The 71,917-nt window shown below is 48.7% G+C and overlaps 1 protein-coding gene and 2 long non-coding RNA genes across 13 annotated transcripts in view; 2 read left to right on the top strand and 1 right to left on the bottom strand.

Moving 5' to 3' along the window:
• Nucleotides 1-5,079, top strand: part of LOC123093630 (uncharacterized) — a 15,876-nt gene extending 10,797 nt beyond the window's left edge. For 2 of the 3 annotated variants that reach the window (XR_006445459.1, XR_006445457.1), the window contains exons 5-7: nucleotides 2,261-3,529; nucleotides 3,622-3,857; nucleotides 4,659-5,079. This is a non-coding gene — a long non-coding RNA (uncharacterized lncRNA). The remainder of the gene's footprint in view (nucleotides 1-2,260; nucleotides 3,530-3,621; nucleotides 3,858-4,658) is intronic. The other variant, XR_006445458.1, reaches the window with a different exon arrangement.
• Nucleotides 5,080-7,662: 2,583 nt separating this feature from the next.
• LOC123093628 (uncharacterized) lies at nucleotides 7,663-14,399 on the bottom strand. Of its 9 annotated transcripts, none has more exons than XR_006445450.1 (7): nucleotides 13,979-14,399; nucleotides 11,228-13,713; nucleotides 9,922-10,920; nucleotides 9,481-9,693; nucleotides 9,089-9,298; nucleotides 8,660-8,705; nucleotides 7,663-8,037 (listed from the first exon to the last, which is right to left on the bottom strand). It is a non-coding gene; the product is annotated as an uncharacterized lncRNA (long non-coding RNA). The 9 variants fall into 9 exon arrangements; XR_006445451.1 differs by having other exon boundaries at nucleotides 7,663-8,032; XR_006445456.1 differs by lacking the exon at nucleotides 9,481-9,693.
• A 29,177-nt stretch (nucleotides 14,400-43,576) lies between these two features.
• Nucleotides 43,577-44,990, top strand: LOC123089427 (NAC domain-containing protein 22). Its single transcript, XM_044511109.1, has 2 exons — nucleotides 43,577-43,836; nucleotides 43,954-44,990. Exons 1-2 carry the CDS (start codon nucleotides 43,650-43,652, stop codon nucleotides 44,823-44,825), a joined length of 1,059 nt encoding a protein of 352 aa, XP_044367044.1. The 5' UTR covers nucleotides 43,577-43,649; the 3' UTR covers nucleotides 44,826-44,990.
• The last annotated feature ends 26,927 nt before the right edge of the window (nucleotides 44,991-71,917 follow it).

The following is a 71,917-nucleotide window of genomic DNA, read 5'->3' as shown; positions in this document are numbered from 1 at the left end:
CGAGCGGGTGTTGCCCCTCGTCGGGTCGTACACGAACATAGCCGACATGGAAGGCTCCAGGGACGAAAGGGCGGGTGGCTCCTTGTTGGGAAAGGTGAACCTAGAATGAGTCGGCGATTCGGGTGGTCGAGGGGTGGGGGGGACCAGCCTGGATTGGACTGACTAGCGGCGGCGGGGGTGGCAGCTGCACTCACGGCCTTGGCGGTGGTCAAGGCAGGGCTAAGAGTAGTGATGGACTCATTAGCGGCGGCCAGGTCATCATGGCGGCGCGTGAAGTTCCTTCTGTAGCACATCCTCTAGCCCAAGTGGTACATTTGTTCATTTGTGATATGTTCTGTTAGTGTTATGTTCTCGTTGTCTCTTGCTCTGTTTCTCTTGCCCACAGGTACATTTGTTCATTTTCGTGGACTTGCTATGTTCTATTGTAATTCGAGTTCAAATGTCAAGTTGCGCCGCCACAAAATGCTGCTACTTTAACTTCTGTAAGCGCAGCGAGTAGCATAGGCGTCCGCTGCAGCTGCTCACATGGAACGTATGCCCTGTTGCAGCCTCGCAAGTACCCACATCTCTCCCTCCCTCCCTCCCTCCTCTCGATTTGATCCCCATAAATTCTCAGCTTTATTTCTCTGGATTTTTGTTTTATCTATGCCTGTTATGTCTTTGACAAAATCCAAGCAGATTGAGGGGAAGATTTTGTGCTTAGTTTTTTACTCAAGTATTTCATCTTTCTCTCAAATTTAGCTCCAATGAACTGAATTTTTTTGGCATCACTTTTTTTCCTGGAGATCATTATCATCTCATCTCACCACTCATGCCACATAACCTGGCGAGCTCACTCCTTACTCATTCTATGTACCACATTTGTAGATCAGTTTAAGGTACTGTTAATGAACCAAAAGTTAATGTTGTTGGCCTTGCCAAAATGCCATGAAGCTTGACATGCGACAGTTCCTTCAAAGGGGTCCTTCAGCCTCCAAGGAGAAGGGAAGTGATGGATAGGGAAAGAAACTAGGCGAAGCTCTGGATGCTCGATCGAGTACGCACCCAATTAGCACTCTACTTCGTCGGTTGTCCACTGAAATTTGCTCCATGACATCTTGCTTGCCATGTGGTCACCTTACCTCAAAAATTGACATATTATAATCTATGAACTACTACAAGTAAACTATACAACCAAATGATTGTTCCAAAAATTCAAATTTGCACCATGCTTTCCATCTGATCTGCCAGTTTAACTATCTTAATTGTACCGCAGACGTTTGATGTGTGGTAGTACGTGTGTGATGAAGCATGGTGTAGTAGCAAACTAACAACTGAATTTTTTGACATACCATGGATTTCTTTCTGCCTCTATTTGATGCTCGGTGGTGCTGATCCGAAGGTCCGTGCGGACCCTGCTCTGGACATATGTCTCCTTAATTTATGTGTGCAATTGTGCAATCCATGCTTTACTCTTTAAAATGAGACAATAAAATTTAGCTCATGTTGCCCTTCCATCATGCACCCAGAATATATTACCTTTCTGCTTTTTATATTTTGGTTGGGCATGTTTCATGATCAGAGGATCGATGATTTGTGATGATTTGTTATGCTAGACAATGGAAATAAGATTTGGTGGAAAACAAATGATATGATACGTGATTTATGATGTACTACTATTTTAGATAACAATACTAAGCTTTTATTTGGTTGTTCTGCATTTTTTCCCTTTGCAAAGATAGATATTATAAGAGATAAATATCATGTACAGGCTAACTTTTTGTGTGCGTATTAGTATGCCTTGCTGCCAAGTGGAAATAGTCTATATGATGCTCATAAATAGAGCTTCCTGGTGGGAAGGATGAGGCACACTCATTGATACTTTGGTTTTATATCCATTTGTTATACAGTTTTTCTCTTCCAAGCATATAAACTTTAGCAAATTAGAGTGTGCAATCAAGTTCCTAAGTGATCATTTTTACCATATTATCAAGTTTGGGAGCATATACGATATGAGCATATAAGATAAGAGCATGTCATGCTACATGAAAATCTGCCTGGAGATCTAATTTCGTATTTTTTCGTCGGTTAGAAAACCAGTTTCCTGAGTTGTTAGTCTGAGCATTCAAATTGATCCGCAGAGTTCAGGGCTTCTGGATGGAAGAGTTTCCTACAACGTCAAAATCTTAGTACTCTCTGCATAGACTTCATAATTATGCCTGACTTTTTCTGAGGAATTGTTGAAGTATGCCTTTTATTTGGGTTGTTTGTGCATTTGCAGTGTTGGAGGTGTTAGTGCAAGATTGTAGAGTTGGAAAGTATAGTAAAACGTCAATTGGTGCAGGGACTTGGTGAAGCCATCAGCCTCGACTGTGTCTGCTTCCCTGATGGTTTTGACTTCTGACTAGTGATTCTGATGCATATTACTTGATGATTTGGTCTTTGTGGCAGCTTTCAGTTTGAACTGGCATTCAGTGGCTTCATCCTCTTTGGTGCAGCCTGGAGTTAGTAGTGTGCACATCTGAATCTCTTGACTTTTTCCTGAAGCATATTACGTGGTTTATGGTGTCTGCTAACTTGCATGCGATTTTGATGGAATCTGATCTTGTTTTTTTGCTCCCAGTATATACAAAAGGCTAGAAGTAAATGATGGAAGATCCTTTGGTCTCAAACGAGGGTCCTACTTTCATACCCAAAGTTTGTATAGTAGATAATCAAATATTGGCCTTTAGCTTGCAAATGTATCACCTTATAGAAGTAAAGGTTGCATCTACATGAGCTCTGATTATCTCCATATATACTTGAATTACTTTGGGGTCACGCTTGGATTTGTCAGACTACCATTCTACATGCTGTTCTCGATGATTACACTTGATTTGTTAATTTATGTACCTTATGTCAAAAAACATTATCCAAAATTTGTTTTTGGTATACGCAGACTTTGAAATTTGTTGATAAAGAAAGATCACGCCTAATTTGCTGGCTCTCTGTTGACACTTAACAGTACTGGGCTCCTGACTTTGTAGTTGGATAATGTTGATGACTCGGTATGCGGAGAGAGGTTAGGAATTGTTGCTATGGACTAAAACAATGCAGAGTTGAAGGTTCTGAACTGGGAACTTGAACAAACAGTTTGCCTACCTTTCTTGTCGAATTGATTTTTTAGAAACAGTTTGTATAGTAGATAATCAAAGGGATGCAGTGCATTTACTTTCTGTGTCAGGCTGTTGTTCACTGGAAAAGGGGAAATGCAGAAATACGGCCGACGGGTATCTTGTACGGTGGGCCAGGTTTGTGGTGGAGGAGCACCTCCTTTAACGATTCAAAACAGGGCCGTGGCTCATGCCGTCATTCCCGTCCTGATCCGTGGCTCGTTTAGACCTCAGTACCCGAGTAAATGGAGGGATGGGTTGCTGGGCAGAGTTCTCTCCTACCTCCGGCTCCTGGTTTTTTCTATTATCGAGTGAGGCTAGATGGGCGGCGGAGCTTCTATTCGAAGGAAACAAAGGCTAGCGCAGAAGATGGAATTTCTGATGCAATCGATTAAAAGGTATGATTCTGCAGTGCTTGTATTCTATTGGCCTCGGATTAGGTATAGCTTTTGCCTGAGTTCTGTCTTCAATTTCATATTTTTCTAAGCAGAACCACCGTGCTGGAGGACGTTAACGATGGCAACGTACTCATGGAGCCACTACACTGCCAGTGGTCGCAACCGTTGCAGACCCGCTGCCGCCCATGGCGGCAGTGAGTGCGGAAGGCCAGATCTGTGCGGCTGATGGCATGGTCGATACTGAAATCGATGGTTTACTGCAAGCATCCGAGCAGTCGATTACTCGATTTGTTAGATGGACCCAAAAGCCCCAGCATGGACTCGGAAGGTATGAATTTATTCAGCTGTGCAGTCTGAAGAAACATGAAATGCAATTGCCATTACATGTGTGTATGTAAGAATTAAGATGTGGATATGTACAATTTATGAACTGTGGCAAACATATGGACCTTGGTGAACTCAGGTTGAGAGTGTCATTAGACAGTGGATGGCATACATAATGCAGTTGGAAAATTTTGCACTGTACTTTAAAAAATATGACATTGCACAGGTTAAAATTTGGATTACATATTCAGTATCCTAAATACTAACTCAGGTTGAGAGTGTCATTAGACAGTGGATGGCATTCATAATGCAATTGGAAAATTTTGCACTGTACTTTAAAAAATATGACATTGCACAGGTTAAAATTTGGATTTACATATTCAGTATCCTAAATACATGGTCATAGTTTAAAAAGCTTTAGCAACTTAAGGCTCTCTATGAATTAACATCCATAATTATATCGACAGTGGTTGCTGATATGAGTAATGGAGCTAGTGTGGGCTGAAGTACAAATTTGACAGAGAATGTGGCAAGCTGTCCATAAATTGGGATTTCTATTCTGTTGTGTGCTGCATTGAAACTACTAGTCTGATATAATACAATATAATGAGGTTTGCAGTTCATGGTCACTGATAAAAGACTTGAAAAAAATGTTAGCTGGAATGCAGCAGTATTTTTATTTTTGAAAGCTTAGTTCATGAAGCGGGTTTTGTGTGATTTGTGACTCCGTAACTAAAAATGGGCTGCTGCTGCTGTCATATATTTATATCTGTAGCTGATGGCATATCTGGTCTTGCGTGCACAGTGAGGATCGGTGCGGCCGCTGCCGCACCGGGAAGGTCACCTTGTCCTAATCGCACTAGTGCACTGGAGAAGGCAATTCATGGTTTTGCGGAAAATCCAGGAGATGATGTGATCGTCCCTGCACTAGGAACTAGCTTTGATTGTTTGAGTGAAGCCTTCGACTATTGCCATTGGACTTCGATTCTTTTGGGTGAAGCATACGACTTTTACAAGCTTCGATTCTTTGACAAATCTATATTTTAGTAATCCTCCTTGTTTTCTGAAACTGATGTATAGTGGTATGTACATTGAAATGGATTTCTAAAGTGACAGTAAATTAGACAACTATTTTACGATGTGTAGCCAAAAGCCAAAAGGATAATTGCACTATTATTAGGATCAAATATGATTTCAGTCTCGAGAAAATCTGCCTTTTCTTCTTCCTTTGTGACTTCCAAATCTAAATCAAAAGCCACCTGGGTTGTACTGTTTTTCAGTGCATTTTGAAAGTTGTTAACACAAAGTAGGAACAAATGACCCAATTTCTTTGCATTCATTTTTGTTGGGTTTTGCTTTCTTTTCACCTTCATTCTGTACTTTTGTGCTTTTGTACTGACTTTGTATACTCCGAATCCTAGTATTTTGTATGCACTAGCAACTTCACACTTAGATAATTATTCTTGTGATCACACTGAAGCTGTTATTTCACCATTACAAGTTGTACTGATTGTCACCGTACTTTGTGAGCCGTGCTGTCGTCATGTTGTAGCGATTTTTCCTGAGAACGATGAACTACCATCTGTTTTCCAATTGATCTTCAGATCTTCTCTCGAATGCTTTATGTTTACGGAGGTACTGCCATATCTTAGCTTTTGCAGATGAATTGATATGCGTCTTGGGTTGGCTGACCAAACATGGTAACACTGTCAACTAAATATCGCTGAGGTTTCCTTGACTGCATTCAGATCGCAGACCAGACCGCGTTCAGAAAATAGTTGAGTGCAGTATTTGAAACATGGCGTGAAGCCGTGAACCATCTGTACACCTCAACTTGAGTTTGAATCTTGAATTTCGGAACCGTTGAGCAGGAAAAGCTTTGGATTTAGAATAATGGCGCAGACATAGCTTTGGATATACTTCCTCCGTTCCTAAATGTAAGTCTTTTTAGAGATTTTAAATGGACTACCATATACAGATGTATATAGACACATTTTAGAGTGTAGATTCACTCATTTTGCTCCCTATGTAGTCACCTGTTGAAAGGACACGGTGTTTCTGCGCTCGAGCTCATATGTGCTCTATATCTGAGCGGTCGAGCGGCGTGTTGGGATACAGAGCATTAAATAGCTGTGCGAGATTTGCGAGCGTCTGTAAATATGGAAAGGAGAAAATACACCTGAGCTATGGGCAAGTACGGAAACGGCGCCCGGCGGACGTGGACGGCAGGAAGTTGAGCCGTGGCTCAACTCGTCGGTTTCGTTGCTGATCCATGGATCAGGATATGTGCTTTTCGTTAACTCTGGCAACGGAGCAGTAAATGCGAGGATTTGGGGGCGGATGGTACTGGTCTCCTGGATTCTTCAATGGCGAGAGGGGTGAGCTTGCAGGACGGCGAATCTAGGAGGGCTGCATCCACTGGTGGGCATGGAGATCCTATGCAGCCAAATAAGGTAGCGTAAGAGCTCATTAGATTCGTCTGAGATTTTTGTTCGATTCTGGATCCCATGGTGTCGATCTGGAATTTCCTCATCTTGCTGCGCAGATCTATGGTGCTTGAGAAGGTTACTGATAGTTACGCCCAAATGGAGCCTCTCACGCCTAGAGCTTTCACGGTCAGATTTGTGTGCAGGGGGCGAAGGTGGGAGATCACAGGAGGATTCACTGCAGGCTTTCGAACAATTGATAGGCAAGATGGACCTTAGAGCTCCAGGATGGAGCTGCAGGTATGTCCATATAAATCTGAAGAAATTGGTGATGCAAATCTGAACAATCTCTGTTCATATGTGTGTGGTTGCTCATAATTATCAAGCTAGTGTACCGGTGGGATCTCAGATGAGTCTGGCACCTCATGTTTTGCAACGGAGACATTCTCTCTTACATTGTAATCATACAATTCATGGTGCAAATCTGAACAATCTGCGTTCATATGTGTGTGGTTGCTTGTAATAAAAAGACTACAGTAGAGGGATACACCAGATGGTTGTGAGTTGAATGATTCATTTTTCACATACTGTTGCGCCCCTGGAGAAATGATTACACCCTAAATTCTGAAATGCGAGAAAGAATGTTTGTATTGCAATGTGCAAATATGAAGATTTCCCAGTTCGTATGTATGTGATTGCTTGTAATTATGAGACAACATACTGGGTAATTTATCAGACATTGTAAAAAATTACTACTTGACAAGATCTTGACATTATGTGTCTGTGTTGGGGAAAGGCTGGGTGGAGAAAACAAGGTCTTGCCATTGTGAGTGCCCTGCTCTAACAAGGCTGGTGCTATCCAAAGACAATGGTTGATACATAGCAGAGCATCACGACCAGTACAATCACTAGCTGTGCCCTGATTTTGGACAGACAATGGACTGGCCATTGCACAAGCAGATACTCCCTCCTTTACTAAAACTAGTAGAAAGCCCGTGCGTTGCCACGAGCTTTTGAAATATATTTTTAAGTTATATATATGCATGTTAAATTTCACATGTATAGAAAAGATAGCCAGTAACAATCATGTAATAAGTGAAGTCCAAGTAACAATCATGTAATAAGTGAAGTCCACCTCACTTACGATATAAGTTGATTAAAAGGTAATTTGACAATGTATATATAGAGAGCGGTGATCTAACTAATAATCTCTTATAAATTAACATCTACTTGATACCCTTCAGATATTCTGCACGATATCAGAAATGTTGTCTTTAACTTTATTCACACGATATTTAAGCAAAGAATAATAAGAACTTCCTTAGCTCAAAACTACGCTGCAAGGGTAATATTGTAGTTAGCACGATATTTTTGAGAAAGGTCTCAAAATGTGCAACAAATAATACTCATCGTGCAAACTGGACAAACCAATTCATTACCATTCCATGAGAGCATACAATCAAAAACAAAATACCGGGACACATCTCTGCAATTTCCTAAATTGATATTATCTTGAATATAGTGATAACAATAACATATACTCACCACAAAGAGGCCTCACGACAGGGCAATCCTCTCACTATCTCCACACAATCATCGTTTCCATGGCGCCTTCCCTTTGCTCAACGTCGTCACCCGACCACTCCCCTCCTCTCCCTGCCACGATCACCCCCTCCTCTCCCCTCCACAGCGTCAACACTCCTCCTCTCCACACCACCGATGGAGCTTGTCTGCTCTTGTCCCCGCCGCCTCCCTTCCCTCGAAACAGAAATTTCCACGTGTTTACACAATGTGGATTAAATAATGTTTATAAACATAATGGTGTGTGATTTTTGTTCATATAACGACAAACTATTTCTCTCTCACTCCTTTCCTCTAGGGTGTGTCTCCTTAACCATCCTCTCCTTACAAGGAGGTGGCCCTTACAAGAAGACAAAATGACATCTTGTCCTCAACAACCCTCTCCTTACAAGGTAAACCTTAGAAGAAGAAAAACTAACGTCCTTCTCCCCATGACTCTTCCCCTCAACCTTCACTCTCATCATGTGTCTAATCTCTCTTTCAAAATTGTATAGCGTGTGACAATAGTAGCAAGAAACGCAAACTGAACCATATTTAACCCCCCCTCCCAAGCACCGCTACTGAGGCGACTCTTCCCCTCAACCTTCACTCTCGTCATGTGGCTAATCTCTCTCTCAAAATTGTATAGCGTGTGTGACAATAGTGGCAAGAAACACAAACTGAATACATATTTACCCCCGCCACCGGCGCCACCACCCAGGCGACTTGGGGATAACCCTAGCTGCGCCGAATACTGATGGAATACAACGAGAAATGACCGCACACTAAATTTTTGATTTACAAATAATGAAAGACTCACTTAGTGCAATGTTTTTTTGGCTCCAGCGAAGGTAACAGTTTTGGGACTGCAAAGGAACATAAAGAATAATAAATGTCATGTATACCGGAGAAAAAGAAACTAAAACAAAGACCTGGTTAACTAAAATGACAGTAACCATAAACTTATTTCATTTCATTATGGTATGCACATTGCTACGGTGACTTGCGACATACAAATTTAAATATACCACATTCTTGGTACGGAATGGTAATCATGGTTACTCCTTGAACGACGTCACTCCATGGGCTCCTCACACAGTACACCACAAGCCATGGTCATATATATCTAACAGTAGAAATCACATCTTGCATGTCCAAGCGCAAACCCCATGATAGCATGGCCCCGCAAGAGCACACCTCAGCAATCTCTTCCATGTCTATGGAGACGAGGGAGAATCTGGACACGTACCTCCATCGCAAGTGCCTCTCTGCCCCTCCCTGTGTCACCCTTCATTACCTGTGTCTGCAGCGCCTAAATCAGACGATGGTGAGTCTAGTCTTGTTGTCCGCCCTACTTTCTATAGCTTTACTCTCCACCTTACTTCTCGCTCGTTTGCTTATGCAACCCTTAAGCTCAAAGGAATTCTTTAGGCTTTGGAATGTTCCAGGTCCATAACCCCTGCTCATATTCATTAGTATTCGATCATCAGATCCATGAACATCTAAATGAATATCAGAATACTTAATTCTTTTTTAAGCTAACTACTTAATTTTGTATTGCTTAATATTTCTGATGAGTAGATATGTTTCATAAGTAGACTAATTCAGATATAAAGTTTTTTTAGGGGAGCACAAACTTACTTTTGCCACATCATCTATTTCGAGCAGAAGAGAAATACTGTATGCAATTTAATGTGATCAAAGCATTGATATAGGTCACCACTATAGTACACCTCAGGAACCAACCAAGATGTCAAATAATCTCATTTAGCTGATTGCTTATACACAAGAATCTCTAGGGAATCACTTGTTTGTATCACTTGATGTCAACTAATCTCTTTTGAGTGCAAGTCTCTGCACAGAAATACAAATTGTAGAAGACAATCTTTCATAAAGGAATATAATATAATACGCAAATGCTTGTCACATGAGGGGACAAGGAGATGTATGGAACAGACTGCTTGAGCACCTTGTATAGAAGGGAGTTCCCTCAAAAGAATCGAATCTAAATCTGCCAAGTCCTAACGTTCATAGAAACAATCATAATGGTTGTGTGCTAGAAGATATAGAGTATAGTTATACCTTGAAATGAATATGCCGTCCACAGGTTTTGCAACAAGAGACCTATAAAGGAGCGCAGTGGCGGAGCTTCGTTGGGGCAAAGGCATGCCGTGGCCCGCCCACCGTTGTGGCCAACACACGTAGGTAGCAAGCCTGGCAAGCTTAAGCTAGCTGATGGATGTATTCTGAGCATGAAGCACACGTAAACAACACTCAGATTAGATGATGCCAGGTGCGTGTTAAAAATGCATGTTAGTATTATAGACGTATATTTATATGCTTGTAATATGTCATCTACACATGATTTTTGTACTCTCATTTGGGTAGGCCCGCCCAGTTTTTTGGTCTTAGCTCCGCCACTGAAGGAGCACATCAGTTTTGCAGATAAAAGAGGCATTCATCATAACAGAACACATTGATTCAAACACAAAATCAGTATATCTTTGCTGTAGCTATTTTATCATTGCAAATAACAAAGTATAGCTTTCTTGATAAATGCATGAAGATTGAAAAGGAACTGCTGAAAGTCATCCTGCTTTAAATTAAATTATAAAGAGCTGCGTGAGATATCTTTTGGTGGGATCAGACAAGGAACATATTAATAGTCCAAATAAAGGTAAGAAAGATGCAGGCTACCTTCAAATGTTCCGAGAAAACTTGCATAAAAAAGAGCCACGTGCTGCAAGCCTCTGTAGTATACTGCTCACCTTGTTGTAAGAGTAAATTTGTAAGAAATATAGTCCCATTTATTTTATTGGCCCTATTATGTTGCCAACACACATTCTGATATTTGAACCGGCAAGAATCGCTTTGCTATACAATACTCACTTGTTCATGCAACTACGCCTGACTTTAATATGACAATCATTCCAATCTTTTTACATAATGGTTTAGACAAACTTCCCCATTTGTGATAATTTGGGAGAAATTTGTTGAATCTCCCAAAAAAGACCAAACACCAATGAAGATAAATTAGGCTGCAGTCATTAAACTCCAACTACGAATGCAATAGGACCAGACCTGCAAAACACACAACACTCATCATCACTTTATCTCACCATGGATAAATCCTATGACTGAATTATATATAAACTTAAATCCCATTAACAACAGTCAGCATAACCTTGATCGCCATGTATGAGTTAGCCCGATGCAGAGAATATCAATAACGGAATTAAGAAAGACAAATGAATAAACCAAGCTTGGGCTACACCACTAACATCATCATCTAAACTTGATTCGCACATCAATATCTTAAACTTATAAGAGACAAAAATGCAGGTAAAGGAAACAGTTTCATGTATAAACAGGGAGTGGTGAAATGAACCTTTAGCACAAGCTCATGTAGAAACAATTTCATGTTACACACCCTCAATGTTCTGGCAATTCGTAAATGGCCCAATGCCTGCTTGTCCTCTCACATGCCACCGCATCCATACAAAGAGCAGTGATATACATGCGACATTATGTCGTCTGATATTTCTACAATACCAGCAACACAAGCATCCATGCCCATAGGCCATGGTTATCCCAATAGATGAAAGATCAAGTAAAGAATCAAGTGAATCTGCTAGCCGCATTGAGTCGTACAACCATCAGGGTAAAAGTATAGTACACAAGGCATTACCGAGCATCGAATTGCAAAGCTATCCAGGAGCTCGCCTAGTCTGAAATCAACTGAGGTGACCTCGTGGTAGCCTGGTAGGCCTAGTCTGAAAGGACAACCAAGGGTTGGCAGTATATATACTCATCTAAATCTCGAAAATACATGAACAAATTCATAAACATCATTATATGTGACAATAAAATTATCCAGTGACAAAATAATGCCAATGTAAATACTGAAAAGAAATGTTCATCATAGCTGTACGAGTTATATTTTCCTATAAAGAGAAATAAATATGCAGCACTTGGTCGTCAGTGGCAGTATTAAGGGCCAACAGAATATGCAAGAACATAAACGATAATGCAGCATCTCGCAAATAAAAAATGATAATGCGGCAATAAAAGTCCATAGTAGAATAAAGCAGATAACTTGGACGTCCGGAGCCAGTCAAATAAATAAGTCGACGTCCACTTTTCAAATAAAAATGACTTTTGACCTTTTTTTTTTCTAATTTTTCAGATTCCATGAGTTGTATCTTGAATCTCTTGCATCAATCAAGGGTTCAAATTGTCAAGTTTTAGCTGTGAGTGTAGGAAAGAACCATAATCAAACGGGGTGGCTCATCCTCTTAAAATCCATAGGAATTCTAGAGAACAAAGCAGGTACCTGATTCTGAAGGTGTGTATGAATCTTAGAAACTTTTCAAGTTTGTGTCCTTGGAGATGGTTGTTGGTATGGTACACTATCAGGCCATCCAAGTTCATTACCTTCAGAATCCCCTTTTGAGTCACATCTGCAAGTGTTGGATGCCATGATAAAAGCAGTGACATTCCATGGTACATGCCAGCGGAAAATCGTGTCGGACGGTGCTCGTCGAAGATGACAACGAAGCAGCCGTGCCGCCAACCCTCGATCATCTTCTTGCGGAGTCGGGAACAACCATGACTGCCCATGATGAATAATTGTTTTCTGACGTGAAGTCAACCATGAAAAGTTGGTAGTGCAGGAACTATGTTGAATCTATTTTCAAGTGTCTTACTTCTATAATATACAAGCACCAATTTATCTGCAAAGTTTGCAAATAGACATTTACAAGAAACATGGTAATATTATTATTAATATATCAAGCTTAAATCAAAACTTCACATAGAATAGACAGTTTCCAGAAAATAGTGATGCATTGACTATTTGTTGAACGTGCATTAAATCATAATGTATATTCAAGTGTCGATAACATCAGGACATAACTTTGATTTACTGAAAGCTTAAGGCAAGTGGCATACTTTTAAAAATAAAAATACTAATACCATGCCATTTTAGATGCAGGTAGTTTTATGCATCAGTACAAACACTCCAGAACAAAACTCAACAGAATCTGTTTTAGAAACAAAACTCCAAAACACCCCATGTAGTAAAATAAGTTGGCTAAGTAAAAAGAGAGCAAAATTTTGACATGCCTGACATTGACAATGCTATGAAATATCACGACACTATCAGCATTATCAATTCTCTTGCTAGAAACGTTACCTTCACCCAGGGATAGTACTAATTTAGGCTACAAACATGGTTACAGGCTTCTAGGTTAGTGCACAGCAGGAGGAAAACAAACATAGACCTGAATGACGCAGCAGGAGGAAAACATAGTTATGAACAAGCAACTGCAGCCTATAGATGTAAATGAACTTGATAATTGTTCCCTGCTCCAGCAGAAATATAACTACAATTACTAAACTTGACATGAGAATCAACACACCTGCAGGGGCATGTAGTCAGCACACATATATGTTTGATTCATGCAAGTAAAACATGTGAAATTCCATTATAGGTGTCAGGGGAATGGATTTACTCTAGAAAATTGCGAGGAATTAATCAGCATGTCAAAAGAGAATTAGAGGAGTAAATCACAAAGCTTGTTTCAGCCATTGGAGGAAGAAGTCAGTTACTTATCATCAAAGAAGCATGTCCAACGCACGGCCTGCGGTATGTATGCCTGGAGAGCATGTCGTAGCTGTGCACCAACTGCTACCTGGAAGTGGAGGCGCCGATGTTGCCCCCCGTGGCCTCCACCTCCCGCACGATATGCAAGTGGCCCTGGTGCCCCGTGTCCTTGAATGCCAACTTCTACAGCAGGTGCGTCACGCCGGAAGACTCCGTCAACTCGTTGACCAAGCCCGACGCTGCGAACACTCCCACGAATGCCGATGGACCTAGAAAGCCACCACAAGGAGCGTTAGCGAAGAGCGACAACGCCGTAGTAGACGATGGAAGAAAATAGTAGCAAAATATTACATAGTTGATTCTTCACATAGTTCATAGAAGAAAATACCTTTTTAACAGATTTTAACAAAAAATTACATCAGTACATCTACATCACAGGAATAATTACATCTAAATCACAAGAACAAGGTAGCAATCAGTGGCATGGACTTATAAAAAAGCTTGTGAATTGTCAAAAAACAGAGGAGAAATTACCTGAAGAAACTTGCTGTGGCAACAGTACTGGCTGTGGATGGATCTTTTGGGGGCTTCAGGAGGCAGCCAGGCAGGACAATCGGAGCTGGGGCATCAGGACAATCGCCACTCCCTTCCTCCCTTCCTCTCTCGCTAACTGGCTACGCACGCGCCGGTGCGCCGCTCCTCGCTGCCCGCACGCAACGCGACCACGCCCTGCCCTGCCCTGGGGTTCCGCAAGGCGGCGGCGGCGCCGTCCCACGGGTAGGGCGCCTCGGAGGTCGGTGGAGGCGGAAGATGGTGGAGGCGGAAGACGGAGCGGCGGCCCGCTCCTCTCGGACCTCGACGTCAGCGTGTGTGGTCCGCCCGAAGGCGGCGGCGTATGGAACCCTAGCCCAGGGTTGGGACCCGAGAGGAAGAGATGGAGGGGAAGGGGCACGGGTGGGTGGGTGGGGATACGAGGGGGCCTTGCTGGCCTTGCTCCCGGTCGCTCGTTGGTTAAACTTCGTAGATTTTTTTTACATCCGTTTTTCTATCGATCGACCGGAGTTTTGCACCCTGGGAGCATCGTGAACTCAATTTTTTTTTCTTGCAGCTGGTCGGTTCGGGGGGAATCGAGGGGAGGTCGGAGGTGTGAGGGAGGACGAAAAAAACTCAGAAAAGGTGGGACGAAAATTAACCGGCGGAGACTACCAATTGCTCCATGAGGAGTAGAGATATAAGACCTTTTAGAGATTCCTATACGAACTACATACGGAGCAAAATGAATGGATTTTCACTCTAAAATATATCTATATACATCCGTATGTAGTCCGTATTGAAATCTCTAAAAAGCCTTATATTTAGAAATGAAAGGAGTAGATGTGTACAACATGGACTTGGTGAATCAGCTGAGACAAAACAATGTGAATATTGCCAAGGTATACAACATCATAGGTATTTTTTTTTTGGTCAATGGAGAATGTTCCTTTCACAAAGCGAGCTCTCAATGGAGAATTTTCCCATCAGCGGGGTTTCCCTGCCTTGGATCCTCACTGCCATGGGTAGGAGTAGACGTGTAATTGTTAGGCTGCAAGGTTTGTACTAATATTGTTTGTGCAGCGAGAATAGTTATTTGTAGATGGTAGAAGAATAAATGTTGACAATCATTGATTGAACGTGTGTAGTAGGAAAGATGATGCACTTGGGCTGTTCGTCATTATGTTGGGGGTCCATTTTGGTTTACTATGCTAATTTACCGTTGCCCTGTATCTAATTTCTCTTTAGAATAAAGAACATGGTCTCCGATCAAGAATGCTGCAGAGTGTTAAAAGGAAACTTTTGCAGGATGAGCATTGGAGTTGCTGCCCCAAGGACACCATGCCTGTCGCGTGTAAGTGCCCTTGAGAATTGAGAAGCAGTTGAGTGTGTTCAAAACAATCCAACCGATAAGGTAATCGTGGCGATGCTTGGGACATGTTTTGACCCTCTGGGAGAGGCGTATGCTTTTTATAACCTTTATTCATGGAAGAAGGGTTTTGGTATCAGACATGGAAGGAGCTAGTCTGCGATGATAATCCTCTAAGTTGGTCAACCGGTCAAATTGTTTTCCTGAATGTCTTTATCTTGCCAGCACTGAGTATACTCTTCTTCTCTCACTGGGCTTAGTGGCTTGTTGTTTTGTCTTCTTTTTTCGTCATTCAGCTAAAAAATTATGCTCAAGCATTCTCTGTTGTTGGAAGGTAACATGCTGTAGCATAGTGGTTTTGTTGGCGTTCTTTAGACATACTATACACTTTTGTAGCCTAGTCTAATACGTTGTAGATTATTATTTGCTCACCTTTCGTTGTTGAATCCTTGAGAACATGCTCTAACTATCATTTAACATTCATGCTTGTTAATTCCAGTTTCTATATTAATCAATATCTCTTGATTATGTAGATGTAAGCCTGCATTGTTTAATCTCTCCTCTCTCTCTCTCTCATTGAGTTTTGTTATATGTGTAAATTGCAGGATAACATGTTCAAAGGTCACAAGAAAAAAACAATGAATCACTTCTCGGCCGATGTGTTTAGTCTTTCCCTTTGTGTTTTTTGTGATTTTGGAACTGTTGGGATCAAGCACTTCTCAGCTCATAATTGTGGGCTTTTTTCAAGAACACAACCGCAGGCCTATATTTTTGTGATTTTAGAACTGACCAGAGGAGTTTTGAATTAGCTTTTAAATTCAGTTTGGAAATACAATTGGCATGAATATAGATTTTTATTGGTAAATTTCAGAGATGCACTATCAGTTCAACATTTTATGAACTCGGAACTGGCCGCAACAATTTTTATTCAGCTCATAGTTTTCTACATTGAAATGACAATGTTTATGACCAAGAAAGAATAGTTGATTCAACATTTTGGATATTTTCTTTGCACCGCAGTTTACGTATGATCTTGTTGTGCCAAATTGCATTCAGTTTTCCCTCTCCTGCCGCTTGTCAACAGTTACACCCTTGTGTCCAACAAAAGACTAAACACATCAGCCGCTGAATGGAGCAACGAGAACAGAGGAGAAAGCAATTGCTCCAGTGACCAGGTTTAGCAAATAGTCCAGTGAACAGAGTAGTAGTTGATCACCGTGGTGATTCGATCTCTCTGCAGGCCAGCTTTGCCAGAAACTTGAAGAAGAAGACTTGACAGTTGGCACGTGGAGACCAGTCTTAAATGTCACGGCCCAGTAGGAGAAAGGAGCGGCCTAGGACATAAGTCAAAATCTGTGCCGGGTGGGATTTAACGGCGGATGCAGCATTAACTGCATCGCAGTTGTGGGCCAAGCCTTCTCCTTTACAGGAAATACTATAGATTATACATCCGGAGATACACAGCCTGTAACGCATCTTGACGAGAGCGGACAACGTATATATCACGTGCATGTGTGCTCGTGTGCAGATAAGCACTTTCGCTTGTTGAAATCTCTATAAAAACCTATATTTAGGAACGGAGGAAGTATTAGGCTTGGTGCTGAAGAGCCGGACGCCCAACTATAATTCAGCGAGATGTTTGTAGAAGAAGGCAGCTTGGCAGGTGGGAGGCTTTGGAAACGACATCCCAGGTGTTAAAGGAATAAGCCCAGAACGACAGTCCATGGCTAGATGCGCCAAATGATGATTGATGGAAGGGTCTGCCTGTGGTTAAAGACACGCGGGTTATGCTCATTCCAAATTTCCCATGTGAGTAACATTGCAAGGGATGCCATCGCCTTACGCTTACGCTTAGAGATATCATGATGTATGAGGGAGTCCAACATCGGCGAAGTCGTTCCAAGAGGCCGTGTCAAACACGTGAGGTCCAAATCAATCCTTCCTAAATCCGGATGAGGTAGCAGCGTAGAAAGGTCATGTGTGCCGCCGTCTATGGGGTGCAGCTACAAAGAGGGCATTGGCTGCAGTTGGGCCAGCGGTGCTTGGCGAGGCGGTCCGATGTCGGAAAGGTGAACTCTTGAGCCAGGCAAAGATCTTGCATTTTGGGAAGGGGAGGGGGCAAAATTTCCAAATGTTATACTTCATGCTGGACGAAACCATAGAACTGAGCCCTGTAAGTCGAGGTGCGGAATAGGTTCCGGAGGGGGACATCTTTCAAGTGATGGAGTCAAGTTGTTGATCGAAGAGGTAAATATTAGACGTGCAGCTCCACTGGAAGGTGAACTCTTGTAATTGTTGCATGGAAAGGCCATTGAAAGTGTCAAGTTGATCCGCCCAACTACTATTGTGTAGAGCCTCGTGAACGTTCCAAAACTTCTTCTTGGAGATAGCACAATAGTGGGCGCCATAAGTTTTGGCCTTGGGCCATCTGCCCACGGGGAGTCCCAAAAGCTTGACTTGTGACCGTTTCAAATGGTATGTTTGGTTAGGACTTGAGAGCAAGTACAATAGTCCTACTCAGCACGAAGCGATTCCACCTCAGCAGAGTTGAGGAAGAGTAAAGACAAGAGAGAGAACAAAGTGATCGCTTTTCGTCAATTGCTCGGCTGCAGCACAAGGCACAAGGAAGTTTTGTCCGCTTGTAGCCTGAAGCTAGCGCTAGTGCGGCTGCTCCCATTTCCCCGTGTTCAACCATCCAATCAACTGCGTTTTCTTTTCTCCCCTTGCATGTAAACGTTAATTACTCTAGTCATCAAGTAGCTCGTATAGGGCCATCCTTATTGCACGAGACTTCTTTTACAGAAGCTATTGCTGAAATGACACCGATATAGAACCAGAGCGGGCGATTCTATTAGCCATGCTTTGAAAAAGGTACATATCATCGTCAGCCCAGTGGAAGCGGTGCCGAGGAAGATGTGCCGACGGCCTTCTGCTACTCGACCATATGGGTCTGGTTGCCAGGCATGGTGGCGGCGAAGAACGCAGGCGAGCTGGGGGATTGAGAGTCGGGGGGTGGCGGCGAGTTCGGTAGAGCTGACGAGAGATTGGGTAAAACGTAAAGGATGAACCCTCTCTCCAGGACTTCCCCTTATATGGCACGAGAGTAGCAACCATTACTCAATTCGAGACACACATCTCTGGATCATGCCGAACATGTCTCCCTGCTGGAGGAGTGATTTTTGGGAAGTGGATCAGAGGATTACCCAAGCGAAATCAACGCCACTCTCCAAACGTGCAGCGATTCACACCAGTCAAAGTGGGCTGCACGCGGGAATCCAGAAATTCGTCTGCAGCAACGTCCTGTCAAATTCCACTAACTCCGCAAAAGATACGGGTGTGATCCGCTCACAGCAGGTCATTAATAGGTTTGGTTCCAGTCGGTTTAGACATAAATCCGATTGAAGAAAAATCGAGTCAAGCAAACCGTGCAAATCGCGCGAGTAAAATCCCCAGTGTCTTTCACTTGGTACAAAATAATTTTGTAATTCTAGGTGCTAATGATTCATCTTTGCAAGATTGACAGATGATTCGGCGACACCATGGATAAGGGGAGAAATTGATATCCTCCAAAATCGTAAGCTTGGATCCAAAACGGATGAATGACTAGTGTTCCTCGGGAATATTGATTGGTTTTTATCTCCAAGAAAATTATACCAAACCCCACAGGCATCATCCGGATTTCATGATACACCCACAGTCAGGTCTCTAGTCAGCCCCATTCAAGAGATGATTCAGCATCACCCAATCTTTCCTTAACTTTTTCCTATAAACTTGTGTTTCCTTAACTTCCTCCTATAAACTTGTGCCACTGGTTTCCATCTCTTTGGAGTCCATCAAGGTCTCTTTCCGACGAAATCTGTGGCTCCTTGAATCCAATGAACATTCGGAATTTTATATTCATTTGAAGGTTCAATCGGAATCTATTTCTGAAGGGTTCATTTGATTTTCGTTTCAAGACCCTTATGCACTCGGGGGTTGATCACAAGTTTATCTTCCACTAGGTAAGCCCGTGACGACATAAGGCCTAGCTAAGGCCATCAATGTAGGGGGTGGCTTATCGAGAGAGATTCCTTTAGTGGGGTGGTTCCACTATTGGGCGATATATTGCCGATTGGTTTGTATTCACTAGGATCAACGGCGAACAACCAGACGCATCAATGCAGACGATAGCCAAAGTGCGCCATCACGTATTAAAGCTTGACATTACCACTGCTGCCATCGATGATTATGAGTGTCTATTACCACCAGTACCGGACACAAATTAGTACATACTAGCAAAATGGTCTGTGCATTTTTACGGGAGAAAAAAAAATCTTTATCTCCGATGGCCATGACCATATTTTCTCGCATCACCGAGATACTCTATCACTCTCATTTTCATGAAATCGTGAATTTTTTCTTAAAATCATGAACATTTTTTAAACTCATGAACATATTTGAAATCATGAACATTTTTCAAATCCGTGCATATTTTTTTCATATTTTGAATATTTTCTAAAATCATCATTTTTAATTCATGAACATTTTATACTGTTTGCAAACATTTTTTCTAAAATTTTGAACATTTCAAAAACATTTCTCTTAAATAGGTGAACATTTCTAGAGTCGACGAACATTTTTTGGTTTTTTGATTTAACGATCATTTTTTGAATCAGTTAACATTTTATGAATCAATAAACTATTTTGTAAGTCACGAACAACTTGTAAATTTTTAGGATATTTTTCAATTCATGAACATTTTTTGAACAGGCGAAATTTTGTTCAATTTCATTAACATTTTTTAATACACGAACTTTTTTAGAAAACCATGAACATTTTTTGATATCCTGAACATTTGTTTTCAAAACTGCGAACATTTTTTTGACTATGATATTTTTTTTAAGTCGCGAACATTTTCTAAATCCACAGACATTTATGAAATATTAAACTTTTATTTCAAATTCTCATTTTTAAAAATTTTGGAACTTTTTTGAAGTCGCAAGTTAATTAAAGTAGAAAAAACAAAAAAGGAAAAGACAAATGAAAAATACAAAACGAAATTTGAAAAACAGGCCGCCCAGACATGGACAGGCCCAAATAGGCCTGCTGTGTCTTCTCCCAGCGTGCAAAGCCCAATATAGATGATTCCTAATGCATGGGCTGGCCCAGATGAGGAATCCCCTATGAGAAATGTTTTTTTGTCACTTATAGATGACATCAATGGGTAATATTTTACAATTTTGAGGGCAATTTTTATGATGTACGGCTAGAAGCAATAGTTGCTCTATTATTAAGGATAGATTAAGATACTATGTAACGAAGCTAGCTTAGGGGCTTAGGGGTACGACATACTCTATATAAGAGTATCTATAGTTACGGGCCTCAAATCCACCTCAAACGTCTGGGCAAACGGACCGGCCACTGACCAGTCAGAAAAAACTAACCCAGACGGACTCCTTAAACAGGCCTCAAATGCCCGGCCTGACTGGCACCCCTCATATCCAGCCAAATATGAGGCGCCCGCACGCGTCCGGGCGCGTCCGCCACGTCCGACTGCGTGGGTTCCCACAGGAAAATAATCCGAAACCCAGCGATCTGAAGCTCGTCTCTTTCGTCTGACTAATGGCACCGCGTAGTGCCTAGCCCAGCTATTTAAGCCGACCGCCGGCACCGAAACCCTACCCGCCCACATTTTCCCCCTCCCATCGTCGCCGTCGCCGCTTTCCACTCCCCGTCTGCCACCACTAGTAGCCATGCGCCCACGCTGTCGGGTAAGGAGCTACCATATCTAACGCCGGAGCGCTGGCTGCAACTCCTTCAGCAGATCTGGGCAAGGTGCGAAGCCCGGATCGCCGCGGGGCTACCTCCGGATGCAGTGGATCCGGAGGAGGACTTGGAGGAGGAGGTTGAGGAGGACTGGAAGAGGACAAGGAGGTTGAGGACGAGCCGGAGGAGGATGTGGGGACAATGGGGACGCGGATCTGCAGGCGAAGCAGCATGCCATCCTCGATTCCCTCCTCTCGGAGTCGGCTGCGGAGGCTAGACACCGTCGTCGGCAGGAGATGGAGGCAGAGCACGCGGTGGAGGAGGAGATACTCGCGGACATGAATGAGGCCGAGGAGGAGGAGCCGGAGCCTCCTACGGGCCCGTCCACCCAGCGCCCGACACCAACGTCGTGGACATCTCCGACGACGTATCATAGTTAGGATGTCGTAGTACATAGGTTTATTTTGCATGGTTTGTATGAATCTAGGGGATGAAATATGAGAGACTCAGATGCAAAGGTGCAAATTGGAAGCGTGACAGGTCGCTGTCGCGGACGCGCCCGGTCGCGTTCGCGGGCGTTTGAGAGGTCGGATTTGCCAAGTCTGATTGTAGAACTACGGGTTCAGAACTTTTCTAATCTCGTAATCATATGCAAGAACAAATCTGAGAGAGACATGGCTAGGGATTTACCTCCACTTCGAGGGGTCTGAACTTCTATATGATCTTGTGTCCCCCATTGTCTCTTGGTAGATCAAGCTGCATACAAACACCCTTGTTATTGTCGGATTTAGCACCGCAACCGGTCCCTGTATCTTAACTCATATTTGAGGAGTAAAAAAAATGCGGTTTCTAGACAAACTCTTAAATTTAACTCACTAAAAAGGACAAATTTAAACATCGATAGCCCAATTTGAAACTACATTGCATAACAGATGTAACCATAGATATCACAATTAGGTTCAAACTATATTGCATAACACAAATTTAAACTAGTCGATTAAATGAAATAACAAAAATAGTAAAAAACAACAACAATTCGGATTTGGAGTCTATTTCGGCCATGATCTTCTCCCAATTCACATTGCCGGGATAGAGTCGGAGTAAGGGTCGTTAGAAGAAAGCTCGACCACTTCCGGTCCCCATCCGGATGGCCTGACCTCGTCCTCATCGTCACCCCCTTCGTGTACAGCTCGAGCCACCGCCGCTCCTCGGTGACGAGCTCCGAGTACATCCTGCGAAACTCGGCCATATACTCTTCATCGGCGCCCGCCGTCTTGAGTCGCTCGAAGGCCTCTCGGTTCTACCGCACCTCTTGGAGGGAGACCACTCAGTGATCGATGTCGACCACCGCCAAGATCTCGCAGTAACAAAGAACACCAAAAATGATAAAAAATGCATTCAGGTCCATCGGGCACCTAGCGACGACTACAAGCAATAGAGCGAGCTGAAGCGTGCCGCCTTCATCGCCCCCTCCTTCATCGGAGGCTTTACGAGATCAGTATATATATCCATGCGTTGAAACAAAAAACCTCTCTGCGGCGGACCCAGTCAGGAAAGTTTCGAGGAAGCAGGAGCATGCATGTAGCTGATGGCGCATCTCTCTCTGGCGGTGTCTACTGGACCTGGAATAGATTCCTTTCCTCTCCCGTACGTGCAGTCGCTTCACGCTATGTAGTAGTAGTACTTGCTGTCGCTGCAGATCTCGAGTTTGGAAGTTGAAAGGCGGTGTCCACGCTGCACGGAACCCAGCTACCCGTCTGAAGAGAGAACATTAGAGCAACTCCAATGGGGTGATCCATTTCGTCCGCCGCCATCCGTTTGGGTCAGCGCGGACAGAAAAGGCGGCCCAACGCGCCGACCCAAACGGACACGTGTCCGCTTGGCGTCCGCATGATGACCATTTCCGGCCCATTTTTGAGCCGGATTTGTGTCGGCACGGACATGAGACGGACGCGCGCGCGCCTACTCTTCTCCCCGGGCCCGCGGTCGGTTGCAGCCACCATCATTTCTCCCCATTTCCCCCCAAAAACACTCCCGTCCGCGCGCGCTCCCGCCCCAACCAGCCATGGACGATGCCATCGACCTCGACGCCGCCGCCGGCCTCACCCCCCTTGCCTCGTCCGACACCGCCGCCCCTTCCGGGAAAGGCAAGCCTCGTGCCCGCACAAGACGGTCGCAGGAACCAAGCCAAAGAAGGCGCTGATGTCCGAACGGCGGGCACGCGAGTCGGCCAAGAGGAAGGGCCGGAGGCAGGCCGCGGACGCGAGGGATGAGGCCGCCGCGCAGGCCGCCGCAGCAGGAGGTCACCAACGCCCGCGTCGCGGCAGCAACGAGGGAGGTGCTCTACATGCTAGGGTTAAACCCTAGCCAGCACGACCTCGTCCAAGCCGCCGTCGCTATGGCCAGCACCGGCTCGTCGGCGTTTCCTCGAATGGTGCTGCCCGACTCGCCCCGCACGTCGGCTTGCAACCCGATCCCCGGCTTCCACGTGTACGCGTAGGCCTCCCGCCTCTCCAGGGAGTGCTCGCCCGACGTGAGCGTGGTTGCGCCTTCCACGCCCGCGCCCGCGCCCATCGACCTCAGTGCCACCCCGGTGGCCGGTGGCTCGTCATCCGGCGGCTCGAGGAAACACGCCCGGCAAACGCCGACCGGCGTGCTCCCGGACGCCCGCAACCTGTTCGAGGAAATGTCGTCCGCCGTCGACGAGGACTACATGCAGAACCTCGTCTTCGAGGGGCGCCGAGCGTCAAGGCCCGCCCTGTGAGCGGCATCGGCATGCAAGACATGGTATGCTAGCAAGACGTGCGCCGAGCAAAAGCATTCAACCTTTTGTATTCGTGTCCACCGAGAGTTTCATGAGCGCAGGAAGTTTCCGCCTTACCAATTTGTGAGCACGCGCGGGTGGGTCTCCATTTTCAAGCGGTGGAGGGTGATCCAACAAGAGTGCAACAAGTTTTGCGTCACTCTTAAGAGCGTCAAGGCCCGCCCCGTGAGCGGCATCGGCATGCAAGACATGGTATGCTAGCAAGCCGCCCTCTTTTGTGTCATCAAGTTCATCCTTTGTGTGTTCATTTGCATATCACTTGCCCATATGCTTGCATGGAAAAATTTGTAGACATTTCAAGCTTTGGAGGCATTCAAGGTTCAACACAATGGCAAGTGCTTCAATCTCTCCCATTGCTATCGGGTCATCAAGGACGAGGAGAAGTTCAAGGCGCAATATGCCGCACTCAAGGCGGGTGGGGGGAAGAAAGCCGTGGAGGATGTTGGGGAGGGCGAGCCGGCACGGCCGCCGGGGAAGACCAACTCCAAGAAGGAGGACAAGCGAGATGCGGCCACCAACGCCTTGATCGCAAGCGTGGACGGCATGACGAATAAGAAGGACTCAAGGGAGGAGGAACGCCGGCATTTCAAGGCGGAGCAAATGGACGCTTTCATGGAGATCCAAAGGTGTCGGGGGTTAGGTACGACATATGCCAAAGGATGGCTTATCATGGTGGGAGCGAGTAGAACGTCGCCGGTGCCCGGAAGCGGGATGAGGCGAAGACATGCATGCCGGCGGATCTTACCCAGCTTCAGGGCTCTCCGAGGAGATAACACCCCTACTGCTGCTCTGCGGGGTCTCCGCATGGTCACTATGGCAAAGCGAATACAATGGTGCTCCTAGAGCTGTTTCTGGAGGTTGGAGAGGGCAAGGCTAGCTCTCCCCTTCCTGTGTGATCGGTCTAATGCTAAAAAGGCTATCCCGTTGCATGGGTGCCCCGGGGGGCTTATATAGGCCTGCCCCCCAGGGATACAATGGTAATCCGGCTGGGCGCGGGTCCCAGCCGTCTGTCTCTCAGGCCGCTGTCTTCTCCGCCGACTTCTGGGGCCCGCCAACTGGCGGGCCCCGCGGACAGGCCTGGTACTGTAGCGGTGCTTCTGATGAAGCTGGCTTGGTCACCGGGTCATGGCAACAGTGCCACCGTCTGGCGGGCGATCACTGTCGCCATTCCCCGTCTTGTCTGATTAATGGCGTGCGGGGCCCGTGGGAGGGGCCGGCCGACTCCAGGGGGCCGACTCCCACGGGGCCGTCTTCTTGGCGCTCTCGCTGCCTTCGGTACTCCCGCTGACAGGCGGTTCCGCCGTCCTCGGGCCGTACAAGTAGGCGTCGTGGGCACAGTGCGCCGCCCACTAAGGCTGAGGTCAGGGCCGGCATGGCAACAATGCCGCGCCGTGATGGAGATCTCCAGCGATACAGCGCACTGTAGCCATGCCAGCCCCTCATAGGCGGGGTAGAGACGGCCGCGCAATGACCGTACCCCGCCCCACCATCGTGGCGAAGGCAGGAGACGGTTGGAGTCGCGGGCCGACTCCCATAGTCGTCTTATCTTGATGTCGCCGGCCAAGAGTCGGCTTGTCACGAAACCGTCTCTGGGACTCAGCTGTGAGGGACAGTCGCCGCCGCCTCCCAGGAGGCGGCTCTTCATTGTGGGGTCTTTGAGGGGCGCAGTCGGCCCCGATGTTTCAAAAGGCTCTGGGGCTTGGGTTAGCCTACCCGTGGCCCATTACTCCGACAGTAGTCCCTGAAGCTGGTGAGGCGCCGCGGGAGACGCGCCGGGGAGCCTCAACAGTTTCATCTCTCCGGGGCGGAATCGCGGCCTCGCTCGCCGTCTTCCTCCAGGCCGACTAGCTGGAGTCGGACTCGCAGAAGGCCATCTTGCCTCTTAGAGGGTTTGAACGTCGCGGCGGGGTTCAGGCGGCGTGCCTGATAAGCTTCTGGGCAGCCGCCCGTTGTGGGCCCGTCGCGAGGCGCCACGGGGCAGGGTCAGTCTGCCCGCCCACGCGCACGATGGGACAGGGCCTCAAGCGGGGCCCGCCACTACCGTGCCTCGGCACGCGAGCGGATTTGCTGCGTTCGTGTGGACGGTTGGGTTTCCCACCCTGTAACTTCACGCAGTTACTGCGTGTGGTAGATCATGAGGGGCGTGGGGGCCGGGGCGCAGTTAATCCCACGCCCGCCCCGTCGGCCTCTCAGCCCTGTGAGCCTATAAGTAGGCGGAGGAAGGGAGCGGCGAAGCACGCGCGCCCATCTCCCTTGCTCCCCTGCTTCCTTCTTGCCTCTTCTCCCTCTCGTCGCCGCCGGACCGAGGTACGCCGCGCTTGCGACGATGAGCTCTTCCTCCGCCGCCGCGCCTGCTGCGTGCGCTCCGGCGTGTAGGACGGCTCAGAGGTGGACGACGACATCATCGAGTTCCTCCACAAGACGCGTCGCCTCCCTGGCGCGGACCTAGTGCGAGCCCGCGCCGCGCCGGAGGGGGAAATCTTGCCGGCGCCGGAGGAGGGCGAGCAGGTCGTATTCCACTCGCACCTCATGCGCGGCCTGGGGCTGCCGGCGAGCGGCTTCTTCCGCTCCTTCTTGGAGTTCCACGGGCTCCAGCCGCACCACCTCACCCCGAACACGGTGGTGCTGCTGGCTGCCTTCGCCACCTTGTGCGAAGGCTTCCTCGGTGTTCTCCCCACAATCGAACTATGGGGAGAGTTCTTCCAGTCGAAGCTCGGCACGCACGTCACCGGCGTGCCGGCCCAGTGCGGCGCTTTCATCGCAATGCGGAGGTCGGTGGCCGACAATCCGTTCCCCGCCATCCCGCTGATCAAGTCGGTGAAGATGTGGCAGCGTTCTTACTTCTATGTGAAGAACGTCGCCGCAGGCGGTGACTGGGTCAACCTGCTGCCTTTCGAAACCGGCGCACCGGCTGGGAGGCTCCCCAACTGGTCCCACCGGGTCAAAATGCTGACTCCCGCTGGTGCCGCCACCGTCGCGCGACTCCGAGTTCTGACGCAGTCGGAGGGCTTGACCGGGTCCGACTTGCTGGCCGCCTTCGTGGCGCGCCGAGTCCTCCCGCTTCAAGGTCGACCTCATCTGATCTGTCAGATGAGCGACCACCGGGATCCGAGTCGGCTCTGCTCCAAGGACATGCCCCACGCGGAGGTGGCGGACATGGTGAACTATATCTCAAACTGCAATCTCGCGGCGACTTGGCAGTTCGGCAAAGGGCCGTACTCACGTGCCAACCCTCCGCCTGTCGTAAGTCGTCCTTCTTCTTCTTTTGTCTTCTTTGCAGCCGAATTCGACTTCTAATCTTTTTGGTTTTTCCTTGAGTCAGAACCCCCTCATCCAGCCTTCAGTCGGCACCGCGGGCTCGGCCCGCCAGTTCGTCCCCGATCGAGCGGAGAGCGACATCAACGACCCGGACTTGGGGGCCGCGGCGATGGAGGCCGATGCTGAGGGAGGCGGAGGAGGAAGAGGAGGAGGCTTCAGGCCGTCGGCCACTTTTGCCGACTGGCCTGATGACGACGCCGAAGGGGAAGTCGCCCCACGCCATCAATCAAGGGCCGGCCAGCCGAGCACGAGTTCCGCCGCCGGCTTGGGTGGTCAGGGCGGCGCGAAGAGGCGCCGGGCCGGGCCGAGCTTTCTTGGCGGCGGGCCGAAGAAGCTAAAGGGGGCGGCCGCCACGACCCAGAGGGAGGAGGCGATCGCGAAAGCCAACCGCTTCCGTAAGGAAGTGAAGAAGCCACCGCTGGTCTCCGCGTAAGTGCCTCCGCCCTTGTCTTGTTTTGCTCTTGGTGGTCTATTGTCCAAATCTTTTACATGTTTTCTTCGTCTCAGGGCTCCGCTCACCTTCGAGAGGGTCGCTGCCGCCTCCATCATGGGGCGGCAGAGACCTCCGCCAGTACTCGGCGGATAGATCCCGCCGCCGACCTTCAGGAGGTGACGGAGCGGAATGCGCGGGAGAAGCGCGATGAGGATGAAGCCGCCCGTTTGGAGAAGGCGGAGGCCAAGAAGGCGGCTGCCTCCGCCCAGAGGAAGCTGGACGAGGCCGAAGCCGCCGTTGCAGCAAGGCGGCGAGCAGAGGAGGCCGCGCTCCTCCAGTCGGCGTTGCTCGTCATCCCGCTGAACTCCGCGCAGCCGCCCCGGAGTTCATGGGGCAGACTGGGGAAGCCGGCGGTGAGAACCCTGTCATGGAGAGGGAGAGCGGCGATGGCTCTATGTCGGACACAATCGTGCCGCCATCGCCGCCTTCGCCGCCGTCTGGGGGTGCGCAAGATAAACAGCCGGCAGGCCCGCCGGTGCCGCCGACTGAGGACGAGTCCGTGGCGAGGCTGCTCCTTCAAGTCGCCTCGCCAGTGCACCGCCGTCTCGAGAAGGCGACTTCGGCGCCACGCCCGCTGGAGACCGGCGCCGCCAGCTCGACCATCCCAGACGCCGAGGCGATGAGCGCCGCGCCCGTTGGGTGGGTGCGAGGAGGCGGCACGGGCCTGCTGAATCAGGCGCTTCTGGACGTCCAGGCGAAGCTACGAGCCGAAGGCGGCGCTATCCAGAGCTGCACCAAGGCGCATCTAGCGTCGCGCGTAGCCGTCCGGGTATGCTTCATTTTTGACTTTGCTTTCTTTGTTCTTCTCTGTGGGGGCGCGCCAGTGCATCGACTGGGTGTAGTCCCCGAGTTTCGGACCGGCTGCTGAGCAGGCGGCCCGGAACTCCTTCTGGCGAGTTCCGATACTTATCTTCGTCTAAAAATTCTTATTGCAGGAGTACCACAACCTCCGCGTCACTGCCTTCAACCGTAATGTTGAGGAGCTGAACAAGCGGACTGCCGATTTGTCAGAGAGTCGGAGTGAGTCTTCCTTCTTCTTTGCGTGGGCGCGCTGGCGCACCCGCGGGCTGTAGTCCCTGAGATTTGGGCCGACTGCTGCACAGTCGGGCTGGATCTTCTCAACGACTTTCTTGTTGATGACTTAATGTCTTTTCTTTTTTATTCTTCAGAGGCCAACGCCACTCTTCAGCAGCAGCTGGGCGAGGCCAACACCGCCTTGCGTGCCAAGGGGGATGAGTGCGGCAAGCTTGCCGCAGAGCGTGATCTGTTGACCGCGCAGCTGGCGGAGCAGAAGGAGTTGCTCAAGAAGGCGCAGGAGGAGGCAGAGAAGAAAGAGGCTGCGCTCCTGGCCGAGTTCAAGAGCGAGCGCTCCTCCTGGACCGACAAAGAGGCGCAGCTGACTTCCAGCTTTCATGAGATCGAGGACATCGTCGACGGTGAGTTCCTTTACTTTCTTTGAGCCGCCGACTATGGGTCGGGCGACTCCTGATTCTGACTTGCTTCTTTTTTGTCTTGGCAGACTTCTTCCCTGGCCACTCGCAGGCGGCCACTCAGGCCATCGAGGCAGACCACGAGGCACGGAGGGCAGATGGTGCGGCGATTGCTTCCAACGCCCCCCGGACCCTTGACGAGCAGCTTCTGAGCATTGAAGCTCGTCTGCGGCCGACCAATCGGATGCTGCGCCGACTTCAGCGTGCCGGCGCCCAGGCCATTGCCGTCCTGTGGCCGGACATGCCGGTTCTGCGCACTGCCAGTCGGACTGCCGACTGGCTGGAGGTCGCAACCGATCATCTTGAGGCTTGGAAGGGTTCCTCGGCCCGGGCTGGAGCGCGCCGGGCCTTGGAATTCGTCAAGGCGTGGTATCCAGGGCTGGACCTGAACCGTCTGGCCGCATTCCGGTCAGAGGCCCAGGCGAAGCTGGTGGCTGTGGAAGACGCCCTCGTCGCCCGCGCCGCGGCGATCGCCGACTATGCCGACACCAGCATCTTCGTCCCTGATCAGGCCGAAGATGGCAGGGAGGCGCCGCCGGAGTGGTTCGGGATGAACCCGGATTATGACGAGGACTCAGTGGAGGTGATTGCTTCCAGCACCGAGGAGGAAGGGGAGGCGGAGGACGAAGGCGAGACGGAGGCGCCAGAAGACGGGACGGGCGACCAGCCTCAGCTCGACCGCGCCTCCAGCAACGAGCCACGTCCGAAGAAGGCGGCTGCCGCCGGAGACGATCAAGCCGAGACTGCCCAACCGGTCGCCCCGGCGCCTGACACCGCTGTCTCCTCCGACCCTCCGAACCCGGATGCCGCCTCCTAGGCTGCCGTCTTTGCTTTCCCTTTATCTGCCTTAGTAGTCTTTGAAAAAACTTTGTTAATTCGAACAATTCCATCCGCGGGGTGTATCTTGAACTCCTACTTGAAGATTCGGCCAAGGGCCTATGTCATGTAAATATTTATCCGAGTTCTATCTTTTCTTGCTCATTGCTCTTTTGGCTTTTTCATGTGCTGCCTTCCCTTAGTTGCCGCCTTGCCATTCAGACAACCGCTCTGCGGACTGCCACTGGATCAAACACTTGGCTACTTTGGGAAGGCAAGTACTTGGCCATTTTAGAGTCTTTTTAACAAGTCGGATAGAAAGCGGTAAGTTGACTACTTACGAGTCGGCTTCACTTAGGAGAGGCTAGAAGAAAGCGGCAAGCCGACTATTCATGAGTCGGCTTTTGCTTGAGAGAGGCTGGAAGCCGTCTTAGGCTATGTTTGTGCTTTGGGTCCTTAGCCATTTTTCGTGTGGGCGCCCGTTCTTCCTTACTCCTGCCTACCAAACAGTCGCTCTGCGAGCTGCGGCTTCTGACAGGAGACGGCTTAGGCGCCACACACTACTTGTCTGACTGCGGGAAGCATTTCATAGCGCGAGGCGGCGAGTCCCCGGGCCGACTAGTCGAGCCCGGTGCCAAGCGGCATAACAAAGAGTAATGTACTCGAAGGCATAATTCTTATCATACAGATGACAAAAGGGGCAGTCCCCGAGCTCGTCTCGGGGGGCCCGAAGTCTTGGTACTTTAATACAAAGGGTAGCGTGATACATACTGCATCAACTGTAAAATCTTCGGAGAAGATTTGCATTCCATGGGCGCTCCGTCTCTCTGCCGGAATCGTCCCTCTTGCGTGCTCGGGCTTCTGAGCGTCGATCAGGTAGTAGGAGTCGTTTCCCAACACCTTGCTGATAATGAAGGGGCCTTCCCAAGGCGCCGACAGCTTGTGCTGGCCGGCTGTTCGCTGGATCAGCCGGAGCACAAGGTCGCCCTCTTGGAAAGATCTCGGCCTGACCTTCCTGTTGTAGTATCGGTGCAGGCTCTGCTGGTAGATGCTGGACCGGCTGAGTGCCAACAGCCGGCCCTCTTCCAGCAGATCGACACCATCTTGACGTGCTTCTTCTGCTTCTTCCTCGGTGTACATGGTGACTCGCGGAGAGTCGAACTCTATGTCCGTTGGGATGACGGCTTCAGCACCGTAGACGAGGAAGAAGGGTGTGAATCCGGTTGACTTGTTTGGAGTCGTGCGCAGACTCCAGAGGACGGCTGGCAACTCGTCAAGCCAACAGCCGGCCGAACGCTCCAGTGGTTCGACCAGTCGAGGCTTGATGCCAGACAGGATGAGGCCGTTTGCTCGCTCTACCTGGCCGTTTGACTGCGGATGGGCAACGGACGCTAAGTCCAGTCGGATGCCCTGAGTCGCGCAGAAACGGGCCAAGGCACCTTTGGCAAAGTTTGTGCCGTTGTCGGTGATGATGCTGTGCGGTATGCCGTACCGAGTCGTGATGTCGGCGATGAAAGTCACTGCAGTCGGACCATTCAACTTCTTGATGGGCTTCACTTCTATCCACTTGGTGAACTTGTCCACCGCGACAAGTAAGTGAGTTAGGCCGCCTCGTGCTGTTTTGAATGGTCCCACCATGTCCAGGCCCCAAACCGCAAAGGGCCAGGCAATGGGGATAGTCTTGAGTGCGAAGGCCGGCTGATGTGGCTTGGAGCGGAACATCTGACACCCCTTGCATTTTTGGACTAATTCTTTGGCCTATTCCAGGGCAGTTGGCCAGAAGAAACCGTGTCGGAAGGCTTTGGCGACGAGTGCTCTCGAAGCCGCATGGTGGCCGCACTCGCCTTCATGGATGTCTCTGAGAATTGCTTGGCCTTGCTCTGGCTCGACGCAGCGCTGGTAGACGCCAGTGACACTGCGCCTGACCAGCTCTCTGTTGACTATGGTGTAGGCTGCCGCTCGGCGTTGTACTTGCCGAGCCAAGGTTTCATCAATCGGCAGTTCTCTGTTCACCATGAACTTGAGGATGGGCTGTGCCCATGAGGGTGCTGCTATTTCTGCGACTACCAGTACTGTAACTTGGATGAGGGCGGCTGGGCTGGGAGGCGGCGGGTTGGAGTCCGCAGCCGCTTGCTGGATTGATGAAGTCCCCGGGCCGACTGGAATAGTCCCCGGGCCGAGTTCTGGAGTCATCGGTTTGGTCGCCACAGTCTCCGAGCCGGGTTCTGAAGTCCCCGGGCCGGCTTTGACTGGAGCGCTCTTGGAGTCGGATCCGACTTCTTCGGGTGGAGCCGGTACAAAGATGGAGTCTGATTCTGGTGAAGGTTTGACAGATGGCTTGAGGAGGCGATGAAGGGCGACACCGGATGTTATTGCTTGGCGGGTAGAGCCGATTCGTGCCAAGGCGTCTGCTTGGTCGTTGTCGTTTCTTGGCACGTGGAGGAACTCGCACCCCTCGAAGTATCCGCTGAGTTGCTGCACAAGGAAACGGTAGCTCGCCATGTTTGCATCATTGGCGTCCCAATCGCCAGATGACTGCTGGACCACCAAGTCAGAGTCGCCATAACACAGGATCTGGCGAATGCCGAGTTCTTTGGCAAGCCAGAGCCCGTGAATGAGCGCCTCGTACTCGGCGACGTTGTTGGAGGCGAAAAATGAATCTGTAGCACATATCTGAGCTTGTCCCCCTTGGGGGAAGTGAGGACGACGCCGGCTCCCAAGCCGGTGCGCATCTTGGAGCCGTCGAAATGCATGCGCCAATGGGTGGAGTCGGGCGCTGGTGGCAGGTAATGGATCTCGGCCCAGTCGACGAGGAAGTCGGCCAGTGCTTGTGACTTGATGGCGGTGCGGGGCTGGTAGTAGATGGTGTAGGGAGCCAGATCGATGGCCCATTTGGCCACTCGGCCAGAAGCATCTCGGCTTCCGATGATCTCGGCAAGTGGGGCTGTGCAGACCATAGTGATTGGATGCTCCTGGAAGTAAGGCTTCAATTTCTTGGCGGCAAAGTGCACGCCGTAGCACATCTTCTGGTAGTGGGGGTAGTTCTGCTTGGAGGCCGACAGTACTTCGCTCAGGTAATATACCGGTCTCTGGACAGGTAGCGCCTTGCCTTCCTCCTTGCGCTCAACTACAATGACTGTGCTGACTACCCGGCTGGTGGCGGCAATGTATAGGAGCATGGGCTCTTTGGGAGTCGGGGCCGCCAGCACAGGGGGCGTAGTCAACATTTTCTTCAGTTGGAGAAAAGCTTCGCCCGCCTTGGGAGTCCACTCAAAAAAGGTCGTCTTCTTCATGAGCTGATATAAGGGGAGAGCCTTCTCGCCCAGCCGACTGATGAATCGGCTGATGGACGCCAAACAGCAGGTGAACTTTTGCACATCTAGCAGTCGTCTGGGTGCCTCCATCCTCTTGATGGCCTTGATCTTCACAGGGTTGCACTCTATGCCGCGTTCAGAGACCAGGAAACCAAGGAGTTGGCCGGCTGGTACTCCGAAGACGCATTTCTCGGGGTTGAGCTTGATCTGGAATCGGCGCAGATTCTCAAAGGTTTCCTTGAGGTCTTCCAATAGTGTTCCATGTTTTTCCATCTTCACCACCACGTCATCTACGTAGACGTGGGCGTTTATGCTGAGTTGCTTGAGGAGGCACTTCTGCATGCAACGTTGAAGGTGGCGCCGGCATTCCTCAAGCCGAACGTCATGGTCAGGTAGCAGAAAGCTCCAAACGGCGTGATGAAGGCGGTCTTCAGTCTGTCAGCCGGGTTTAGCTTGATCTGGTGATATCCAGAATATGCATCTAAGAAACTCAACAACTCGCATCCGGCTGTGGAGTCTATCACCTGATCAATTCTCGGCAGAGCGAATGGATCCTTGGGGCATGCTTTGTTGAGGCTTGTGTAGTCGATACACATCCGCCACAGCTTGTTCTTCTTCAGCACCAGGACAGGGTTTGCTAACCATTCTGGAAAAAACACTTCCATAATGAAGCCGGCTGCCAGGAGCCGGGCTATCTCTTCTCCAACAACTCTTCTCTTCTCTTCTGACAGGCGGCGCAAGGGCTGCCTGACGGGCTTCACATCAGACCGGACATGTAACTTGTGCTCGGCGAATTCCGTCGGTACACCTGGCATGTCTTTAGGGGACCATGCAAAGATGTCTCGATTCTCACGGAGGAAATCGACGAGCTCGCCTTCCTATTTGCTGTCAAGGTTTATACCCATGACAGCGTACCTCTCTGGGTGCTCCGGGTTCAAAGGTATCTTCTTCGTTTCTCTGGCCGGCTTGAATGATCCTTCTGCTTCCGACTCCTTGGGGTCGGGCGACATCTCGGGCTGCTTGCCGGCCATCGCCACAACCTGATCAAGAAGCCGCTTCTCAGCCGCGATCACCAAGGACTCGGCCAGCCGACTGCTTTCGGCCGCGCAAGCGGACGACTTTCTGTAGTCGCCGGCCACGGTTAGAATTCCCTTGGAACTCGGCATCTTCATCTTGAGGTAGGCGTAGTGGGGGACCGCCATGAACTTGGCCAAAGCAGGTCGGCCAAGCAACGCATGGTATGGGCTTTCGAGGTCCACCACTTCAAACCAAACTGGCTCTTGGCAGAAATGATCTTTGTCCCCAAAGAGGACGTCTATCGGGATCTTGCCGATTGGCGAGCAGGAAAGGCCAGGAACAATGCCGTGGAACACAGTCCAGCTGCTCTGAAGCTGTCTTCGCTTGATTCCTAACTTCTCCATCGTATCCTTGTACAGGATGTTGATACTGCTGCCTCCGTCTATCAGCACTTGCGAGAAAGGAGCGGCCCGCCTATCTGTGGCGAGTGTGGCGCCTAAGACCAGGGTGTAGGAGCCCGGATTCGGCATCACCTTTGGGTGATCAGCTCTGCTCCAACTGACAGTGCATGAACTCTGAAGTGCTTGACGCCACTGCGTTCACCTCTTGCTGCTGCTGGCGCCTGCTGCGTCGATCGTCGGCCACACTGGTGAACACCACATAGGCTCCTTGCTCATCTGGGAACTCGTCTTGTATTGCGCCGACCGGCCTGACAGCCGGCTGCTGGGGCGGCGGTGGAGGAGGCGGCCCAGCAGGCGGGAGAGGGAGTAGGCCGTCTCCCTTGGCGATTCTGGTCAGCCAGTGGCATTTCCGGGTGGTGTGGTTTGACGGCTTCGCGCCGCTGTGGAACTTGCAGGGGCCATCTAGAGTCTGCTCGTAGGATAAGGCCGGCAACCAGTTGGACTTGCCGCCTTTCTGTCGCTTGGTCGGAGGTGGCCCCTCCGGCTGTTGGTCTTCGACTGTCGCCACTTTCCGGCTGTTGGAAGCCGGCTGTGGGGCTTTTCGCTTGTGGTCGCTTTGCTGCTGCCGCCGACTGGTGTCCCCAGCCGGAGTTCTTGGAGCCTGAGGGGCTACTTTGCCAGTCGCACTAACTTGAATCTCCGCCTTCATGGAGGAGTCGACCGTGGCGTACTTGTCTGCTGTGATCAGCAGCTCATCAAGGGTCTCCGGCTCATCGCAGAGGAGCTTGTGCTTGAGGAGGGTGCCTTCTCTGCACCCGGCAGTAAAGTACTCGATAGCCTGCACCTCGTGCACGCCCTCGCAAGAGTTCCGAAGCTCGGCCCAGCGCGTGAGGTAGTCGCGAGTGGACTCGTCGGGGCCTTGCACGCACAAGGAGAGTTGGCGAGGCTTGGGAGGTCGCTTGTACGTGCTCGTGAAGTTGCGGACGAAGGCCTCGGTGAAGTCGACCCAGCTGTTGATGCTGCGGGGCTTCAAGCTGTTCAACCATGTCCGGGCCATGCCCTGGAGCATGAGCGGAACATATCTTACGGCAACACGCTTGTTGCCGTTCGCTATATTGACGGCTGTGGAGTAATCAATCAGCCAGTCCTCCGGCTTCACGGTGCCGGTGTACTTGGGCGTGTCTCGGGGGAGCGTGAACCCTTTGGGAAAAGGCTCATCTCGGACACGGGGTCCGAAACAGGGAGGACCCAACTCGTCTTCTTCTTCCAGCGCCAGGGATCGGTGGAGTCGGTCGATCCGGTGGCGGGCGTCATTCTCTCCGACACCCTCTCGGTGGACAAGGCGGTCGCCGAGAGTCGGATGCTCTACGGGCGGCGGGGAGACTCGCCTTTCTCTGCGAGGAGGGGGAGGCAGATAGTCGTCCCGCCGTTCCACCGCTTTGGGGCGGCCGTCTTGGTCGCGCTCGATGGTGATGCGAGTCCGACTGTGGCTGACAGCCGGCTCCTTGTCTTTCTTTCCGCGGACCCCGCCAGTCGGCGTCCGAGACATCGCGCCTTGATCTCGGCGGGGTGGCGGGTCATCGTTTTGTCGCCGCGGCGCCTCCGTGCAGCAGCCGGCTTCGTTCTGTGCGGCAGCCGCGTCGAGGAGCTGCTGAACTCGCTCTGTCATCAGGCGGCGCTCTTCGCCCTCGAAGTTGTCGAGCTCATCCGCCGCCGCCTGGGCGGCACGGATGTTCTCCGCAGGCGTGGCGTACACAGGGCGACTGGCCCCGAACAGGCCGGCGACTGCCGCGCCACGCTACCGGACCGCGCCTAGGCGGCTAGGCCCAGTCGGAGCCGGCGAGCCGCCCACAGCGCGATCCATCTCACGCTGGTAGGCTTCTGACAAGCATCTCATGCTTGCCAGCTTCTTCGCGCCCTCGACGAACTGGAGGCGGCGTGCCTCCAGCGTCTTGGCGTCCGCGTCTCCCGAAATGGGCGCGGTCAGGTCTCGCAGAGCCGCGTCGAGCGGGTCATGAGCTCCCTCGCCGGAACGCTCGCCGTGATCGACGATGAGGACCTCCATGACGGTGCTTCCACCGCTCTCCGCGCAAGGGAGCGTCTCGTCGTAGACCACCACGTTGGTGGGGAACGCATCGAGCGACGCGGTGTCGGAGTCGACCATCATCGGGTCGGTGGATCCTATGGACTCCAGGCCCACTGCAGGCTCGCCGGCGACGTGGAGTTGGTCGAGGAGACCCGCGAGGAGGCTCTCGGGGCCACTCGTGCCTGCGTTGGACGCAGGCTCATCGGAGAGGCGAACCTCGCCGATAAGCTCGGCGAGGCAGCTGGCCGCGCAGGCGATCTCAGCGCCGTGCAGCGCGTCAGCGCAGACTCCATTTGGCGTGCCGGGCTGGCTGTGCTCGCCAGGGAGGAAAAGGGTTCCCGTCCAGAGCAGGTCTCCGTACGACGGTGCACCTCGCCCCATGGTGGGCGCCAAATGTCGGGGGTTAGGTACGACATATGCCAAAGGATGGCTTATCATGGTGGGAGCGAGTAGAACGTCGCCGGTGCCCGCAAGCGGGATGAGGCGAAGACATGCACGCCGGCGGATCTTACCCAGCTTCAGGGCTCTCCGAGGAGATAACACCCCTACTGCTGCTCTGCGGGGTCTCCGCATGGTCACTATGGCAAAGTGAATACAATGGTGCTCCTAGAGCTGTTTCTGGAGGTTGGAGAGGGCAAGGCTAGCTCTCCCCTTCCTGTGCGATCGGTCTAATGCTAAAAAGGCTATCCCGTTGCATGGGTGCCCCGGGGGGCTTATATAGGCCTGCCCCCCAGGGATACAATGGTAATCCGGCTGGGCGCGGGTCCCAACCGTCTGTCTCTCAGGCCGCCGTCTTCTCCGCCGACTTCTGGGGCCCGCCGACTGGCGGGCCCCGCGGACAGGCCTGGTACTGTAGCGGTGCTTCTGATGACGCTGGCTTGGTCACGGGGTCATGGCAACAGTGCCGCCATCTGGCGGGCGATCACTGTCGCCATTCCCCGTCTTGTCTGATTAATGGCGTGCGGGGCCCGTGGGAGGGGCCGGCCGACTCCAGGGGGCCGACTCCCATGGGGCCGTCTTCTTGGCGCTCTCGCCGCCTTCGATACTCCCGCTGACAGGCGGTCCCGCCGTCCTCGGACCGTACAAGTAGGCGTCGTGGGCACAGTGCGCCGCCCACTAAGGCTGAGGTCAGGGCCGGCATGGCAACAGTGCCGCGCCGCGATGGAGATCTCCAGCGATACGGCGCACTGTAGCCATGCCAACCCCTCATAGGCAGGGTAGAGACGGCCGTGCAATGACCGTACCCCGCCCCACCATCGTGGCGAAGGCAGGAGACGGTTGGAGTCGCGGGCCGACTCCCATAGTCGTCTTATCTTGAAGTCGCCGGCCAAGAGTCGGCTTGTCACGACGCCGTCTCTGGGACTCGGCTGTGAGGGACAGTCGCCGCCGCCTCCCAGGAGGCGGCTCTTCATTGTGGGGTCTTTGAGGGGCGCAGTCGGCCCCGATGTTTCGAAAGACTCTGGGGCTCGGGTTAGCCTTCCCGTGGCCCATTACTCCGACAAAAGGAGGAGGCTTGACCTGGACGTCCAGAAGCAAGCCAAGATGTTCGAGTTAGAGGCGCAGAAGCAAGCCAAGATGCTAGAGATCGAAGCCGCCAACGCCAAGACCAAGGCGAAAGAAGTGGCTCTCGCGAGCATGATGACCGGGGTGAAGATTATGAAGGTGTATCTCAACACCGTGTCGCCAAGGAAGAGGCCGTGGTTCCAAAAGATGCAGGCCGACATGCTCAAGTTCGACGACGAGTGATCTATGGCGGCGAGCGCCATCTTTTTTGTATGCCGGCATGATCGCGGGAGCCGCTATGGTGTGGTCAAACTCAAGTCCCACCCTTTTTTGTGTGCTGGCATGTGTGCCGGCCGGCTGACGAGTGCGCCAACATGAACTGTTGTGATATTTTTTAAAGCCGGCATTGTATGCCGGCGCTGACATGGTGCCGGCATGAGACATGGCCGTTGGCATGATCGGCCGTCTTTTTTTTAAAGTTAAGTGCGGACATGAAATGGGTCGACGCGTTGGGCGCACTGCCGACCCAAATACAAAACTGGACGGACGTCGGGCGGACGGCCGACCCAAACAGACAAAAGTCGAACAAATGCACCATCAGTTTAAGTCGGCCGTTGGAGTTGCTCTTATGGTCTACGGTCGACACCTCGCCCTTGCTGCCAGTGTTGCTGTCCACACATCGATCCTGGAGGAGGACTCGAGACTTGACGATTTAGTCGTCGCTGCGTTGACGAGGAGTCCTTGCAATGCAAGTCTGTCAAGTGAGTTACTCCCTCCGTCTGAAAATACTTGTCATCAAAATAAAAAGAGATGTATCTAAAACTAAAATTTATTTAGATACATCATTTTATTATTATTTTTCATGACAAATATTTTCCGACGGAGGGAGTACCCGGTTGGGAGGGCGGGGATGCAGCAGAAAATCACAGGCACACATGTCCACCACATTTGATTAGCGGTGCCATCTCCCCGAGCACAGTGATGGGCTGATGGCCTCACTGATTTGACCGTGGGAAATCAGATCGGTCTCACGCGGCTTCGTCCACCCCGAGGTCTCCCTCCGGTCCGGCCACCGCTGGCCTGGCCTGGCATGGCAGCAACACCGTCGTCGCCTTCCTCCACGTACCGCTACAGGATAACCAAAGGCACTGCAGCTGCAGCAACATCGTCAAGATTCTGTACGTACTACAGCCTGTTAACATTTAACTACCTGACAATTCAGGCTCTGTTTGGTTTGGTTTGGTTTCCGGAGTGCGTTTGAATCGGTCGTGGGGAAAAACAAGGAGAAATCGGAAGAGGCTTCCACTACTCCGAGATGGACACGACACGACCACCCTTAGGAAATCCTTTTCAACGGGAACAAAAAGGAGGTCGACGCCAAAGCGCGCACCGCAGATTCGTGGCCAAACCGCAGAAAATGCACCATGCAGTCGGTCTCCGGTCATGGCAGTACGTACGCCCAAAATAGGCAACATGACACGCATCGCTGCCGAACCGATGCTGCATGACAACATGAGCTCCACGTCCAATAGTAGAAAGAGTCACGGCTTGAATTCTAGTGAATTTGCCTAACCACCTTACCACCACACGTTTCTTCTCGCGACGTTGGAGTATTTTGCGGACGGGCTGTGTTGTGTGGCAAGTAATGATCGATCTTGCATTTGCATGGATAACAGAGAGATGACCATGGATCTAGCGTTCACATGTTGGCTGGGCAGGCTTCGACCGGCCACCAGCTTCAGTTTCTTCACACTGGTCATTTTCAGCTCCAGTCCTGGTTCCACCAACGTCGGTCAAGATGACCAAAAGGACAATGGCAGCCACACGAACCTATCCTAGCTACCACTCATAGAGTCATGACCTAAGCTTTTTTCGCAACCTGCATGGTAGCATAGCATTGCGATCGATCTGAGTCACCGGCGAACCGCGCGGAAATCGCTGAAATACTTTCCATCATTCTTCTCGGTCTGTCTGAACTCATTTCGAACAAAGGATGCCTGATCAACGACGATCCCATAAACTAGTGGAGCGTTTTGGTTCGAGGGGTAGACAGAAATGGGTTGGGATCGACCAACAAATGGACACGTACGATTCTAAATGTAAAGCACTCGAATGGTTTCAATCAAAATAAAACGCCCTTTGCATGCATGGCCATGTGAGGATGCTGTTGTCCTCTCCTCACTGATGGTCTCATATACCGAAAAATTGGCTCATCCTACTTGTACAGCCAAAAGCATGAATTTTGATTGGCCTCAGCCAAACACACCGTAGGTTAGTCAAGAAAAACACAAGGTTACGCCCAAAATATCAACACATACGGTAGCTCGGAAGAGAAAACAAAAGGAGTGAGCGGCATGGACCTGATGCTGACACCTTTTAAATTCGGAAATGGTCGACATCCCGGTCAAATTTTCTATTGATGCGGACACGCAGTCGAGTCATGTGTCTCGAGATGCTGGACAATGACGTGGAACGCCGCCTAATTGTACCATTATAATTATCTGTAATATACTGAAAAAAGAACTGCAGTCGGTGTTACATGACGGCTGTGCTAGCTTAAAGTAAAATTGTGTGCACCTCATAAGGAAAGCAGCCTAATCCGTGAGATCTTATATTAAGATCTGTGCAAAACTTTCTTTTTAGTTTTTCTTTTTTTTTCCTCTAGCATGTTATATCACTTGACTTAGACTTGGTTAAATCTCAGTCGACTGAGACCTAACCACACCCATACATTATTACGACAAAGTTAAAAGGGGCTTGCTTTTCATCTACTTGTGGATTTCCTCGAAAATGGTGTGCGAACCCCATCCACCCCAAACCCAATGTTGAATATGTGAGCATTTTTTCATTAAGTTTAATTCAGAAATGTGGTAGATAAACCATGATGAATATAGTAAATATGATGATCGAACAATTAAAAATACTACATATGCTAGACATGTAATCAGGTATGTATGGCAACACTAACATGTCCAGATCAATTGATAGTAGTCCAAAAAGTGCAGAAGCATTCCCTGTCATAAGGGATAATAACACAAACACAAAGGAGTGAAAGAAGAGACATTCGCGTCGGTAACCATGTTGCCGAAAAAATCATCGACATCAGGGAAGTAACCATTCGCAACCATGATGGAGAAAGATCAAGTAGTCGGGTGGGAGCGCTCCCAGAAATCTTATCATTCCTCTCCCGTACAGAATCACAAGAGGCGGTGTTTCACAGGCGTGCTACCCCACTTCACGGGGCACGCCGTGAAGTGGAGTCGGAAAGACACAGACGGCGCAAAGCACTAGAACTTGGAGGCAGACGCATATGGTTTGTGTCCATGCATGACCGTGTTTTCGTCTAGGAAGAGGATTGATCTCTTGTAGATGAGCTGAAAATGATCCACTAGGAAGAGGAAGATAAACGATCTGTTTGCTTAGATTCGTCTTCCACTTGTAGGCAAAACATTCAACTTCCGCACGACAAAAAAGAAATACCACACGTAATTATATCTTAGGTACTAACTCGGCCGGTTGACATGAGGCCTGCCGCGAAGGAGGAGCACGTGTGTATGTGTCCACTTCTCAAGCTCTTCGTGGTGTGTGAATAAGCCAACCATATATGTTGGCCCAATACGCCCTCCATAACCGGGATGAGACTAAGCTTTTCACTCTCCCCTTGCCATGGATGAATGGACGTCGTGACCTTTGGGATTATTTAGGAAGTTTTGTTAAGTTATAAATGGTTTGAACCAATAATTCCAACACCCAAATCCTTGGCTCTTCATTGAGTAATCCATACAGTAGAAAATTAGTCAGGGGAAGAGAACTGAGGACCAATGCTGCCTTTTACAAGTATGTGTTTGGAATTTGGATTATTGATCATATGTGCATTGCATTCATTGGAAAGAAGTAGTTGAAAACCTTAACCTATGGTAGCTAGTCTAATTTGAGCCATGAAAGGCGGTGTCATATTGTCATTTTTAAAGTGGAATATAACTTCTCAAAATTTTGGAATTTGTTTTGCATGTTTCAATTTAGCATCTACTAATAATTGCACGCCTTTACCATGGTGCTAAAACTAAGGTGCAAATCCACTTAAAACGACCAGGCTACGGTTTGGTGATTTTCTGTTCTGAGGTTCTAAAAAATCTGATACAATTTACTGGTGTGAAGAATGCTATAAAGTTATTTCCGAAAGAACATCAGTTAATATGATCATCTATATATGTTCCACTTGAAAACAAACCAAGTTCCCTTGTTATTTTTGGACATGACATAATAGTCTGTTTTGGAGGAATTTTCATGAATTGTCATCTCTAGCATCCCATATAACATAGATTCTTTGTCACACTTTTTTTTGGTAAGGCCTAGAAAAATATAGTATTACTTATCATAATTAGGTTTTTATTGGCGAAACTTTCCAACACTAGGTATATGGTTTCTTTGGAAGTTCAAGGTTTAATGCACGTCATTTTATAGTTTTCGGCTCAAGTCGGACCAAGCACAATAGTTTAGCGATTAAATAGTCTTTTAACTTTTTTTAATGATCTTCAATGAACTATATTCTTATATACACACATGCATTGTAATATCTAGCCATGTAAAATTGGGCAGAGAATCAGGCTGGTTTTGCATAATAATAAAAATACAGGAGAAACTTGCTTTCTTATGTACGGTGAAGGCACGGTGGTTCGGTGACAGGATAAAATTTCCGTTATTGCAATAAAGCATCAATCTTTTGAACAGACCGAAGCTGTTGAACACGAGAGATCAGCACATGCAAGAAATCACTATACCCTAGCTGGTAAACGTGTGAAAGTGCACTAAAGAATTCACTGCCGTTGCAAAGTTTCCAGAAACAATCAAACCTGCAAATATTTATATTTCCATCAGTCTTAGCCATCAGGTTTTCCAAAATGGAGAGTAGGACAAGATAAATATATAGCCAAGAACAGACTCTGAATGTCTAGGCCTAAAAAGGATGACGAAAAGGAGTCAATCTGTGTGACTTCACAAGTCTACATTCACCAAATTAATATTAAGTCTCCAAAAGGCAGAGATTAATTTAGTGGTAAGTAAAGACGGCACAAATCCATTCGATCTTGCGTACCGAGCTAGAGCACCGGTAGCTTTCTCCAGTGCCAACAAACTGCGACCGCCTTTTCTGCAGGAAACCGCGTAGGCGTAGCTTGAAATCACTGTAAGCTCTATATAAGCCACCCCGGCCACCACAGCCTTCATCATCCAGCTTCCAGCCAGTGCAGCAGCAAGACAAGCACAGCGACGATCAAGCACTTGGAGCAGCAGGAAGCAATGGCAATGGCAGCAGTGGCGTCGCCGACCATGGAGGTTGAGCAGGACCTCCCCGGCTTCCGGTTCCACCCCACGGAGGAGGAGCTCCTCGGCTTCTACCTCTCCCGCGTCGCCCTCGGCAAGAAGCTCCACTTCGACATCATCGGCACCCTCAACATCTACCGCCACGACCCCTGGGACCTTCCCGGTACGTTACAGTTACACACAAGAACAACTTCGAACAAGCACATCGTCGTAGTGATCGTTTGATTGATGCATGCATGTCTGAGCAGCGAACTGACGAGGTGTGTGTATGGATATGCAGGACTGGCAAAGATCGGGGAGAGGGAGTGGTACTTCTTCCTACCGCGTGACCGGAAGGCGGGGAGTGGCGGCCGGCCGAACCGGACGACGGAGCGGGGGTTCTGGAAGGCCACGGGCTCCGACAGGGCCATCCGGAGCACCGCCGATCCCAAGCGGGTCATCGGCCTCAAGAAGACGCTCGTCTTCTACCAGGGCCGCGCTCCTCGGGGCACCAAGACCGACTGGGTCATGAACGAGTACCGCCTCCCCGACACCGGCGCGCCGCCTCCCCAGGAGGACACGGTGCTGTGCAAGGTGTACCGGAAGGCAACGCCACTCAAGGAGCTCGAGCAGAGAGCATTTGCGATGGAGGAGATGAAGCAGAGGCCCTGCGGCAACGGTGGGTACGGCTACGGTGGCGCGGCCAGAGCGTGCCCCGTCCCGGCAGCCGGCGACTTCTACCTGTCGCCGTCCGACGACGTCCAGGAAAACTTCCTGACCCCCCCCTCCTCCTCCTCCTCGTCGGTGGCGCTGTCCGGCAACAGCAGCAACGCGCCCAGGGTAGCGAAGAAGGAAGCAGACGTCGGCACGGTCACCGTCGCATCGACGTCGTCTCTGTCGCAAGCGGCGAACGCCCCCTTCCATCTTCAGCTCCCGGCCGTGAACCCACCCTGCGGCCTCCAGCTCCCGGCGGCGAACCATGGGATGCCGAACATGTCCAGCCTGCAGCTACCGGCGGCGAGCCAGGGTGTTCTGGACCTGCCAAGCCTGCAACTACCGGCGGCGAGCAGCCACGGAGTGTTCGATTGGCTAAATGACCCGTTCCTGACGCAGCTGCGTAGCCCGTGGCAGGACCAGCATTGCATGTCCCCTTACGCCCATCTGCTATACTAGCCAGATGCAAGTCGTGCAGAGAGCAAGTAAATAGTACTACGAACATAGACGTCTCTTTGTTTAACATGACAGTTTGCAACTAAGCCTGCAATGAACTAAGCCTGCAGTGGTTAGCTGTAAATCTGATGAATTAGCTTATGGAATTGTTCTGTGTTTGTCAAACTTCAGGATGAATATAGTTTTTTCTAATAATCAAGAATGCTTGCGGTGCTAATAAAAAAGAAAAAGAAAAAGAAAAAAAATATTTTCATTCATTGATGTTTTAGACATTAAAGCGGTATGCGAGTAAGGGAAATAACAACATGAAGTTCTTCCATTTGATCGTGAATGGTACATAGTGTAAAATGAAAATTGTTCAACTTAAGAACAATGAGCAAACCATTGTGGGTAATCTAAAATCATATGTTTCTGATTATTATAAGAAGTTGTTTGTTGCACCGGTGTACAACTTTGTATGGACAATATGCCGCTGGCATCGCCTTTTACGAAGAAAATAGATGTTTGAGGCCATCTCACAAATGAAAAGTATTAAAGCTGTTGGACCATACGGGTTTTCAGCCGGATTTTAATAGAAATGTTGGAGCATTATCAGATGTGACATAATGTCGTTTTTTGAAAATTTAATCAGCGGGAAGCTTCAACTATTTTAGCTAAACTACGGAACAACAATTTGCTTCCTAAGAAAGAGGATGCAAAGCGTATTGAGCAATTTTGGCCTACCATGGTTCGATAACACACACTATTGTTTGACATACCGAGATGACTTCCATTCCAATGTGAAACATCTCCAAGGGGGTGGTTGTCCCTCATTAAATCATTCATAAGAAAAGAACCTTTCTTAACAAGCTCTACGCATGAGGGGGTTTCATTCCTGCCTAGAGGAAACTTGCGAAAACATTTGTCCAAGGTGGCATTGCTGGGATAAAGGTCAGTGACGACATATATACTATTTTCAAGCCCAAAAGGGGTTTACTACAAGGTGAGCTATGCCACCAATTCTCTTAAATATTGTTGCCAATCTACCGGCAACCCTCATAGCAAGGGCTAAGGAAAATTGTGAGGTAGAAGATCTCATCGTGCATGTAGTTGATGGGGAGGGGGGGGGGGGGGTCCAATCTCCAATATACTGATGATACTATCATTTTGATGGAGTGTGATTTGGCTAAGGAAGTTAATATGAAACCATTCCTTTGTCTCTTTGACAATTTGCAGGGGCTTAAAATAAACATCCACAAGAGTGACCTCTTTTTCTTTGGTTGAGCTAAAGAGGAAGAACATGTTTACGAATGATGTTTTGGATGTGAAGTGGGTAAACTTCCGTTTTGTTATCTCAGGGCACCTATTAACTTGAGAAATCTTACAAGTAAGGACTAAAAGTGTATTGAAGACACAATTTAAAAAGAAATTTAGTTGTTGAAAAGGAAATCTGATGTCCTATTGAGGACGGTGGATTCTAGTAAACTCTATGCTAACCATCCTACCTATGTTCATGCTCTCATTCGTTGAAGTACTAAAAGGGACTTTCTTCAAATATCTGCCATTAACAACCCGATTTAGCAGAGTTCCATGTATGTATTCCACCAAATATGAATTCTCATGAACCACTCCACAACCTTGAAAGGACCTTCCCAACTCGCAGACGTCTTCCCAAACTGGTTATCCTTCCCAATCTTGAAAGGTTTATTATTCATGCTAGAATTCTATTGACCGGAAACTTAAATACATGTGTGGATACATAAAAAAATACCGTTTCCCTAGTGAGCCTCTACTAGACTAGATCATTGATCAAAGATGGTTAAGGTTTCCTAACCATAGACATGTGTTGTCATTTGATAACGGGGTCAAATCATCAGGGGAATGATGCGATGGACAAGACCCATCCGTTAGCTTAGCATATTGATCGTTCAGTTTATTGCTATTGCTTTCTTAATGTCGAATACATATTCCTTCGACTGATATTTTGCACCTCCCGGATACCGGAGGAATACTTTGTGTGTTATCAAACGTCACAATGTAACTGTGTGATCATAAATATGCTCTACAGGTATCTCCGAACATGTTTGTTGAGTTGGTATAAATTGAGATTAGGATTTGTCACTCCGAGTATCGGAGTGGTATCTCTGGGCCCTCTCGGTAATACACATCATAAGAAGCCTTGCAAGCAAAGTGACTACGGAGGTAGTTGCAAGATGGTGTATTACGGAACGAGTAAAGAGACTTGACGGTAACGAGATTGAACTAGGTATGAAGATACCGACGATCGAATCTCGGGCAAGTATACCGATGGACAAAGGGAATTACGTATGTTGTCATAAGGTTCGATCGATATAGATCTTCGTAGAATATGTAGGAGCCAATATGGGCATCCATGTTCCACTATTGGTTATTGACCGGAGAGGTGTATCGGTCATGTGTACATAGTTCTCGAACCCGTAGGGTCTGCACGCTTAACGTTCGTTGACAATATAGTGTTATATTAGTTATATGATTTGGTGACCAAATGTTGTTCGGAGTCCCAGATGAGATTACGGACATGACAAGGAGTCTTGAAATGGTCGGGAGGTAAAGATTGATATATATAGGACGATGGTATTTGGACACTGGAAGTGTTTCAGAGTGCACCAGGTAGTCATCGGGCCACGAGAAGGGGTTCCGGAGACCCCCGGTAAGTGTATGGGCCTAATGGGCCAAAGGAGGGGACAAAGCAACCCACTAGGGGGCTGGCGCGGCCGTTGCCTTGGCTGGCCAGCCCTAGGGGAAGCAAATTAAGGGGAGGGGTGGCCCCTCCTGCCTTTCCCTCCTCAGGAGAGAAAGGAAAGGGGGGCGCCACTGATAATCCCCAAGTGCAGGGAATCTGAAGGAAATATGCCCTTGAGGCAATAATAAAGTTATTATTTATTTCCTTATTTCATGATAAATATTTATTATTCATGCTAGAATTGTATTAACCGGAAACTTAGTACATGTGTGAACACATAGACAAAACATAATGTCCCTAGTATGCCTTTACTTGACTAGCTCATTAATCAAAGATGGTTATGTTTCCTTACGATAGAAATGTGTTGTCCTTTGATGAATGGGATCACATCGTTAGGAGAATGATGTGATGGAAATGACCCATCCGTTAGCTTAGCATTATGATCGTTACAGTTTCATTGCTACTGCTCTCTTCATGACTTATACATGTTCCTCAGACTATGATATTATGCAACACCCGAATACCGGAGGAACACTTTGTGTGATACCAAACGTCACAACGTAAATGGGTGATTATAAAGGTGCTCTACAGGTGTGTCCGAAGGTGTTTGTTGGGTTGGCATAGATCGAGATTAGGATTTGTCACTCCGTGTTTCGGAGAGGTATCTCTCGGCCCTCTCGGTAATACTCATCACTATAAGCCTTGCAAGCATTGTGACTAATGAGTTAGTTGTGGGATGAAGTATTACAGAATGAGTAAAGAGACTTGCCGGTAACGAGATTGAACTAGGTATGATGATACCGACGATCGAATCTTGAGCAAGTAACATACCGATGACAAAGGGAACAACGCATGTTGTTATGCGGTTTGACCGATAAAGATCTTCGTAGAATATGTACTAGCCAATATGAGCCTCCAGGTTCCGCTATTGGTTATTGACCGGAGATGTGTCTCGATCATGTCTACATAGTTCTCGAACCCATAGGGTCCACACGCTTAACGTTCGATGACGATTTGTATTATGAGTTATGTGATTTGATGACCGAAGTTTGTTTGGAGTCCCGAATGAGATCACGGACGTGACGAGGATTCTCAAAATGGTTTAGACGTAAAGATTGATATATTGGAAGGCTATATTCGGACATCGGAAAGGTTCCGAGTGATTCGGGTATTTTTCGGAGTACCGGGGAGTTATGGGAATTCACCGGGAGAAGTAATGGGCCTTCTTGGGCTTTAGTGGAGAGAGGGGAGAAGGGCCAAGAGGTAGCGCGCGCCTCCCCACCTGCCCAAACTGAGTTGGATAAGGGGTGGGGGCGCAGCCCCCCTTTCCTTGTCCCTCTCCCTCTCTATCCTTCTCTCCTACTCCGAATAGGAAAGGGAATCCTACTAGGACTTGGGAGTCCTAGTAGGACTCCCTATGCTTGGAGCGCCCCCTAGGCCGGCTGCCTCTTCCCTCCCTCCTTTATATACGGGGGAGGGGAGCACCGCAATGACACACAAGTTGATCTTTTAGCCGTGTGCGGTGCCCCCCTCCACAGTTATACACCTCGGTCATATCGCCGTAGTGCTTAGGCGAAGCCCTGCGTCGGTAAGTTAATCATCACCGTCACCACGATGTCGTGCTGACGGAACTCTCCCTCGGCCTCAGCTGGATATAGAGTTCGAGGGACGTCACCGAGCTAAACTTGTGCAGATCACGGAGGTGCCGTGTGTTCGGTACTTGATTGGTTGGATCGCGAAGATGTTCGACCACATCAACTGCGTTACTTAATGCTTCCGCTTTCAGTCTATGAGGGTACGTGGACACACTCTCCCCCTCACTGCTATGCATCACCTAGATAGATCTTGCGTGATCGTAGGATTTGTTTTTGAAATTACTGCGTTCCCCAACAGAATCATCGTAGCAATTCTCAAGACCTATCTGCCACTGATACGACTCTACGTACACCGAACATTTGCTTCCAACTAGAAACGAGAAATAAAACTACGTTGTGGGTATGAAGAGGATAACTTTGCATGATATCGGAGAGCTGAAATATAAAAGTAGGTGCTGTTATCATAGAGTTAGAATATATTACTTAAGTATTATAAATAACGATTGTGGAATAATTATTGGTCGATGTGCGGAATTGTCCTAGGCAATTGTTAACAAGACCGGTAATCACTATTGCAATTTCATATGAGGGAGAGGCATAAGCTAACATACTTTCTCTTCTTGGATCATATGCACTTATGATTGGAACTCTAGCAAGCATCCGCAACTACTAAAGATCATTAAGGTAAAACCCACCCATAACATTAACATATCAAGTCCCCTTTATCCCATATGCAACAACCCCTTACTCGGGTTTATGCTTCTGTCACTCAAGCAACCCACTATAAGCGAATCATGAACGTATTGCAACACCATACAACGGGAATCCCTCACGCTTGCGCGACATGGAGGGCACAATAGGACAACACCAAAATAAAACATACAACTCATACCAATCTAGATCGTCAATCAACCCAAAGACACAGGATATCTACTCAAAACATCATAGAATGGCAACACATCATTGGATCATAATATGTGGCATAAAGCACCATGTTCAAGTAGGGATTACAGCGGGGTGCGGGAGAGTGGACCACGTAAAAGAGATGAGGATGGTGATGATGATCGTGATGTTGATGAAGACGATCACCGCAGCGATGATTCCCCTCCCGATGGTACTCCGGCACCACCGAGAGAGATGATGAGAGGTTCTCCCCCTTGTGTTTCCTCCTCCATGGCCTCCCCCCTGGATGGGAGAGGTTCCCCCTCTGGTCCTTGGCCTTCATGGCGATGATGGCCCCTCCGAGATCCTTCCCCATGGCCTTTGGTGATGATGGCCCCCTCCGGCAGGGTGCCAGAGAGGGCCTATATTGATTTCTCGTGGCTATAGAGGCTTGCGGCGGCGGAACTTCTGATCTAGGTTATTTTCTGGAGGTTTGGGCATTTATAGGAGAGGTTGGCGTCGAGAACAAGTTAGGGGGCCCCACGGAGAGTCCATGAGGCACAGGGGCGCGCCCCAGGGGGGGGGGGGGTGGGAGCGCCCTCCACCCTCGTGGGGCCCATGGGACTCCCCTCCGATAACTCTTTGTTCCAGTATTTTTTATATTTTCCAAAAAAATCTCCGTTCATTTTCAGCGCATTCCGAGGACTTTTATTTCTGCACAAAAACAACACCACAGTAGTTCTACTGAAAACACCGTCAGTTTGGGTTAGTTAACCAAATCATACCAAAATCATATAAAACTATTGTAAACATGGCATGAATACTTCATAAATTATTGATACGTTGGAGACGTATCAGCCACCTCCTTCTTCCTTCCTCCCGCACTCATATAAGGAATGGAGGGGGGCTCCACTTGGGGAGGAACCCAAGTAGGATTCGGCCTACTTGGGGGCACCACCTGGCTACTCCCTCCTCCCCCACCTATATATATGAGGGAGGGGGCACCTAGCACAACACAACATTGTCTTAGGCGTGTGCGGCGCCCCTCTCCATCGTTTACACCCCCGGTCATATTTTCGTAGTGCTTAGGTGAAGCCCTGCAAAGATAGGTTCACCATCAATGCCACCATGTCGTCGTGCTGCCGGAACTCATCCACTACCTCACCATCTTGATGGATCAAGAAGGTAGAGACGTCACCGAGCTGAACATGTGCAGAACGCGGAGGTGTCGTGTGTTCGGTACTTGATCGGTTGGAGCGCGAAGAAGTTTGACTACATCAACTGTGTCATGGAATTAACACGTCAGATGTCCTAGTGAGAGGACTTAGTCGTGGAGCCATCACAATGAGGTTAACTTAAAGGGGTTAAACTGGAACAAAGGACACGGGGAGTTTATACTGGTTCGGCCCCTTGCGGTGAAGGTAAAAGCCTATGATCCAGTTGTGGTGGAATTGATGGGTCTTGATGAGCAGGGAGCAAATCCGCTTTACCTATCTCTCGAGTTGTTGTTTCTTGTCCCTGAACCGCCACCGGGTCGTCCCTTTATATACATAGATTGACGCCCGGCCGTTCTACAGAATCCCGGGGCCGGCTCGTACAAGTGTCCGTCTCGGTTTCTTCCTTTCCCTAACTTACAATACAAGATACACATCTCAAGGCGGTTTACATACATGGGCCCTAATCCGCCATTGGGCTCTGGGCCTCTAAGCTTCGGTAGTAAAGCGCCATAGTCTTCGTCTTCATGCGCTTCTATACAGATGACTCTTTGTGAGTATAATCTGGCCCCTCCTGGGCGGTTTATATTCAGTAGTTATATCCCCAACATTAGGTCTTCAACTTAGAGAAATTCTGATTTGAACATCTTCGTGTTGACCTTGTAAACCGCCGTGACCTCGCCTTCTGAAATCTCCATAAACCTCCATGACGTCATCTGCGTAAAAAAATCATAAATGTTTCCCTTTATTAATTAATCTTCGAAGACCGAGGCAACAGCTGTGCCCCATTCTCCGTTTTGGGTTCCTCGATTCCCGCGCCTGCCTACTTATCCATTTGCCTTATAAATAGGACCAGAGGTCTTTTTATTTCCCCTTCCATGCCTCTTCGCCTCTTATTTTTAGGACCTCATAAGTATTTATTTTGGGCATTTGGAATTAATGCAGTAATTATTTGCTTTGGATATATATTGTTATATATATAAAATATTGTCCAAAAATTATGCCATTTATAAAGGAGCTCTGGAATAATATAACTAGCTTCTATAAAAATTGGCATAAGAAAATAAAATGGTTTAGTATTTTTTATTAAGCCAAACTAATGTCAGAAAAATAGAAAAGAAAACAAAAAGGGGAAAAAACCTTACCTGGACCTACCTGCGGCCCAGCTCCTGTGCTGGCCCGGCACCGCGCAGCCCAGCAGCTAGCCCAGCCCGCCTCCTCCTCTGTCGTCTTCTCCCCCTCGCCAAGCAGCTGCGTGCCCGTGCCATAGCCGGCCGCGGCCACGCGCCCGGCCACCTCCTGCTTCTCCCTCTCGTCGCCCTGGACGCCCTGGAACGACGCCACGACGCCCCGCACCTCTCCTCTCCTCTCCCTCGCATTCGCTCTCTCTTCCTTCCCCCTCGTTCTCTCCCGAAACTGAACGCCACCGACGCCACCGCTCGCCGTTGCCGCGGCCACTGCCTTCCCCTCGTCCCTCCGTCGTGTCCACGCGCTCCGCCGCTGTGGGCTACGCCTCCTCGACGAGATGCACGGCGCCGGATGCCCTGGAACGCCGCCATCGCCATCGTCTTCGTCACCGGCTGCCCGAGATCGCCGACGATGCTCCGGCCGCACCAGTGCTTCCCCGAGCCCGCTGACGCCTTCGCTGGATCCGCGGTGAGCTCCGCCACCGTTCCCCTCTCTCCGTTTAGCTGCCCGCACGCCGTAGCCCTCCTCCCCACCACGGCCGAAGCCTCTCGCCGCCGTCCATGTCGCCGTCATTGTCTCAGCCCACCTCCGCCCAAACCAAGCACCCCATCGTGCTCCCGGTGCCACGAGGGTGCCGCAGAGCCCCTCGGGTGGCCTTCCCGTGCCCCGCAGCCCGTTCCCGCTCGAAGCCGAACTCCGGCCGCCGCCCCGAGCTTCGCTCTGGCGAGCTCCGGCGCCCCCGCGGCTTCCCGTCTGCTCCCCTGGATGCGGACGAGCCCGGGCTACGCCCCGTTGCCCTTAGCCGCCGCCCCCGTGGCCTGTAACGCGGATGCCACCGCGTCCTGAGGTCGCCGCCGACGACCTCGCCGGCCTAACGTGTGGGCCCGACCTGCCAGGTGATTAGCTTAAGCTAATCACCACCTAATCTAACCCCTGACACTGACAGTGGGCCCCAGCGCCACTAATCTAAGTTAGATTAGAATTAACCCCCCTGTTAACTAACTGTGACACTGACGTGTGGACCCCACACGTCAGGTTTAACCCCAGTCAGCCGCAGTTGACTGCTGACGTCGTGCTGACGTCATGCTGGCGCAATAATATATTTTCTGGAATTAAAATAAATCAGGAAATTCCAGAAAATGTTCAAAACTTCAAAAATTCATAGAAATTCAACCGTAGCTCAGATTGAAATAAATTATATATGAAAAATTATCAGAAAAATGCAATCTATCCATCTGTACTAGTTTCATGCATGACAAACCAACTTATACATGCTGTATAAGTGAAACACCAAAATGGCTTATATAAAGGGTTTAATTTGGAGATGCATTTGAACCTTTGGTTCAATTGGACTTCAAACCAATTGAATACTAGTTGCATTAGCTCAATCAGCATCACATATTCATGCCATGTTCATGCATCATTGTGTTGCATATGATTGTGTATTGATTGCCGTCACCGTTCCTTCTCGATAGGTCCTGCTCCGGAGACGTTCCAGAGTACCTGTCTGTGAAGCAGTGCCTCCCTTATTGATCTACCGGGCAAGCAAACCCCCTTGTTCATTCCGATATAATCCTACTCTCTCGCTCCTGCTCTCAGTTATTGCATTAGGACAACAACGATTCATCTACTACTTTGTGCTGCGGTAGTTGAACCCATTCCTCTGCATGACCTGTCATTGCCACAGTAAATAGTTGAAACCCACTAGCATGTGTAGGAGTTGATTGAAGCCATTGTTGTGTTCCTACCATGCTATGCCTGCTATTGCTTAGAGTTGTGTCAGGTCTGATTCATTGGGAATGAATTGGAGTGCAGTGTTCTATGTTCTGATGCTGAGAGTGAAGTGTGTGAACTCGATTTGGTAAAGGTAGCGGTGAGAGGCCATGTAGGAGTACATGGTGGGTTGTCTCACTGGAACCGTCCTTAAGCACTGAGTTCTATGTATGTTGTCCAATGACTCGATACTACCACACATTGGGATCCTTAATTGACTCTCTCGACTTATTAACCAACTTGGTCTCTGTCCAGGAGTCGCAACTAGTTTCTGGTGTTTGTAGGTAGTGCTATTTTTCTACCGAGTGGCACCCGACAGGGTGGGCTTGGGACAGACTAGGCACATGTGGCCTGGTGTACCGAGTGGCACCCGGATGGTGGGCTCGGGAACCCTGCACACATCATTTGGGGCCGTGAGTGAAACCCCGGCCGGATCTCCTTGCGGATGGAACCCGAATAGGCGATGAACCTGGACTAGAGTCTTGTGTGGTTAGTCAGGTCATGGCCGACACCCTCGCCAGGCTTCTGCTTGAAGGTTGCCGAGATACATGACGTGTACATGGCGGTAAGTGGCGAGAGCGTGTGTGAAGAAGTACACCCCTGCAGGGTTAACATGATCTATTCGAATAGCCGGGTCCGCGGTTATGGACTTCTTGGATGCTTACATGGTACATAGACAACTTGAAGTGGATACTCTAAAATGCTCAAGACAAGTGTGAGTGCTATGGATGGCCTTTTCGTAGGGAGACGGGAATGAATCCATAGTAGTGTATTGTGTGGTGACTAGTGGACTCGTGTACGTTGTCTCACCTCAAGAGTTTCTTGTAGTCGTAGAACATGATAGCCACTGAGTCAAAGCTGGCTTGCTGCAACTAAACCCCACATTACCCTCTTGATACAAATGCATGTATGGTAGGATCTGATGTAAGTCTTGCTGAGTACCTTTGTACTCATGTTGCTTTATTTATGTTTTTGCAGCGAAGACTTCGGTCTTACTAGTGTTCTCGTGGACTTCAACGAGTAGCTTGTACCTCAGCTACGATCTTGATCGGATGTTGTAGATAGTCAGGCTCTTCAGCCTTTTTCATTTGTAGATGTCTGTACCCAGACATGTGATGCTTCCGCTTGTTGCTTGATTGCTCTGAATGTTTGGTCATGTGACCCCTGTTTGTAATAAATGCTATGTTGGCTCTTTCGAGCCTTTATCTATATGAGTTGTTGAGTTATGCTGTGATGCCATGTTGTACAACACATACTTGCATGTTATGCGTACGTGTAATGTGTATTGCTATGTGTGGGATCTGACTATCTAGTTGTTTACCCTTAGTAGTCTCTCTTACCGGGAAATGTCTCCTAGTGTTTCCACTGAGCCCTGGTAGCTTGCTACTGCTCCGGAACACTTAGGCTGGCCGGCATGTGTCCTTCTTCGTTCCCGTGTCTGTCCCTTCGGGGAAATGTCACGCGAGGAACACCGGAGTCCTGTTAGCCCGCTACATCCCGATTTACCGGAGTCCTGCTAGCCCAGTTGCTACAGCCCGGATTCACTCGCTGATGACCGACACGTTCGATGCTGGGTCATGTATGCCTGTCTTTGTAAGTTATTGCCACTTTGGGTTCACGACTAGCCATGTCAGCCCGGGTTCTCTGTCATATGGATGCTAGTGACACTATCATATACGTGTGCCAAAAGGCGCAAACCGTCCCGGGCATGGTAAGGCGACACCCGTGGGAATACCATGCGTGAGGCCGCAAAGTGATATGAGGTGTTACATGCTAGATCGATGTGACTTAGGATCGGGGTCCTGACAACTTTGGTATCAGAGCCTGACTGCCTGTAGGATTACCAAGCCGAACTGGTCGAAGTTGAGTCTAGAAATTCTTTAGTTATGTAAGGGAATTGATTGTGGGAAGGAACGTAAGGCTCTTTTTACTCCTTTTACCTCATGGCCTTTTGATCTGAGTCATCCTACCTTTCCTACGGGGTTAAGGAACTAGGCTTCTCTTCTGTCTATCAGGATCACGTGTTACTACTCCGTAGTCCCATAGGATTGGTTGATCAGAGTCATACCCCAGTTCTGAGTACTTCCGGTGTAGTCTGTTTAGTATGATCTTAGAACCTTGACTGGTGATGTTGAGTATGTTACTACCCCATTTTTGGCAGGATGTCTCATTCTGAGCATTTTACTGCCGTTATGCTGCCGGAATTGCCCTAGGAGTTCGAGAGTTACTAATTTCCTTGTCCTACATTCTATAGCCTATATTGATGCTGATTCCGTCCCTGGTTTCGTTTCTCAGGATATCATCAAGTTCTGTTGCTCGTAGCCAGAACCACGGAGATGGTAGGGATGAGGATCCTCCCGACCAGCCTTCGTTGACAGAGTTCATGCTAGAGATGGAGAGGAACAAGCGTGAGTCTAACCGCTTGTTGGCACGTATCGAGGAGAACACCGCACATCAGTTCAAAGGATCTGCGACCATTCATGACTTCATTCGCTTGCACCCACCTACCTTTCATCATTCCATCGAGCCACTCGATGCAGATGACTGGCTCCGTAGCATCACTCATAAGCTGCATTCCGCGAACGTAGCTGAAGATGACAAGGTCACCTATGCCACATACCACCTGGAAGGTCCTGCTAGTCTTTGGTGGCAGAACTATGAGGCTATGCTTCCAGCTGGCCAGATTCCTACCTGGAGAGATTTCACTGATGCTTTTCGCGAGCATCACATTCCTGAAGCCCTCATCGATCGCAAGAGAGAAGAGTTCTGTAGTTTCACCCAGAGTAAGATGGCTGTTGATGCTTACAGTAGAGAGTTTGAGAACCTCGCCCGCTATGCCACAGAAGAGGTGTCCACGGACGCCAAGAAGCAAGCTAGGTTCCGGAAGGGTCTCAACCCCAAGTTGCGTCGTGATCTCCACCTGCATCATTGTGATACATTCCAAGCTCTTGTGAACAAGGCCATTAATGCAGAGACAACTCAGCTCACTTACGAGGAGTCTCGTAAGCACACCCGTGATTTGGGATCTTCCTCCGGTTCTGGTTCTCAGAAGCGCCGGATTTGGGTTCCAAACTCCGCTCTTCCTTCCGGATATGCACCGAGACCATCTTATGTGGTGCCTTCCCCAGCTCAGTCGTATGTTCCACCCAGGCCTACTGGTAGGCCGCTTGTCAGTGCGGGTCCACGTCCAACCTCAGGGACTTGCTTCACATGCGGGAAGCCAGGACACTATGCACGTGACTGCCCTCAGGCCAGTTATGCTCCACCCCAGCCCGAGAAGACTGTTGGATGTGTTAAGCCATCAAGCAAGACGATCAGTGCCAAGCCAGCCCCCACTGAATGTGGACGTGTGCATCACGTCTCAGCTAAAGACGCTCATGATGATCCGGATGTCGTTCTTGGTACACTCCTTGTCAACTGTCCTCCAGCATCGGTTCTATTCGATACTGGAGCATCCCATTCTTTCATCTCGGAAGGCTATGCTCGTTTGCATGACATGTCATTTTGTGATATGCCAACTCCGCTTGAAATCCAAACCCCAGGGTCTAGATGGCAGACCACTAGAATCAGCCATGGTAATGAAATCCTTATTGATAGACTTGTATTCCTTGCATCACTTGTAGCCCTCAAGTCTACAGATATTAACGTCATCTTGGGTATGGACTGGATGACAGCTCATCATGCCAAGATTGATTGTTACACCAGGTCTGTTCAGCTTACACACCCATCTGGCAAGATAGTCACTGTCTCCACTAGAGTTGCAAAGCGTCAGCTCTATTCTCTCAATGCCAGCCCTCTCCCAGACCTTGAAGATATCCCGGTAGTCCGTGACTTTCCGGATGTCTCTCCAGAGGAACTGCCAGGTGTTCCACCCGACAGAGATGTAGAGTTCGTCATAGATCTTATCCCAGGAACTGCTCCAATCTCTAGGAGACCTTACAAGATGGCACCCTTAGAACTAGCCGAGCTTAAGAAACAACTTGATGAGTCCTTGCAAAAGGGTTTCATCCGTCCTAGTTCTTCTCCTTGGGCTTGCCCCATCCTCTTCGTCAGGAAGAAGGATGGTATGGACCAGATGGTTGTAGATTATCGTCCCGTTAATTTGGTCACGATAAAGAACAAGTATCCGCTTCCCAGGATCAACGACCTGTATGATCAGCTCGCTGGATCCTCAGTCTTCTCCAAGATGGATTTGAGGTTAGGCTACCACCAAATTAAGATCATAAACGGGGACATCCCCAAAACAGCTTTTGTCACTCGTTATGGCCAGTACGAGTACACCGTCATGTCTTTTGGTCTAACCAACGCCCCAGCCACATTCTCCCGCTTGATGAACTCGATCTTCATGGAGTACTTAGATAAGTTCGTCGTGGTTTACCTCGATGATATTCTCATTTACTCGAAGAACGAGGAAGAGCATGCCGAACATCTTAGACTTGTGTTAGAAAAACTCAGAGAGCACCGCCTTTATGCCAAGTTCTCCAAGTGTGAATTTTGGTTGCCAGAAGTGACCTACCTAGGCCACGTAATCTCTGGTAAGGGCATTGCTGTTAATCCCGAGAGAGTTAAGGCCGTTCTCGATTGGACTCCACCTGAAACCGTTAAACAAGTTAGGAGTTTCCTTGGTCTAGCCAGCTATTGCCACCGTTTTGTTGAAAACTTCTCCAAAGTAGCCAAACCCCTCACGGAACTTCTCAAGAAAGATAAAAAGTTCGAGTGGTCCCCACAGTGTGAGTACAGTTTTCAGGAACTGAAAAGGCGCCTGACTTCTGCTCCCATACTTGTGCCACCGGATTTCACAAAGGACTTTGTTATCTACTGCGACGCCTCACGATAGGGACTAGGTTGCATTCTTATGCAGGATCATCATGTGATTGCCTATGCATCTCGACAGTTGCATCCACATGAGGATAATTATCCTACACATGATCTAGAGCTTGCAGCCGTAGTCTATGCACTCAAGACCTAGCGACATTACCTCCTTGGTAAACGTTGCGAGATCTACACGGATCCTCAGAGTCTCAAGTATATCTTCACACAACCAGATTTGAACCTTAGGCAAAGACGTTGGTTGGAGTTGATCATAGATTATGATCTAGGGATTACCTACACCCCAGGCAAAGCCAATGTCATGGCTGATGCGTTAAGCCGTAAATCCTATTGCAACAACCTCATGTTGCAGCAGGGCCAACCACTTCTCCATGAGGAATTTTGTAAGCTTAATCTTCACATAGCTCCTCACGGATTCCTTTCTACCTTGGTGGCGAAACCTACTCTTGTGGATCATATTATAGAAGCCCAGAAGCATGATACGGGGATTACCCGGATCAAGAGAAACATTGCCAAGGGTATTGCTGGTAGTTTCTCTATAGATAATCGAGGTGTTGTTTTCTTTGGGAACCGCCTGGTGGTCCCCAAGAAGCAACATCTTCGGCAATTGATTCTTAAGGAGGCGCATGAATCCCCTCTCACAATTCATCCTGGTAGTACTAAGATGTATCAGGACCTACGCCAGAGGTTCTGGTGGACTAGGATGAAGAGAGAAATCGCTTAGTTTATTGCTAACCGTGACGTTTGTCGTCGCGTTAAGGCAGAGCATCAAAGGCCTGCTGGCACCCTTCAGCCTTTAGCTATTCCTGAATGGAAATGGGATAAAGTTGGTATGGACTTCATCACCGGCTTTCCCAGGACCAAGAAAGGGAATAACGCTATCTTCGTAGTCGTTGATCGTCTTTCCAAAGTGGCTCACTTCCTTCCTGTTCGAGAGAGTATCACTGCTAGTCAGCTCGCTGACTTATATATTTCTCGAATAGTGTCACTTCATGGTGTTCCACTAGAGATCAATTCAGACCGTGGTAGTCTTTTCACTTCTCATTTCTGGGAGAGTTTCCAAACTGCCATGGGAACCCATCTTTCCTTCAGTACCGCTTTCCACCCTCAGTCGAGTGGTCAGGTGGAAAGGGTCAACCAAATTCTCGAAGACATGCTTAGAGCTTGCGTTATCTCATTCGGTATGGATTGGGAGAAATGTCTTCCTTTCGCCGAGTTTGCTTATAACAATAGCTATCAATCCAGCCTCAAGAAAGCTCCTTTTGAGGTTCTCTATGGACGAAGATGTCGAACACCTTTGAACTGGTCAGAAACCGGTGAAAGACAATTCTTTGGACCGGACATGATCCAGGAGGCAGAAGAGCAAGTTCGCATCATTCGTGAGAATTTGAAAACAGCCCAGTCTCGTCAGAAGAGTCAGTATGATCGTCATCATAAGGATATGACTTATGAAATTGGCGACTAAGCTTACCTTCGGGTTACTCCTTGAAGGGTACCCATCGTTTCGGTATCAAGGGCAAGTTGGCTCCTCGTTACATTGGTCCCTTTCGCATTCTCGCTAAACGAGGAGAGGTTGCCTACCAGTTGGAACTACCCCCACATCTTTCCAGAGTTCATGATGTCTTCCACGTCTCTCAACTCAGGCGTTGCTTCTCGGATCCTATCCGCGGAGTGGACCACGAAACGCTTGATCTCCAAGATAACCTCACATATCGAGAGTACCCGGTTCGCATTCTTGATCAAGCAGAGCGTGTCACTCGACGTCAGAACATCAAGTTTCTCAAGGTTCAGTGGTCTCATCATTCCAAGAGAGAAGCTACCTAGGAGCGAGAAGATCGTCTTCGACTAGAGTACCCCGCTTTCTTTCCGTCGACCCCTGAATCTCGGGACGAGATTCTTTCAAGTGGGGGCGAGTTGTCACATCCCTAGTTCTGGTATGCTCATGGCTAGCTAGTCATGTGTGCATCATGTTTAAATTCCATTTAAATTTGAAATGGGGATTTGTGAAACCCTCAGAATCATTTTGGAAATGACCCAAATAAAAATTGTTCCAGAAAGGTCCAAGAAAATGCTCATGTTGCTCTCTGAAAATATTGGACAGAGATAAAAATCAAACCAATATTTTTAGGACCTCATAAGTATTTATTTTGGGCATTTGGAATTAATGCAGTAATTATTTGCTTTGGATATATATTGTTATATATATATAATATTGTCCAAAAATTATGCCATTTATAAAGGAGCTCTGGAATAATATAACTAGCTTCTATAAAAATTGGCATAAGAAAATAAAATGGTTTAGTATTTTTTATTAAACCAAACTAATGTCAGAAAAATAGAAAAGAAAACAAAAAGGGGAAAAAACCTTACCTGGACCTACCTGCGGCCCAGCTCCTGTGCTGGCCCGGCACCGCGCAGCTCAGCAGCTGGCCCAGCCCGCCTCCTCCTCTGTCGTCTTCTCCCCCTCGCCAAGCAGCTGCGTGCCCGTGCCACAGCCTGCCGCGGCCACGCGCCCGGCCACCTCCTGCTTCTCCCTCTTGTCGCCCTGGATGCCCTGGAACGACGCCACGACGCCCCGCACCTCTCCTCTCCCTCGCATTCGCTCTCTCTTCCTCCCCCCTCGTTCTCTCCCGAAACCGAACGCCACCGATGCCACCGCTCGCCGTTGCCGCGGCCACTGCCTTCCCCTCGTCCCTCCGTCGTGTCCACGCGCTCCGCCGCTGTGGGCTACGCCTCCTCGACGAGACGCACGGCGCCGGACGCCCTGGAACGCCGCCATCGCCATCGTCTTCGTCACCGGCTGCCCGAGATCGCCGCCGACGCTCCGGCCACACCAGTGCTTCCCCGAGCCCGCTGATGCCTTCGCTGGATCCGCGGTGAGCTCCGCCACCGTTCCCCTCTCTCTGTTTAGCTGCCCGCACGCTGTAGCCCTCCTCCCCACCATAGACGAAGCCTCTCGCCACCGTCCATGTCGCCGTCGTCGTCTCGGCCCACCTCCGCCCAAACCGAGCACCCCATCGTGCTCCCGGTGCCACGAGGGTGCCGCAAAGCCCCTCGGGTGGCCTCCCCGTGCCCCGCAGCCCGTTCCCTCTCGAAGCCGAACTCCGGCCGCCGCCCCGAGCTTCGCTCCGGCGAGCTCCGGCGCCCCCGCGACTTCCCGTCTGCTCCCCTGGATGCGGACGAGCCCGGGCTACGCCCCGGTGCCCTTAGCCGCCGCCCCTGTGGCCTGTAACGCGGACGCCGCCGCGTCCTGAGGTCGCCGCCGACGACCTCGCCGGCCTGACGTGTGGGCCCGACCTGCCAGGTGATTAGCTTAAGCTAATCACCACCTAATCTAACCCCTGACACTGACAGTGGGCCCCAGCGCCACTAATCTAAGTTAGATTAGAATTAACCCCCCTGTTAACTAACTGTGACACTGACGTGTGGACCCCACACATCAGGTTTGACCCCAGTCAGCCGCAGTTCACTGCTGACGTCATGCTGGCGCAATAATATATTTTCTGGAATTAAAATAAATCAGGAAATTCCAGAAAATGTTCAAAACTTCAAAAATTCATAGAAATTCAATCGTAGCTCAGATTGAAATAAATTATATATGAAAAATTATCAGAAAAATGCAATCTATCCATCTGTACTAGTTTCATGCATGACAAACCAACTTATACATGCTGTATAAGTGAAACACCAAAATGGCTTATATAAAGGGTTTAATTTGGAGATGCATTTGAACCTTTGGTTCAAATGGACTTCAAACCAATTGAATACTAGTTGCATTAGCTCAATCAGCATCACATCTTCATGCCATGTTCATGCATCATTGTGTTGCATATGATTGTGTATTGATTGCCGGCACCGTTCCTTCTCGATAGGTCCTGCTCCGGAGACGTTCCAGAGTACCTGTCTGTGAAGCAGTGCCTCCCTTATTGATCTACCAGGCAAGCAAACCCCCTTGTTCATTCCGATACAATCCTACTCTCTCGCTCCTGCTCTCAGTTATTGCATTAGGACAACAACGATTCATCTGCTACTTTGTGCTGCGGTAGTTGAATCCATTCCTCTACATGACCTGTCATTGCCACAGTAAATAGTTGAAACCCACTAGCATGTGTAGGAGTTGATTGAAGCCATTGTTGTGTTCCTACCATGCTATGCCTGCTATTGCTTAGAGTTGTGTCAGGTCTGATTCATTGGGAATGAATTGAGTGCAGTGTTCTATGTTCTGATGCTGAGAGTGAAGTGTGTGAACACGATTTGGTAAAGGTAGCGGTGAGAGGCCATGTAGGAGTACATGGTGGGTTGTCTCACTAGAACCGTCCTTAAGCACTGAGTTCTATGTATGTTGTCCAATGACTCGATACTACCACACATTGGGATCCTTAATTGACTCTCTCGACTTATTAACCAACTTGGTCTCTGTCCAGGAGTCGCAACTAGTTTCTGGTGTTTGTAGGTAGTGCTATTTTTCTACCGAGTGGCACCTGGCAGGGTGGGCTTGGGACAGACTAGGCACATGTGGCCTGGTGTACCGAGTGGCACCCGGATGGTGGGTTCGGGAACCCTGCACACATCGTTTGGGGCCGTGAGTGAAACCCCGGCCGGATCTCCTTGCGGATGGAACCCGAATAGGCGATGAACCTGGGCTAGAGTCTTGTGTGGTTAGTCAGGTCATGGCCGACACCCTCGCCAGGCTTCTGCTTGAAGGTTGCCGAGATACATGACGTGTACATGGCGGTAAGTGGCGAGAGCGTGTGTGAAGAAGTACACCCCTGCAGGGTTAACATGATCTATTCGAATAGCCGGGTCCGCGGTTATGGACTTCTTGGATGCTTACATGGTACATAGACAACTTGAAGTGGATACTCTAAAATGCTCAAGACAAGTGTGAGTGCTATGGATGGCCTTTTCGTAGGGAGACGGGAATGAATCCATAGTAGTGTATTGTGTGGTGACTAGTGGACTTATGTACGTTGTCTCACCTCAAGAGTTTCTTGTAGTCGTAGAACAGGATAGCCACTGAGTCAAAGCTGGCTTGCTGCAACTAAACCCCACATTACCCTCTTGATACAAATGCATGTATGGTAGGATCTGATGTAAGTCTTGCTGAGTACCTTTGTACTCATGTTGCTTTATTTATGTTTTTGCAGCGAAGACTTCGGTCTTACTAGTGTTCTCGTGGACTTCGACGAGTAGCTTGTACCTCAGCTACGATCTTGATCGGATGTTGTAGATAGTCAGGCTCTTCAGCCTTTTTCATTTGTAGATGTCTGTACCCAGACATGTGATGCTTCCGCTTGTTGCTTGATTGCTCTGAATGTTGGGTCATGTGACCCCTGTTTGTAATAAATGCTATGTTGGCTCTTCCGAGCCTTTATGTATATGAGTTGTTGAGTTATGCTGTGATGCCATGTTGTACAACACATACTTGCATGTTATGCGTACGTGTAATGTGTATTGCTATGTGTGGGATCTAACTATCTAGTTGTTTATCCTTAGTAGTCTCTCTTATCGGGAAATGTCTCCTAGTGTTTCCACTGAGCCCTGGTAGCTTGCTACTGCTCCCGAACACTTAGGCTGGCCGGCATGTGTCCTTCTTCGTTCCTGTGTCTGTCCCTTCGGGGAAATGTCACGCGAGGAACACCGGAGTCCTGTTAGCCCGCTACAGCCCGGTTTACCGGAGTCCTGCTAGCCCAGTTGCTACAGCCCGGATTCACTCGCTGATGACCGACACGTTCGATGCTGGGTCATGTATGCCTGTCCCTGTAAGTTAGTGCCACTTTGGGTTCACGACTAGCCATGTCAGCCCGGGTTCTCTGTCATATGGATGCTAGCGACACTATCATATACGTGTGCCAAAAGGCGCAAACAGTCCCGGGCATGGTAAGGCGACACCCGTGGGAATACCGTGCGTGAGGCCGCAAAGTGATATGAGGTGTTACATGCTAGATCGATGTGACTTAAGATCGGGGTCCTGACATCTGCGTTCATTGCTTTTACCTTACTGTCCCATCGTATCTTGATGAACTTGATATCTTCCCCGCGCGACCGAAGCTATAGTTTACTTTTCCTCACCCTAGCATCCCTTCGTCCATGAACAAATCCCATCTGGATCTTTGCTGTCCTGCTTTCGCCACTTTAGGGCTTTGGAATTTTTCCTTTTTCTGAACTGCGCTAGATCCATAATTATAACTTTAGCCTGTGAAACCTGTTTCTGCATCACTTAGTAATTTTCAGATTTGTTTCTTCCATACCACTATAGGCGGTTTAACCTTTAGAAAATGATAATCCGCCAGGTACCATTAGCCCTCACTTAAACCGCCAATTTTACCTGAATATCAATATCCTGCTTAATGTGAACATATGCTCTGATTGATTCCTTCCCCCGGCCTGACACCGGTTTGTGTATATTAATCTTGAACCGTGAACCAGCGTTTGAACTTCTTTTATAGCTTGTTATCAAAAAATGGCCAAACAGTTCTTCTCTGCAATTGGGTTCCCTCCCGGGTTACGGAAGAGCAACTTACTGGGTATGTTTTGACTGGTGCTTTAGCAAAGAAAGAAACCATCCATTGGAGAGTCCCAGGTACTGAGAATCCTCCTCAACCTCAAGATGGAGAATTAGTTGTGTTTGTACATCATCTGGACCAAGGGTTTAGCCCTCCCGGATCAAAAAAATTCCGTGATGTACTTGCCAGTTTGCTAATCCGCCCTCAAGAGATTGGACCGAACTATGTGTCCAACATTTGCAATTTCCAAGGGTTTTGTGAGGCTTATCTGCAAGAAGAACCGACCATTGAATTTTTCAGAGAATTCTTCCACTTGAACCGCCGCACTGAATTTACCGACGACCCCAACACTGAACTTGGTGGGGTGTCAATTCAAAAAAGGAAAGAAGTCAATTTTCCTCATGCCAAACATCACAGCCACCCCAAGGACTGGAATCAGACGTGCTTTTACTGCCGGAATACTACTCCTGATGATGAAAATCCTCTGCCGGGTTATCGTGCTCACTGGCTCAGCAATGAACACCCATTACCTCAACAGCTTACTGCCAAGGAACGATCAAAATATGCTCCATAGATTTCTAAGCTCCGGGCTTTTATGGCAAATGGTTTAACCGGTATTAACCTTTTCCATTGCTGGGTTTCATGGAGTATCTTGCCCTTAAGCCGTCGCACCGGGTTAATGTGTGAAAATTCTGGGAATGTCAAGGATCCTCAACGGCACACTGATATACAGTTAACTGATGACGAGATTACTGAAGCTGTCAAAAATATGTTGGATGAACCGATATCTGAGTGCAGCAAGACTAGGCTGCTTCCCTTTTATGCCTCCAACAAACCGCCAGCTGTAAGAATTTTATCTTTCTGCTTTAATCCGCCCCCTTTTGACACTTTCTGATGATCTTATGTTTATCCTTGCAGGGCAATGATCCGTGCTGGAAGAGGAAATCTCAAGACAAACCGGCAAAGCCACAAGACAAACCGGTGAGAGCACCTCGTATTAAGACCAAGGTCACAAAGAGGCCAACAAAGAAAAGAACCTGCGAGTCCTCTGATCCGGCCGAAGATCTTGATGACTCGGAACCAGAGGTAGAACTTGATTCCCTTGGTTCATTTTTCATGCACCTTATTGACAATGATCATTATCAGGATGATGCGTTAGCCAGCCGCGCTGACCATGAAGAGGTAATTTCCCTTTCTTCGAATTCAGATCATGTGCCAGTACAAAAACTCCATCGCGCAGTCCGGAAAGTAAAACGTTCACATCCTCTCGCTTATTTGGATCCGCACTTTTCTTTGAAGACACAACAACATGAAGCTCGTCGCACAACCCGACATAGTGGCCAACAAGTTACCTCCTCCAGTTTACCGGACACCCCGGTTCGAAAACGCCGTCCAGAGGTCTCTTGTACTTCTAATACATCTTATCCCAAGGCGGGTTACTTTCGATACCCTCTTAATCTGTCTGATTCGAATTATCAAGGAACGTCCAATTCATCCTCCGGTGATTCATCAACCACACAGATGCCTCCGCTCAAGACCGTTCCCTGGTAGGCATAGTAGACTTTATTTTTATGCCTTGCTCCGGTTTTTACTGTACTAATCTCTGTATCTTGTTCTTTTCAGTGCCAAAGCTAGACTTAGCAAAAAAGCAAAGCTGGCTACACCAACTGACGATAATCCGGCTACTGAACCGGAGAGAACCTCAGAAGCTGTCGATCAAGATGCTGACATTGCTCTGGATGATCCGGTTCCGCAGGGTCAGGATACTTCATTGATCCGCCAGAAGTTAATCCAACAAGTCTTCATGCTGATCCGCCAAGCCCAACTGTTGATCCACCAAGCCCAGCCAGACCATCTGATAAACCATCAAGCCCACCAAAGACTGTTGACGACACCACAGATGGCGTTGTGATCACCGGTTTTGGTCACACTGCTCCTGTCAATCCTGTCGCTTTATCGAAGCACAGTGCCAAGGAAGAATTCTCTGCTGTGGACAAATGCAAATGGAAAATAGATTTATCCAGCTGTGCTCACCTCAATGCTCAGGAACTCCACTCTGGATATCTAAACCACCTGTATACAAGTCGTGATTAGGAGGCCGGTTTAGTCAACTTGATGAAGGAGCGATATGAGGTAATTCCTGTTCAAACATTTCATAAATTTTTCTTCCTTTTGCTTCATATCAACTCCAGTGTAGCCCCCAAGGGCCGGTTTGTCTCTTCAAGATGAACCGGGACTTTGATAAGAAAGACTTCAACTGTGTAGCCCCCAAGGGGCGGTTTATCTCTTCAAGATGAACCGGTACTTCTTGTTGTAAAGCTTATCCTTGTTGAATTCCTTCACATCCAATTTATCTAATCAATTAAGAATTAGCCCCCAAGTGCCAAGATTAATACTTGTATTGAGCCTTGGGACTTAACATATCAGTTAAGCAGAAGCAATCGGCATTAGCCCCCAAGTGCCAAGTGCATAACTTGTTATGTGCTTGTGACTTTTGAAAAAAGTATTCCAATTTAGGCTGACTTAACCAACAAAGATTCTCAAATCGCCGACCTTCAGGAAAACATCAAGTCCCAACAAGCCAAAACATCCAAAGCCAAAGAAGAACTGAAGGGCGCTTTAACAACCATGGAACATTTGAAGGATGGCTTCAAAAACGAGCGGGCAGGCTGGGAGACTGAAAAAGCCACTTTGCTAAAACGAGCGGAGGATGCTGAAGCGGCACTTAAACCGGTGGCAGAAGAGCTGACTGGTTTAAAGCGGCAAATCAACGCTATGACTTCTGCTGTCTTTGGTAAGTACTCTCTTCAAGAGCTTTTCTTAAACATCTTTGAAACTGCCGGTTTGACAGCAAGTTCTTAAACGTTGCAGGTAGTCGTGTTGCTCATCTTGGCTCGGATATGCGCAAGAAATTGAAAGCGGCCTATACTTTGATAGAACAACTATATACCGGCGCTCAACGAGTCATCTACATAGCCTCGTACAATAAACCGCTGCCAACCTTAATCAAGGACACATTGGCCCAATTATCCATGACACCTGCCCAGCTAGAAGAGGTGAAGAGATCTGTTGCAAGGGCTGGCGCTTTATCTGCACTGACTCAGGCTAAGGCTTGGATTGATGATCTTGATCCGGAAGACATTGTAAATGGCTATCCTAGCCAAAAAGAAGACGGGTCGGAATTTGACAATGAGGCCCTTAAAGCCTTGACAAAAGAGATGCGCCTGCTTGCAAGCAGATTGGACGAAGAAACTGATTTGTCTTTCCACCAGTCCATCTATGATGTTGACAACAGACGGATTGATGCGTCGGTTTATGAAGCCCAAAATCTAATCCCCCCAATTCGTAAGCACACTTATGCCACGAATGTTGAACCGTCAGATCTTATAAGCGATGAAGCTGTCTTCCGAGCTTTGTCTGGAATTGACTGGGCAACCATTGACTTCTGATGACCCACAAGTGTAGGGGATCACAACAGCTTTCGAGGGTAAAGTATTCAACCGAAATTTATTGATTCGACACAAGGGGAGACAAAGAATATTCTTGAGTATTAGTAGCTGAGTTGTCAATTCAACCACACCTAGATAACTTAGTATCTGTAGAAAAGTATTTAGTAGCTAAGTAATATGATAATAAAGGTAACGGTAGCGAAAGTAATGTTTTTGGGTTTTGTTGTAATTGTAACAATAGCAACGGGAAAGTAAATAAGCGAAACACAAGATGTGAAAAGCTCGTAGGCAATGGATCAGTGATGGGTAATTATGTCGGATGCGATTCCTCATGTAATAGCTATAACATAGGGTGACATAGAACTAGATCCAATTCATCAATATAATCTAGGCATGTATTCCATAAATAGTCATATGTGCTTATGGAAAAGAACTTGCATGCCATCTTTTGTTCTACCCTCCCGTGGCAGCGGGGTCCTAGTGGAAACTAAGGGATATTAAGGTTTCCTTTTAATAGAGAACCGGACCAAAGCATCAACACATAGTGAATGCATGAACTCCTCAAACTACGGTCAGCACCAAGAAGTATCCCGATTATTGTCACTTCGGGGTTGTCGGATCATAACACATAATAGGTGACTATAGACTTGCAAGATAGGATCAAGAACCCACATATATTCATGAAAACATAATAGGTTCCGATCTGAAATCATGGCACTCGGACCCTAGTGACAAGCATTAAGCATGGCAAAGTCATAGCAACATCAATCTCAGAACATAGTGGATACTAGGGATGAAACCCTAACAAAACTAACTTGATTACATGGTAAATCTCATCCAACCCATCACCGTCCAGCAAGCCTACGATGGAATTACTCACGCACGGCAGGGAGCATCATGAAATTGGTGATGGAGGATGGTTGATCACTACTAGGAAAAGGCCTACTAATGGCGAACTACTGGTGCGCCATTAGTATCACGCCACTAGTATTTTTTACTAATGGCGCACCACTGGTGCGCCATTAGTATCTAGTATACTAATGGCGCACCACGTAGTGCGCCATTAGTATAGAACACCATGCGCCATTAGTATGCCTCCCAGGGGGCCATTTGTAACCATGTGCTTTGGCATACTAATGGCGCACTCTGTAGTGATGCGCCATTAGTATCCTTTGGCATACTAATGGCGCACCTTGAGGTCATGCGCCATTAGTATGAATATTATTTTTTTTTTCTGATTTTTGCACAGGTTACAAAATATATTATTGGATAGAATATAGACAGCAGCACACAGCAACAGCAGATTCATCGAATACAATAGAAGATTAGTCTCCGAATACAATTCATCATATTAGTCTCCGAATTCAAAAGACCGAACAAAGATAAAACATTACAAGTCTCGGGACCGCAAGTATTGAGTTTGTCTTCACATTACAAGTCGATATCGATCATCTAAACTACCATCACATAGAAGAGAGCTGCGGTCATAACGATGAGCATCATCGCGATGAAACTGGTCTTCATCCGGTTCCTCCAATGCTCACTCCTCTCTCCCGCTAGATAGCGGGCGTATCTAGATTCCGCCTCCACCCTAGTGGTGTACCCTTTGTAACTGTTACCGCTGAAACGGTGAACCTGTCTCCGACACTCCTCCCAGTCGTCGTAGACTCCGGGAACCTTACCCTTGTACACGACATACGACGACATCTCTATGCACAAGCCAAACAACAGACAATACATAAGCAATATATAAGTATGCAACAAAAGGATCGGAAGAGAAAAGCAAAACATTAATAGCACGATTCATGGTCCTACTAATAAATAGCATCGATTACATCTAAGTTGAATGACTGTCCAAACAAAAGAGACATACAATTCATTAAAGTTTAATTACAACATGAGCCACTCAATGTTTCAGAACTACACATCACTACTTTCGACTCGACTCATGGGACAGGAGCGTGGATGAAGCCGCCATCTGTCATGATGGTCATGAAATCGCGGGCGTTGTCAACCTGCATTTGTAGCGTTCCGTCTATCTCACTGTTGGACGGTTGATATCTGAGGAAGAACTATGCTGAGGTATGAAGGACATCTTGATGGATGATGTCCGCAAACTCCGACTGGATGCGAAAGAATTCTTGTCTGTTGTCCGTGTCCTGGATTGCCGACAAGCTTGCGGCCCAATCTTTGAGATTATCTGGTAGCAAAGGTGATGATGGTCCCTTACGATCGCCCGCATGTGATGGAGGGTGTAGTAGGCATCCTTCTGACCGCCAGGCGGCTGCTTGATGCAGCAGAACGTCGTATTGTGGGCGAACATGTGCTTGCCGTACTTACGAACTGCCCTGGTGAAGGTGCCTCCAGATTTGGCGTAGCCGGGGAGAACATCATATTTGTGTAGTCTATCTTGGAGTCACGGTTCGGGTCGAAATACGTGGCCATGGAATATTTCGGGCTTAAGAGGATGAGTGTGCAATGTGTGTCACTGCACAGAACACAGAATGTTAGAAAAAAAAGAACGATCAAAATCTAAGAAATCATATGTTACGGGGCGGTTAAGGGATGACTTACTCGGGAAAGTAAGCCACAAGGAAGTTATCCTTATCTGGGTTTGCCAGAATGACGCCTTCGAGGTGTGAACTCATGACTTGGCGGTCCCCAGCGCTGCTCAAGAGCTTGGCACACATGTAGAAGGGGTCGACTATCACGATGTCCGGGGTCTTGTCTCTAATGATCCGCATCTCCATACTCAGCAAAAACAGCCGAACGAAGGTGTAGTGTAGCGGATGAAGGTTAAACATAGGAAAGATGTCCTCAAACCGCAGGACGATCATACCCCCAATGTCGCCATCCAAAAATCCCTTGCCCACTGGCACCTTGGCCACGAAAACCGGGTATGCCACATCATTCTCTCTGAGACGCTGCTTCTCCAAAGAAAGAACACTGTCGTGCAG

The sequence above is a fragment of the Triticum aestivum genome, chromosome 4B (genome assembly GCF_018294505.1).
Source record: "Triticum aestivum cultivar Chinese Spring chromosome 4B, IWGSC CS RefSeq v2.1, whole genome shotgun sequence".
Lineage (NCBI taxonomy): Eukaryota > Viridiplantae > Streptophyta > Magnoliopsida > Poales > Poaceae > Triticum > Triticum aestivum.
This window is presented reverse-complemented; position numbering and strand designations above follow the sequence as displayed.

Bases quoted from the DNA above. Each gene is read 5' to 3' on its own strand.
- LOC123089427 (XM_044511109.1), top strand. From the start codon at position 43,650: ATGGCAATGGCAGCAGTGGCGTCGCCGACCATGGAGGTTGAGCAGGAC. The intron at 43,837-43,953 runs GTACGTTACAGT...ATGGATATGCAG, and splicing joins CGACCCCTGGGACCTTCCCG to GACTGGCAAAGATCGGGGAG.